The 72,089-nt window shown below is 45.9% G+C and overlaps 1 protein-coding gene and 2 long non-coding RNA genes across 7 annotated transcripts; 1 reads left to right on the forward strand and 2 right to left on the reverse strand.

Annotated features, from left to right (window-relative positions):
• Nucleotides 1-36,540: 36,540 nt before the first annotated feature.
• On the reverse strand, nucleotides 36,541-38,939 carry LOC120969283 (uncharacterized). The gene is made up of 2 exons (XR_012190079.1): nucleotides 38,475-38,939; nucleotides 36,541-37,301 (listed from the first exon to the last, which is right to left on the reverse strand). It is a non-coding gene; the product is annotated as an uncharacterized lncRNA (long non-coding RNA).
• A 1,694-nt stretch (nucleotides 38,940-40,633) lies between these two features.
• LOC109758986 (uncharacterized) lies at nucleotides 40,634-43,489 on the forward strand. Of its 5 annotated transcripts, none has more exons than XM_045232007.2 (5): nucleotides 40,634-40,951; nucleotides 41,869-42,233; nucleotides 42,359-42,398; nucleotides 42,510-42,742; nucleotides 43,089-43,489. In XM_045232007.2, exons 2-5 carry the CDS (start codon nucleotides 42,172-42,174, stop codon nucleotides 43,177-43,179), a joined length of 426 nt encoding a protein of 141 aa, XP_045087942.1. In that variant the 5' UTR covers nucleotides 40,634-40,951; nucleotides 41,869-42,171; the 3' UTR covers nucleotides 43,180-43,489. The 5 variants fall into 5 exon arrangements, 4 of the variants coding, with proteins under 4 accessions (XP_045087942.1, XP_040252358.1, XP_020173420.1 ...); XM_040396424.3 differs by having other exon boundaries at nucleotides 40,637-40,951; nucleotides 41,869-42,185; nucleotides 42,363-42,398; XR_005763323.3 differs by having other exon boundaries at nucleotides 40,638-40,951; nucleotides 41,869-42,185; nucleotides 42,310-42,398.
• A 5,497-nt stretch (nucleotides 43,490-48,986) lies between these two features.
• Nucleotides 48,987-51,793, reverse strand: LOC120969286 (uncharacterized). Its single transcript, XR_005763324.2, has 2 exons — nucleotides 50,572-51,793; nucleotides 48,987-49,257 (listed from the first exon to the last, which is right to left on the reverse strand). It is a non-coding gene; the product is annotated as an uncharacterized lncRNA (long non-coding RNA).
• Nucleotides 51,794-72,089: the final 20,296 nt, after the last annotated feature.

A 72,089-nucleotide genomic window follows, 5' to 3' on the forward strand; every position in this document is an offset into this window, starting at 1 on the left:
CCTGAACTCCAACATCTGATTGCGACAATCCGGTATAGAAAGGGGAAAAGAGGGAGAAAAGCAACCGTGAGTACTCATCCAAAGTACTCGCAAGCAAGGAGCTATACTACATATGCATGAGTATATGTGTAAAGGGGCATATCAGTGGACTGAACTGCAGAATGCCAGAATAAGAGGGGGATAGCTAGTCCTGTCGAAGACTACGCTTCTGGACATCTCCATCTTGCAGCATATAGAAGAGAGTAGATTGAAGTCCTCCAAGTAGCATCGCATAGCATAATCCTACCCGGCAATCCCCTCCTCGTCGCCCTGTTAGAGAGCGATCACCGGGTTGTATCTGGCACTTGGAAGGGTGTATTTTATTCAGTATCCAGTTCTAGTTGTCATAAGCTCAAGGTACAACTCCGGGTCGTCCTTTTACCGAGGGACACGGCTATTCGAATAGATAAACTTCCCTGCAGGGGTGCACCACATAACCCAACACGCTCGATCCCATTTGGCCGGACACACTTTTCTGGGTCATGCCCGGCCTCGTAAGATCAACACGTCGCAGCCCCACCTAGGCTCAACAGAGAGGTCAGCACGCCGGTCTAAACCTATGCGCGTAGGGGTCTGGGCCCATCGCCCTATGCACACATGCACGTTGCGTACGCGGCTGGAAGCAGACCTAGCCTAGTGGCGTTCCAGTCCAATCCGGCGCGCGCCACTCAGTCGCTGACGTCAAAAGAGCTTCGGCTGATACCACGACGTCGGGATACCCATAACTACTCCCACGTAGATGGTTAGTGCGTATAGACCAAATGGCCAGACTCAGATCAAATACCAAGATCTCGTTAAGCGTGTTAAGTAACCGCGAACGCCGACCAGGGCCAGGCCCACCTCTCACCTAGGCGGTCTCAACCTGCCCTGTCGCTCCGCCACAAAGATCCACTTGCGGGTACTCCTACGAGCCGACCCGACTTTAATCATCACATGTGTCATGTATATAGTATATAAGTATATACCCGTGATCACCGCCCAGGTGATCACGGCCCGATAGTATAGCACAGCAGACGGACAAGAATGTAGGGCCACTGATGGAAATCTAGCATCCTAGACTAAGCATGTAGGATTGCAGGTAAAGGTAGCAACAATAGTAGCAAGGATAGGCTATGCATCAGAATAGGATATCGAAAGTAGTAACATGCTACACTACTCTAATGCAAGTAGTAGAGAGTAGAGTAGGCGATATCTGGTGATCAAGGGGGGGGGGCTTGCCTGGTTGCTCTGGCAAGTAGGAGGGATCGTCGACTCCGTAGTCGAACTGGGCAGCAGCAGTGTCGGTCTCGTAGTCTACCGGAGAGAAGAGGGGGAAGAAACAGTAAATACAATGCAAACATAAGCATGACGATGCGTGACATGTCAATGAGCGGTGCTAGGGGTGTCCTAACGCGACAGTAGGTGGTACCGGTGAAGGGGGGGGACATCCGGGAGGTATTCCCGATGTTTCGCGTTTTCGGACAGACGGACCGGAGGGGGAAAGTTGCTAGTTCGATAGGTTAGGGAGGTGTGGTGGATGAACGGACTGCGTATTCGGATTCGTCTCGTCGTTCTGAGCAACTTTCATATAGAAAACATTTTCATCCGAGTTACGGTTTAAAAGATATGAATTTTCAAAGTTTATTAGAATTTCTGGAATTATTTAATTAACAGAAAAAGGGATATGATGTCAGCATGACGTAGGAGTGACATCAGCGGTCAACAGTCCGGGTTGACTGGTCAAACTGACAAGGGGGACCCACCTGTCATAGACAGTGGGTTAACAGAGGATTAACTAATTAGTTTTTTAGTTAATTAACTACTAGGCCCACCTGTCAGTGAGAGATTATTTAATCTAATTATTTTTATTTATAAAACATTTTCTTTTTCTTTTCTTTTTTTTTAATTTTTGCGGCGGGGCCCGCATGTCAGTGACTGGGCCTACCCAGTCAGCAGTTGACTGGGTCAACCCAGTCAACTGAGGCCCGTGGGGCCACTGGCAGGGGCACTGGGGGTGGGGCCTGGCCAGCCACGTCGGCGGCCGGCGCCGGCGCAACTCCGGCGACCAAAACCGCGGCGGTCCCTCGCCGGAGTTGGCCGGAATCGCGCTACGGGGCTCGGGGAGGAACGGGGCTAGGCCCATTCGAAAGAACTCGCAGCGCCGCATCCAGGGGTGGCCGGGGCTTCGCCGGACTCGGCCGGAATCGGCGGAGGCGGCGGCGCGCACGGGTGCTCAACGGGGACATGGCTACGGCGAGCTATCGAAAAAGCGGAGGGGCTGGGGGGGCATCAACAAACGGCGGGGAGTGCAACGGGCTTGACCCCGTGACCATTTGGTCACCGGAGACCCGCCGGCGGCGAGCTTCGCGGCGCGGCGTTCGGGCGCGCGTGGGGGGCAGCTACGGAGCGCGGGCGAGCTAGCGGAGAGGGGGAGGAGGTAGAGGAGCTCACCGCGCGGCTGTAGGGGGACGGCAGCGTGCTCGGGGAGGCTCGTCGGAGGCGAAACGGGGCGGCGATCGACGGCGGCCGTGCGGGGAAGACGAGCTCGGTGTGCTCGTTGTAGGGGCTCCGGTCTCCAACGGGATGCACCAGACGATGCAACGGGCGACGGCGGTCCTTGGAGACACCTTGGGGCGGCGAGGTGGGTATGGTGGCCGTGTGAACGACGGTGAACGGCGGCGAGCGCGTCGGGCGTGGGGAAGAGGAGAGCGGCGCGGATCCGGGGGAGAGGCGCAGAGGCCGAGGGAGTGAGCGGGGTGAGTGGGAGAGAGGCCCGAGGGAGCGGGGGCCGCTGGCGCCCTTATCCTCTCGCGGGGTTCACCGCCGGCGAGGGGGTGCGGCGGCAGCGCGCCCCTGTTCCGACCCGGTCGGGGGAACAGGAAGGGGAACGCGGGGGAGAGTGGGCTGGGCCGGGGGCGCGGGGGTGCGGCCCAGTTTGGGCCGGGGGGGTTTCGGGGGTTTGGGCCGGGGTCAGTGGGGGGGGGGGGAAGGCCTGCTCCTTTTTTTTCTCTCTGACTGTTTCTGTTTTCTTTTTATTTGCTTATTCCCTTTTCTGTTTTATTTCATTTAAAGCATTTAGGCATTTTATAAAAATGTGTTTTCTCCACCATAATTACCAGTGTAATATTTGGCACCCACTGAACATTTTTGTTTGAATTTTTGAAAACTTTTATTTTCCACTTTAATTATATTTGAAGTTTGAACTAGGAGTTTGACAAGGGTGTGGTTCAAATGTGATCAAGCCCTGTTTAGCAACATGATTAGCTTAATCACAGGGAGTTACTGTAGCATGATTCTCAGGGTGTTACAAACACGTCGCAGCCCCACCTAGGCACAACAGAGAGGTCAGCACGTCGGTCTAATTCCTATGGCGCAGGGGTCTGGGCCCATCGCCCATTGCACACCTGCCCGTTGCGAGGGCGGCCGGAAGCAGACCTAGCCTAGCAGGCGTTTCAATCCAATCCGACGCGTGCCGCTCAGTCGCTGATGTCATGAAGGCTTCGGCTGATACCACGACGCCGAGTGCCCATAACTGTTCCCGCGTAGCTGGTTAGTGCGTATAGGCCAGTGGCCAGACTCAGATCAAATATCAAGATCTCGTTAAGCATGTTAATTGATGTAACCGCGGACGTCGACCAGGGCCAGGCCCACCTCTCTCCTAGGCGGTCTCAACCTGCACTGTCGCTCCGCCACAAAGATCCACCCAGAGGGCCGTCGGGACAAAGGTCCTTTCAGTCCCAATCCATGAATCACTTGCGGGTACTCCATGAGCCAACCCGACTTTAGTCACCACATGTATCATGTATAAAGTATATAGTATATACCCGTGATCACCTCCCGAGTGATCACGGCCCGATAGTATAGCACAGCAGACGGACAAGAAGGTAGGGCCACAGATGGAATACTAGCATCCTATACTAAGCATGTAGGATTGCAGGTAAATGTAACAACAGTAGTAGCAAAGACAGGCTATGCATCAGAATAGGATTAATCGGAAAGCAGTAACATGCTACACTACTCTAATGCAAGCAGTATAGCAAAGAATAGGCGATATCTGGTGATCAAGGGAGGGCTTGCCTGGTTGCTCTGGCAAGTAGGGTTCATCAGCAACGTAGTCGGTCGGGGCACCAGCAGCGGCGTCGGTCTCGTAGTCCACCGGAGAGAAGAGGGGAAAGAAACAATGAATACAATGCAAACAGATGCACAATGATGCATGACAAAGCAAACAACAGTGTTAGGTGTGCCCTAACGCGGTAAGAGGTGATACCGGCGATGGGGGGAAACATCCGGGAAAGTATCCCCGGTGTTTCGCATTTTCGGACAGATGAACCGGAGGGGGAAAGTTGTGTGTTCGATATGCTAGGGGTGTGTGGCGGACAAACGGGCTGCGTATCCGGATTTGTCTCGTCGTTCTGAGCAACTTTCATGTAGAAAGTATTTTCATTTGAGCTACGGTTTATTTTATATGATTTTCTAAAGTTTTAAATCATTTTTAGAATTTATTTAATTTATTTAATTCAACATTATCCAAAATAGTGTTTGCTGACATCATCATGACGTCAGCAGTCAACAGAGGTGTTGACTGGTCAAACTGACGTGTGGGTCCAGTGGGACCCACCTGTCATTCCCTGTTTAGGTTAATTAGGGTTTAGCTAACTAATTACTGTTTAATTAAACTAACAAGTTAATTAGATTAATTAATTAGGATTATTTAACTTAATTAATTAATTAATATATTATTATTATTATTTTAATCTCTTTTTTTATGGAAACGTTCTGGAGGCGGGGCCCTCCTGTCATTGGCCCATAGGGGGCCTATCGGGTGTGCGGGTTACGGGCACGGCGAGGCCGGCCGCCTGAGGCGGCAGTGGCAAGGTCCCGGGGAGGCGGGCTCAGTAGGGGATGGGGTGACACGCGGGAGCATGTGGTGCGGCGCGCGGCGACGGGGCGGTGCTAGCGCGCGCGTGTTGGTGAGGGCAGCCATGGGACACGGCACAGGGGCTGCCAGCGGGAGGTACGGGCGGCGTGCAGCGGACGCGGTGCGACCCGGCAGGTGCGGTGAGGAGACGGCGGAGCAGCAAGGCAGCGGCAGTGGCAGCGGGGCGCATCGGCGGCAGGAGAAGCAGCAGCCGGGGCGCGACGTGCCGTGCGGGGAGGGCGCAACGGCGCGGCGGGCGCGACAAAGGGGCAGTGGCCGCGGGCGCCAGCGGCGGTTGGCCGGGTCGAGGCCTCTCGCACGAGTGCTGGAAAGCGCGGTCAGCAGCAGGGGAAGAAAGAAGCGGCGGTCGACGCGAGCGAGCAGCACGACGGGGAGCTTCAGCAGGTGGAGGGCGCGGTCGGGCGGAGCGCGGTGACCACGGGGTGAGGGAGAGGGGCGGTCGCGGTCCTCACCGCGGGTTGTAGGGAACGTGGCAACGGGGGGCGAGGAGGAGACGGAGACGACGGCGGCGCGGTGACGAGGTGTAGGCCGGCGAGGAGGAGGAGGCAGGCCGGCAAGGTGGCGCGGGCTCCGGGCGGCGACGTCCTGGCGCAGGGCGGCGGTTGGCGCGGCGAGCTCGATCCCGATCCGATCTGGATCGGGAGGGGGGGAGTGGGGCGACGGGGAGTGGTTAGGGTTCCGGGGTCCAGGGGATAAGGGGAGTGGGGGTGGGCCTGATGGGCCAGCGGGCTGGCCTGCTAGCTGGGCCATTTGGCCCAGGGGGAGGGGGTTTCTATTTTATTTCTTTTTTTGTCCTTTTGTTTTCTGGTTTTGTGTTTTCTTTTCTTTATTTATTTTCTTTTCTGTCTTATTTCACTTTAAAATTTTAGGCCTTTTATAAAAGCACGGTTCCTTCACCATAAACATCTAGCCAATTATTGGCACGCTCCGAACATTTTAGTTTAATACTTTGAAAACTTTTGTTATCTGCCAAACTTCGAATTTGAATTTTGGACCGTTTTGATCTAACAGGAGATTAGCAACAGTAACGGAGGTGACGTGGCATCATTAGCGGGGGATCACTGTAGCTTATCCGGGCGTCACAATTCTCCTCCACTACAAGAAATCTCACCCCGAGATTTAAGAGGTAGTGAAAGGGGGGAAGGTTTGGTAACGAATCTAGCAGGTCTTCTCATCCTGGCTTGCTCTTCTCGAAGAGGCCGGTCCAATACATTGATGTCTTCATTTCTCTACTTCAGGTCATCATGATGAAATCGGTATCCTTTCTTCGGGAACTCCATCGTACTTACGAAAGAATAAAGGGTGGGCATTCCGGGAGAACAGACCTCTGCAAGGTCGACTATCTGGTCGATAACATCGAGGAAGGTGGCGGAAGTAACTCTCAAATTGAAACTTACGAAAATATCGACAGCAAAAGTAAGGAGGTATCATGGGAAGTTTCGAGCGGGCAGGCAATCGTTCGATGCCTGAAACAGGGCGTGAAAAGGGGTTCAAAGCAATGGGAATAAGCATTGTGTCTGATACCAGAATTGATGATCTCTCGGAAGGTGGCTCGTGAATCACATACGAGGCCAGTTGCGAGGAATTAACTTTGGAAACCAGGGGCATATAGGAGAGTCAGGTTTCGATCCTGTGGGACTGTGGGTTATGGGCCCACCATGTGGGTTAAAAATAGGGCGGGTGATGACGTCTTGCACGATCATGTAAGTAAGGTATGTCAGAGGATAGCCTATCAGTTATGTCGGCAACAACATCAGTACCAAGGGCGAGGGACGAAGAGAACCATTTTCCTGCTCATTGAACGAGGCAGACCAATAGGCAAAGTTCTCGTCCATCGGTGGCTACCGGAATGTAACGCCCACGATGTGGCTATATCTCCCACGTGTCAAGACACGACTTAGAGGCATAACCGCATGGTAGGTATTGTCGCAAGAAGGGTCATCTTCACACAATCCCATGTAATGAACAAGAGTGGGATAAAGAGTTGGCTTACAATCGCCACTTCACACAATACATAAATACATCATACATCAATCAGAGTACACACATAGGTCCGACTACGGAACCAAAATAAAAGAAGACAACCGCAAATGCTAGATCCCTGATCGTCCCAACTGGGCTCCACTGCTGATCATCAGAAAACGAAACATAGTAACGACCAAGGTCCTCGTCGAACTCCCACTTGAGTTCGGTAGCATCACTTGCACTGGTATCCTCGGCACCTGCAACTGTTTGGAAGTATCTGGTGAGTCACGAGGAATCAGCAATCTCACACCCGCGAGATCAAGACTATTTAAGCTTAAGGGTAGGAAAGGGGTAGTGAGGTGGAGCTGCAGCAAGCACTAAGCATATATGGTGGCTAACCTACGCAAATGAGAGCGAGAAGAGAAGCAACGCAACGGTCGTCAACTAGTAATGATCAAGAAGTGATCCTGAACTCCTACTTACATCAAACATAACCCAAAACCGTGTTCACTTCCCGGACTCCGCCGAAAAGAGACCATCACGGCTACACACGGGGTTGATGCGTTTTAATTAAGTCGAGTGTCAAGTTCTCTACAACCGGATATTAACAAATTCCCATCTGCCTCATAACCGCGGGCACGGCTTTCGAAAGATAATACCCTGCAGGGGTGTCCCAACTTAGCCCATTATAAGCTCTCACGGTCAACGAAGGATATTCCTTCTCCCGGGAAGACCCGATCAGTCTCGGAATCCCGGTTTACAAGACATTTCGACAATGGTAAAACAAGACCAGCAAGACCGCCCGCTGTGCTGACAAATCCCTATAGGAGCTGCACATATCTCGTTCTCAGGGCACACCGGATGAGCCAGACGTCGGGTTGGCATAGACCCTGGTTGCCCAGGGGGCGCCGGACATCGCTCGGTTTGGACCAGCACTCGAAGGAGAACTGGCCCAGGGGTTAAAATAAAGATGACCCTTGAGTCTTCAGAACCCAAGGGAGAAAGGCTTAGGTAGGCAAAAGGTAAAACCAAGGTTGAGCCTTGCTGGAGGAGTTTTATTCAAAGCGAACTGTCAAGGGGGTCCCATAAATCACCCAACCGCGTAAGGGACGCAAAATCAAGGAACATAACACCGGTAAGACGGAAACTAGGGCGGCAAGAGTGGAACAAAACACCAGGCATAAGGCCGAGCCTTCCACCCTTTGCCAAGTATATAGATGCATTGATAATATAAGAGATATTGTGATATCCCAACTTAACCATAAACCAACATGGAGCAATCTTCATCTTCACCTGCAACTAGCAACGCTATCAGAGGGGCTGAGCAAAAGCGATAACATAGCCAAACAATGGTTTGCTAGGAAGGTGGGTTAGAGGCTTGACATGGCAATATGGGAGGCATGATATAGCAAGCGATAGGTAGCGCGGCATAGCAATAGAGCGAACAACTAGCAAGCAATGATAGAAGTGATTTCGAGGGTACGGTCATCTTGCCTGAGATCCCGCAAGGAAGAAGAACGAGTCCATGAAGAAGACAAACAGACGTAGTCGATTGAATCCTCACAACTCTGGAACGAAACCAAAGCTAACGAGAGAAGCCAACCGGAAAAAAACAAACAACATAGTAAACAACCATCACATAAGCATGGCATGATGCAAAAACAAGTACGATGCATGTCCGGTTTAAATATGCATGGCATGGTAAAGTGCACCAAACAACACTACAAAGTAAATGGAGCTCAATATGCAACGAGTTGCATATTGAAGAAACACCACATCAATTATTTAGTTCTCTCTCGTTTATGTACCCAACAATATTAAATGTTATTAAACATGGCAAGAGGTGAAGCATAGTAAGACTATCTATCTAGGCAAGTTTAAATGAGGCCGGAACAACAAACAACAATTCCGGAAAAATCCCCATGTCATTTAGCAATTTTAATGCAAACATCAATTTTAGACATTTTAAATGTTGTTATCATGATGCGGATGACATATACAAGTTTATGGAATTTTATGAAAATGTTGACATGAGCATGTTATGAAGCATTTGGTCACCATGGCGGAACGAAACGTGTGCCACGGCAACGAATCCGAAAATGATGTCACAGCAACATATCGGTTCCGATAGCTCACGGAGATACCGGTGCAAAAGAAGTGGGCGTGAGCGTGTCATGCAAGGATGGTGGGGTGCTCCCGGATTCCGGGTTCCCACGGGACGGCGGCATGGCAAAGGAGGAACGTGCAAAGACCTCTCTCGGACACGGTGCAAACACGAGCATCTCATACAACACACATGCATTCGTTCACGGGCGGCGTCTTGGGGTTATACCTTCGAAGCGTGAGTTTTCGGGGCGGATCGAGTCGGTGCGATGTAGAGGAACTAGACGTTCTCAGGAAGGTCATCGTGGAAGTAGTGGCACACGGTGACGGTAGTGGAAGTAGTGGTTCACGAGTCGAAGAGGAAGTAGTCGTTCATGTTCCGTAGATGTTTCGGGGTCGCCGGTAGTTGTACACAGTCGTTGTTGGACTTGACGGATCCGAGGTCTCCTGGCGAAGTGGTACTTGGCGATTTCGGAGACAGCGGAAGACGAACTTGGCGGTCCTTGTTGACCTGGTACTTGGCGTTATTCCCTGTTCGGTGGTCGAACTTGGCGTCAACAGCAACAGCAAGTGGAGGTGCATGAGGCGGGGCGTGCACAGGAGCCAAAGGTCATCGAGGCCAAACAGAGGGCCTTGGCAGTCTTTGATGGAGGCAGCAGCAGGGTTTGAAGGAGGGGCTCCGAGAGCAAAACCCCAACAGAGAAGACAATAAGTGGCCTCGGACGGGAAGGTGCGTGGCCTGTTGGTGGAGTTGCAGCAGAGCAGGGGCTTGCCGGAGCAGGGGAGCAACGGAACAACGGCGAACGAGCTCCTCCTGGTGCTGCTCACCGGCGAGAGGACGACAAGGGAGGAGCAAGGTGGCCGCAAACTCGAAGCTCGGGGACGAGGCGCCGAGGACGAGGCAGGGAAGCAGCGGCCTGGTGGTACTCCGGCGAACTTGGCCGCAGGGACGTCCAGGTAGCAGCGAAGGAGCGGGCGCGATGAGGGAGGCGGGGCGTGCGCAGCAGAGTAGCGGCAGTGCACGTCCAAGGCTGAGGTCGGGCGGAGGAAGGAGAGTCCTGCATGGGCGTGCGCACAGGGCGGCGGCCTGCTGGTGGTCGTCAGCGCGGCTCCATGGTCAAAGGCCGAGGTCAGGGTTTAGGGGATCGGGCGTCTCCCTTGGAGGCGATGGGTGTATGTGTGTGGGTGATCGAGAGGGTGAGGAGGAGATCGAGCAGAGGGAGATGGGGATCGGGGTCCTGGCGGCGCTGGAGGGAGATGGGATCGAGAGAAGGGAGGCTAGGGTTAGCGAGGGAGAGAGGCTGGGCTGGGCCTAACGGGCTGCAGCTACAGGAGGCCCAAGTGGCCGGCTGGGGTGCGCTCGGGGTCTCTCTCTTCTCTCTCCCTTAATTCTTTGGCAGAATGGTATTAGAGAAAAGAAAAAAAGAAAGAGAGGGTTAGAGAAAGGATTTGCGCATGCGGTTAATCTTCCCGGGCTCATAAAAATGCGCTTGATCCAGGAAAAATAGAAGTGGCATGATTGAAAGATATAAATTCAATTGGTTAGAACAATGAGTGTGAATCCGAAGTTTCCAAAATGTTGAACATTTAGGAAGAGCCTAGATAAAACGATAAAAGAATATGAGGACAAGTCGGAGACCAAGAATTGAGATAACAAAGGCATTGGGATTATTTGCAAGTGTGTTATGGTGATTTTCAAATTAAAGAAATATTTAATATAGCTCCCTAATATTGGGAGGATATGTTATAAAGAGAAGTCACCCTTCCCTCGATTTAAATAGATCGACCATCTATGAAATTTATTAGTTGAGTTGAGAGGCAAAGATTAATGACATGATGGCATGATGACATGATGCAATGCAAAAATAAAAGAGCAAGCACAAAAGAAACACACGGTGACCACGAAATATATGGAAATCTTCTGAAGCGTCGGTCTCGGGGCGTTACAACACTCCACCACTACAAGAGGATCTCGTCCCGAGATCTAGGATGGCACCGGAGAAAAACGGAAGAGGAAGAGAAAAACAAAGTTGCTTCTTGACAAACGAGTGAAACCATTGAACCTTGAGAGGTCGCAAATCTTGAAGAAATGACACAACGGAGGTGAACAAAATTTAAAACACTCCGTTCAGCAAGAGGAACAAGGAACATTACAAGAACCTTGTAGGTTGAAAAACATGGAAATAAGTGCTTCACGAACGAAAAGAATATGACCACACCGATAGAAAAGAGAAACAAGGAACACCATGTGAACTTTGGAGTTTGCAAAGCTATGAATGACGAGAACAATGGACGAGAAGTACATGCAAGCACACCGGTTGAAACGAGATGTACAAGGAACGATAAGGATCAATTACGATAACGCTCCGGTCGGAAATGAAAAGAGTAGAATTTGAACTTGGCAAAATGAAAGCATTTGGATGAGACTCCGGTTAGAAGAGGAATGATAGACACAACACTCCGGTTAAAACAAGATAAAGAAGGAATAAGAATGATATAATTTGGACAGCACTCCGACTGTAAATGGAAGGAATTGAACATGATCTTGACAAGATGAGAGGATACTCGATGAAATTAACAACACATTGCCTCCGGAACTAATGAAAGAATGGCACAAGGGGTAAGAAAGATTTCAGACAGCACTCCGGTTGAGAAGGGAGGCAAAACTTGACAGAATGGGAAGAACTTGAAAAGAGGGCACGACACTCCGGTTGGAAATGGATAAGCATGAAAAGAACACGGTCCTCACAAATCGAGATGATGAGTGAAGAGAGCAACATCACCATGCCTCCGGAAGAAAAAAAGAAGAAGATAGATCATTGGAATAAAGGAATGGAGAAGAAAATGACAACTTCTGCCACAAATGAGCTTGGAAAGCACCCTTCCAAGAAGGTTATAACGGAGTTGTTGGAAAATCAACAACGAAAAGAACAAGCTTGTTGAGGGCTTATGGAACACATCTCAAAACTTGAGGTGAAATTCTGCCACTAACGAAAACAATTGCTTGCTTGAGATCAACGAAGAGATGAAAACTTCTCTCGCCGAGAGGATAGGAGAAAACTTGGATCATTGATAGACACCACAATTAGCAACATTCCTTCGAGAAGGCTTTAAGTGAAATCTATACCAAGATAACTCCAACAAAGAGATTATTATGGGTTGAAACAACTCATGGACGAAGAAAATATGATGGGTTTAAATATCTCATTCTTAACAACTTGCGAATCATGGAACACGAAGGGAAATTATCAACAATGACATAACACCACCTCAAAAGATAAGGTAGAAAGAATTGCACTTTGGAATGCAAGATGAAGAATGCTTGAACTCCCCAAAACAAAACGTGTGTTGAACACCATGTTTATTTTAGAGTATAGCTTAGCGGATCTTAACTCTGAGAGAATTCTTGACGAACAATTGAAGAATGAAAAGAATCCTTGACAAAGCACCATGTAGAGCCTCCATGAAGAACTCCGGTAATAAAAGAATGATCAAACAAAAGGGAAAGTTGAAAAGAACTCCGGGAGAAGCCTTGCAATGATTAGATGAAGCTTTGAAATGATATAATTGAAATAACTTGGTGCTTCGGAAAGAAAAGATGAACAACTTGGAACCGAAAATTTGATATCATGAACGAACTCCAGAAGAAGGAATTAATCACTTGGAGGAAACAAGAATAAGAATTACATTGCGCGTATCCTTCACCAATTTAGATTGATGACAAGCAACCGATTTGGCATACTACTTATTCTCGTAGAAAGGATTAAGATCGATATAGCGCAAACTTGAGAAAAGTCTTCAACGAACCACCAGTAGGATTGAAACAACGAATAAATTTATATGATAACCAAGGAAGAGAACTCTTGAACGAACCACCGTAAGAATTTGAAATGAAAGTAGCAAAGGCGCAATTCATCGGGAAGAATTAGAAAACGAATAAAGATACTTGACAGAATTTAGACACAAGTGAAATGAAGAGATCGTGAATTGACTAGAGGATATTTGAATGATGCACCAGTAAGATTTGGAGAACGAGAGCTGAATGTTGAGAACGAATAAATCTTCTGAAATGATGGCCTTCAGAGAATCAAACTGAAAAGACTCATGAATTGCCCCGGATGGGTGAAAAGAATTCTCACAATCGAAAACAATTATGAGAGGATGGCATCAAGCTATAACCATGAATCTTGAAGAGAATGGAGCAAGATTTAAGAGAAACTCTTCTTCGGTCTTCAAATGTTGAGAATGACGATGAGAAACACCACCATGAATTATTGAGACACTCCGGAACATGGATAACAGAAATGATGAACCAATGATGAAAGAATTTGAAAGATCTTGGAGAAAGACATTTGACTGCTGATAATTCATTCTTACGTCAAACTTTGCAATGAATTTGAGAATAACTCCGGAAAGAATTAGAAGAGTTAGGTAAGATCCTGGGAAAAGACCTGTGGGTTAGGGCCCACTCAAAAGAAAAAACGTTGGAATGATTAAAAGAAAGATTGTGCCGGTTGAATTAAATGGCTCAAAAGAGATAACAACCTCGAGATAGCTTGAATGGATTGGGAATGGAAATGCGAATCTTCTGAGATGTCTTCAGCACTCCAGATAACATGAATAGCAAGAGGTGGATGATTAAGAGATGCACCGACATGAGAAAGCATTTGAAACGAGGAAAGGATATGATCGACAAAGCTTGAATTGAATCCACCGGAGAAGAAAAAAAACGAAGAATGATGAACTTGAAGCTCCCTTAGTATCTTCATGAGAATCACCGGATAAGAACATTGAAGCAAAATAATGAAGAGACTTCACAGCAATAAAATGGATGCTTGATTAAAATATATGAGTCCTTGAATAAAAGGGTGGGAGGGTGGGAAAACAAAGGCAACTTGGGTCGGATGAAACGAACACCGTTGAGAAAAAGCTTAGAATTGATCTTGCGAATGTTGGAATGACTGGATGCACTTGAAGAGAAACACGCCGGTTGGAAAGAATTAACATGACGACCTCGATGATCAAGAAGGATTAGTATTCACATAGCAATATGAGAACACCGTTTAGGAAAGGTATGGATTCAACATTTGACTTCGAAGCAACTCGAATACCACAAATAAAACAAAACAAAGGATTGGCTTGCAAAATAAGCCGGAACAAACATATGATAGAGATTTCGTCCGAAGTTTTCGTGGTGGGGCCCACACGGGCTCGATCGTACAGCACCATCATGTACAAGGCAGTGCACATGACATACGAAGCGTCCCCGAGTCGGCATAGCCAAGGACTCTTTAAGACACTACGAGACCACTGTAAAACCAACCATGGAAAGGCGGACCACTAGACTTCGAACCCCAATCTCATATCATGCATCTGTCGGAAAGATATCCTAGGAGCTACTTGAATTCCCACTTATAAACTCCCAAAACTTTCTGGTTATGCAATCAGGTGTTGGGGATACAGGGGACACAAAATATATCACCCAAACTAACAATACCTAGATCCAGCTGTATCCATCCTTCAACACATAACCAAGAAACCTTCGGAAATCATTTACCTCAACCTTCGAAAATCATCCATTATACGAGTTATGGAAATACTCCCGAACTCCCGCCCCAGTACTGGGTGGCGTCGAGGTGATCTCACCAACAACTGCATAAAAGAGATTTTCAATGTCGGCGAAACTCAGGTATTCCAGAACTGCAACGATAAAATTGTGACGACAACACCTCGGAGCTCAACTCCCCGGGACACTGCCACAACCCCTAAATGTCAGGAGGCACCAAGAACAATGTTCTCGTCACAAAACCATCGGAACGATTCCAAGATACCCGCGTGATCCTAAATTTTTTTTTAGTGAAATTTGAGGAGAGAAAAGTCAAAACTTCTACGTCAGGAGGCCTCACCAGAGCGACGAAGGGACTGAGGAGTAAAAAGAATCCTACTCTCCGATATATATAATCCTAAGACTCAAAACATTTTTGTTCTAGACTCAACAACGTCAGCGATTCGATCAAGCAGGGGGCTCCTAAGTCGGGGATGGCTCTGATTACCAACTTGTAACGCCCACGATGCGGCTATATCTCCCACGTGTCGAGGCACGACTTAGAGGCATAACCGCATGGTAGGTATTGTCGCAAGAAGGGTCATCTTCACACAATCCCATGTAATGAATAAGAATGGGATAAAGACTTGGCTTACAATCGCCACTTCACACAATACATAAATAAATCATACATCAATCAGAGTACACACATAGGTCCGACTACGGAACCAAAATAAAAGAAGACAACCCCAAATGCTAGATCCCTGATCGTCCCAACTGGGCTCCACTGCTGATCATCAGAAAACGAAACATAGTAACGACCAAGGTCCTCGTCGAACTCCCACTTGAGTTCGGTAGCATCACTTGCACTGGTATCCTCGGCACCTGCAACTGTTTGGAAGTATCTAGTGAGTCACGAGGAATCAGCAATCTCACACCCGCGAGATCAAGACTATTTAAGCTTAAGGGTAGGAAAGGGGTAGTGAGGTGGAGCTGCAGCAAGCACTAAGCATATATGGTGGCTAACCTACGCAAATGAGAGCAAGAAGAGAAACAACGCAACGGTCGTCAACTAGTAATGATCAAGAAGTGATCCTGAACTCCTACTTACGTCAAACATAACCCAAAACCGTGTTCACTTCCCGGACTCCGCCGAAAAGAGACCATCACGGCTACACACGCGGTTGATGCATTTTAATTAAGTCGAGTGTCAAGTTCTCTACAACCGGATATTAACAAATTCCCATCTGCCTCATAACCGCGGGCACGGCTTTCGAAAGATAATACCCTGCAGGGGTGTCCCAACTTAGCCCATTATAAGCTCTCACAGTCAATGAAGGATATTCCTTCTCCCGGGAAGACCCGATCAGTCTCGGAATCCCGGTTTACAAGACATTTCGACAATGGTAAAACAAGACCAGCAAAACCGCCCGCTGTGCCGAGAAATCCCGATAGGAGCTGCACATATCTCGTTCTCAGGGCACACCGGATGAGCCAGACGATGGGTTGGCATAGACCCTGGTTGCCCAGGGGGCGCCGGACATCGCTCGGTTTGGACCAGCACTCGAAGGAGAACTGGCCCGGGGGTTGAAATAAAGATGACCCTTGAGTCTTCAGAACCCAAGGGAGAAAGGCTTAGGTAGGCAAAAGGTAAAACCAAGGTTGGGCCTTGCTGGAGGAGTTTTATTCAAAGCGAACTGTCAAGGGGGTCCCATAAATCACCCAACCGTGTAAGGGACGCAAAATGAAGGAACATAACACCGGTATGATGGAAACTAGGGCGGCAAGAGTGGAACAAAACACCAGGCATAAGGCCGAGCCTTCCACCCTTTGCCAAGTATATAGATGCATTGACAATATAAGAGATATTGTGATATCCCAACATAACCATAAACCAACATGGAGCAATCTTCATCTTCACCTGCAACTAGAACGCTATCAGAGGGGCTGAGCAAAAGCGGTAACATAGCCAAACAATGGTTTGCTAGGAAGGTGGGTTAGAGGCTTGACATGGCAATATGGGAGGCATGATACAGCAAGTGATAGGTAGCGCGGCATAGCAATAGAGCGAACAACTAGCAAGCAAAGATAGAAGTGATTTCGAGGGTATGGTCATCTTGCCTGAGATCCCGCAAGGAAGAAGAACGAGTCCATGAAGAAGACAAACAGACGTAGTCGAACGAATCCTCACAACTCCGGAACGAAACCGAAGCTAACGAGAGAAGCCAACCGGAAAGAAACAAACAACATATTAAACAACCATCACATAAGCATGGCATGATGCAAAAACAAGTATGATGCATGTCCGGTTTAAATATGCATGGCATGGCAAAGTGCACCAAACAACACTACAAATTAAATGGAGCTCAATATGCAACGAGTTGCATATTGAAGAAACACCACATCAATTATTTAGTTCTCTCTCGTTTATGTACCCAACAATATTAAATGTTATTAAACATGGCAAGAGGTGAAGCATAGTAAGACTATCTATCTAGGCAAGTTTAAATGAGGCCGGAACAACAAACAACAATTCCGGAAAAATCCCCATGTCATTTAGCAATTTTAATGCAAACATCAATTTTAGACATTTTAAATGTTGTTATCATGATGCGGATGACATATACAAGTTTATGGAATTTTATGAAAATGTTGACATGAGCATGTTATGAAGCATTTGGTCACCATGGTGGAACGAAACGTGTGCCACGGCAACGAATCCGAAAATGATGTCACAGCAACATATCGGTTCGGATAGCTCACGGAGATACCGGTGCAAAAGAAGTGGGCGTGAGCGTGTCATGCAAGGATGGTGGGGTGCTCCCGGATTCCGGGTTCCCACGGGACGGCGGCATGGCAAAGGAGGAACGTGCAAAGACCTCTCTCGGACACGGTGCAAACACGAGCATCTCATACAACACACATGCATTCGTTCACGGGCGACGTCTCGGGGTTATACCTTCGAAGCGTGAGTTTTCGGGGCGGATCGAGTCGGTGCGATGTAGAGGAAGTAGACGTTCTCGGGAAGGTCGTCGTGGAAGTAGTGGCACACGGTGACGGTAGTGGAAGTAGTGGTTCACGAGTCGAAGAGGAAGTAGTCGTTCATGTTCCGTAGATGTTTCGGGGTCGCCGGTAGTTGTACACAGTCGTTGTTGGACTTGACGGATCCGAGGTCTCCTGGCGAAGTGGTACTTGGCGATTTCGGAGACAGCGGAAGACGAACTTGGCGGTCCTTGTTGACCTGGTACTTGGCGTTGTTCCCTGTTCGGTGGTCGAACTTGCCGTCAACAACAACAGCAAGTGGAGGTGCATGAGGCGGGGCGTGCACAGGAGCCAAAGGTCATCGAGGCCAAACAGAGGGCCTTGGCAGTCTTTGATGGAGGCAGCAGCAGGGTTCGAAGGAGGGGCTCCGAGAGCAAAACCCCAATAGAGAAGACAATAAGTGGCCTCAGACGGGAAGGTGCGTGGCCTGTTGGTGGAGTTGCAGCAGAGCAGGGGCTTGCCGGAGCAGGGGAGCAACGGAACAGCGGCGAACGAGCTCCTCCTGGTGCTGCTCACCGGCGAGAGGACGACAAGGGAGGAGCAAGGTGGCCGCAAACTCGGAGCTCGGGGACGAGGCGCCGAGGACGAGGCAGGGAAGCAGCGGCCTGGTGGTACTCCGGCGAACTTGGCCGCAGGGACGTCCGGGTAGCAGCGAAGGAGCGGGCGCGACGAGGGAGGCGGGGCGTGCACAGCAGAGTAGCGGCAGTGCACGTCCAAGGCTGAGGTCGGGCGGAGGAAGGAGAGTTCTGCATGGGCGCGCGCACAGGGCGGTGGCCTGCTGGTGGTCGTCGGCACGGCTCCATGGCCAAAGGCCGAGGTCAGGGTTTAGGGGATCGGGCGTCTCCCTTGGAGGCGATGGGTGTATGCGTGTGGGAGATCGAGAGGGTGAGGAGGAGATCGAGCGGAGGGAGATGGGGATCGGGGTCCTGGCGGCGCTGGAGGGAGATGGGATCGAGAGAAGGGAGGCTAGGGTTAGCGAGGGAGAGAGGCTCGGCTGGGCCTAACGGGCTGCAGCTATAGGAGGCCCAAGTGGCCGGCTGGGGTGCGCTGGGGGTCTCTCTCTTCTCTCTCCCTTAATTCTTTGGTAGAATGGTATTAGAGAAAAAAGAAGAAGAGAGGGTTAGAGAAAGGATTTGCACATGCGGTTAATCTTCCCGCGCTCATAAAAATGCGCTTGATCCAGGAAAAATAGAAGTGGCATGATTGAAAGATATAAATTCAATTGGTTAGAACAAGGAGTGTGAATCCGAAGTTTCCAAAATTTTGAACATTTAGGAAGAGCCTCGATAAAACGTTAAAAGAATATGAGGACAAGTCGGAGACCAAGAATTGAGATAACAAAGGTATTGGGATTATTTGCAAGTGTGTTATGGTGATTTTCAAATTAAAGAAATATTTAATATAGCTCCCTAATATTGGGAGGATATGTTATAAAGAGAAGTCACCCTTCCCTCGATTTAAATAGATCGACCATCTATGCAATTTATTAGTTGAGTTGAGATGCAAAGATTAATGACATGATGGCATGATGACATGATGCAATGCAAAAATAAAAGAGCAAGCACAAAAGAAACACACGGTGACCACGAAATATATGGAAATCTTCTGAAGCGTCGGTCTCGGGGCGTTACACGGAATGTCATCAACAATAGTAACAGGTTCTTGCTGACAAAATTGGACACCGAGGTGTTTACATAACCAGGAGAATATTGTTGCTTAGCTCATATAGATCACAAGAAAGGTTAAACCAAACAATGGAAAGGAAAATATGATTATCAGATCAAACAGAACAATGGAAAGGAAAATGTGTTTATACACATATTTCAAGGGTATATCCTCCCCAAGGGCAAGCAAAGCATGATATCCATGACATGATATAATGTAGAAAACTCTTTGGGTAAGGGGAGAGAAATTTCAAGACATTACCCATACAACGGTGTTTGGATAATTGAGCAGGAAACATTTTAGCATTGGGCTTCAAATGTTCTTGTTGAAAATCGGAGTACCACAGACATGCTTCGAGATAGCATTGACATGGTCACTGGGTAAAGATCAGACTTTGGATACACAAAGGATACATCATGAACAACTTATAGAATAAGTCTTACAATTTCCTCATGGACGAATGGCTAACCTTGCTAAAGAGGAAACTACACTAGGTCCTCCGGCCAGGTGTGCTAGGCATGACATCACCTTACCGGGTCATGTGGAGACCAATGTTTTAACTCTTGGAAATATGTCCCAACCATCATATCTAATCGAGATTTAGATCTGATTGGTGTGAGGATACCTCAGGCTCGGGAGGTCTGAGAAGAAAGGGTGCAGCACAAATTGACATGATGGCATTGTAAGATTCTCGGGAAATGAACTATGGAAGCAAGTTTTGAAACAAGAGTTGATCATTAAACCAAGGAGAGGGTGAGGGGGTGGCTGATGAACTAAACGACAATTCATCGAGATTTCCAAAAGATGGATTTCCACAATCATGTGAACAAAGAGATAACATTTGTCAGACCAAATGATATAATGAGGTATGCTGGAGGAAAACATACACAGTTAAACATTGGTTGAAAGGTGCACCCAAAATATGGGCTTAGGTAGCATGATCAATGTTAGAATGGTGATCCGATAACCAATGGTCTAAGAATGAAATATCAATCATTATCTTCAAAGCAATAGGGTTGCTAGAAGTTTGAAGTCGCACATCATAGTTCGATTGTCGGTTTTCTAGTTAGAAATAACACGGGGACCAAGGAATGAATGGATATGGCAAAAGGTATCACCTGCATCAAGAATTCTTAAGAGGTGGTGAAATTCTCACGTCATTCTTGACATAAAAGATGGTAATACTCCAAGGTAAAGAAGAACAAATGCTGGATAGCAAGGATCCCAAGGTATAACACAAAACACGAACAAGTTTGTGTTGAACGGAAGGCAATCGAGTGGTCGATGATAACACAAATCATCGAGGGCAAGGATGGTATTTCTCATCATGAATTCAATTGATATCCTTGAGGAGCTCGGAATGTTGATGATGATCATTACACATTTGTCGAGAGGTTTCATGAAGATATAATCGCTCATCGATGACATCAAGCAAAAGGAAGGATGGAGCGAAAAGTTATTGAAACCACGGATACGACACAAACTCGGAATCAAGCTTGTTGTTCAAGGCGAAATGATATGACAAGGAAAGTCGACGTAAGCTTAGCTCATCGTCGAAAATTGTGCTTCGGAAAGAAGGACTAGATAGCACAGTTAAAAAGTTGCACGATAATGATATAGCCGATCAGGCTAGGAATGACTTGAAGGGTTATTAAATCATAAGCAACGAAAATTACTTAGAGTTATTGAATCAGAGTGCGGAATTGATTGACTTAACGGTGTTCTTGAGTGACTAATAACTCAGAACCCGAGGGAAATTGGAATTGGCGAGAATAATAGTTGATGAAGAACTCATAAGAAGTTATGTAGTTCTGTGGTATTCTTGAGATACCAGAGTGTAATGCTCGACGGTAGATCAAAGTAAGGGTTGGACATGTGCAATGATCTGCAGAAGACAAGTACTTCAACTTGTCCGAGAAATGGTATTTAAAAGGAGAACATGGACGAAACAACGATTGCAAAATGCCAGATGCCAGATATAAGATAAACTTATACCAAGGAAATATTTATTTGAAGAGAAGCTTTAATGATACGATCTACACCGTTTCCATGGGCATGAACACAAAGTTCAAGGTCGACTCCCACTTCTTGAATGCATAACCTTTCATTCACTGCTCTACTAAAAATGATTTGAGTGCGAAGATCTACCTGGTGAATTACCAGAGGAGTATGAACCTTGGAAAACTTTCGGGTTCACACATATTAAGGAAGGCATAGGTTCAACCCATCGGGGCATCTAAGAAACATATACTACAAGCTTCAATAGTAAATATCACTAGCTCGAAAAGTAGAGGATGGTTCAGAAAGCAGAGGATACAATTTACCAAAGGCATTATGTATCCGAGGGAAGTCTCACAAGGTTATTGAATATGAAGGACGATGTTGGATAAAATCCAACAAAGGATCTGTCGGTCCATAACGGAGCTGATGTGAGCATCGGCACGCAACCGGAGGAAGTAACAATGCAAAGGCATTGGATTATAGAAACAACCGACTAATTCATAGCTCAAATGCTAAGGAATTATGACTTTCAAATCAAGGGCTCAGAAGCAAACGCTCTGATTAAGGATAATATGGGTAAGCTTAGGGGTACAACCGACGACAATTTGATTGGTCGAGATCTAGCTCATGTTTAAAATGACGTCTGAGTCGAAAGGACAATTCTAGGATTCGACTGATGATTGTGAACATTTGCAATCTGTGGACTCAAAAATTGATAGTGTCAAAGGATGTCAATGAATAATGCTAGGCATTTGGAATTAACCATAATGCAGGCAGACAAGAATTTCTAGAGCCATAGACTGCAGAGGATTCTCGAAAGATCGGATACATTTCAAAGAATTTTGTGAAACACTTGAACAACTGGGGAGAAACAAATCCTCGATAAGTGTGAGGATTAATCTGTAGGTGTATTCAGGTGATAAGGAACTACAAGGCAGAAGGCACAAAGGATTCTCGAAACAACGACGAGTATTTCGGGGTATCTTGTAATAACAAGACCAACTGGGGATGAATGTAAGAATGACAACTGCATGTAGTTATCTACAAGGGTTGACAGTGGAAGGGGAATTGCAAATGCGATGAACACAAGTTCTTGGGTTAACAACGGAGAGTATCTTCAGGGTCTTCTGGTGCAGCAGACGATCATCGGTAATAAGGTGCTCTCTGGGTGAAAGTGATAACGTGATCCTAATGTTAGATTTAGCAAAGTTCATTTTAACCCGAATAGAAGAGAGATTAGAGTCCCAGAGTATAGACAAGGAATAAAAGATCCTATACCACCAATTGGAGACGTGGGTGTTGGGGAACGTAGTAATTTCAAAAAAATTCCTACGCACACGCAAGATCATGGTGATGCATAGCAACGAGAGGGGAGAGTGTTGTCCACGTACCCTCGTAGACCGACAGCGGAAGCGTTATCACAACGCGGTTGATGTAGTCGTACGTCTTCACGATCCGACCGATCAAGTACCGAACGTATGGCACCTCCGAGTTCTACACACGTTCAGCTCGATGACGTCCCTCGAACTCCGATCCAGCCGAGTGTTGAGGGAGAGTTTCTTCAACACGACGGCGTGGTGACGATGATGATGTTCCACCGACGCAGGGCTTCGCCTAAGCTCCGCAACGGTATTATCGAGGTGTAATATGGTGGAGGGGGGCACCGCACACGGCTAAGAGATCTCAAGGATCAATTGTTGTGTCTCTGGGGTTCCCCCCTGCCCCCGTATATAAAGGAGCAAGGGAGGAGGAGGCCGGCCCTAGGAGGGGGCGCACCGTGTGGAGTCCTACTAGGACTCCCTAGTCCTAGTAGGATTCTACCTCCCATATGGAATAGGAAAAGAGGAAGGGAAAAAGAGAAGGAAGGAAGGGGGCGCCCCCCTTCCCTAGTCCAATTCGGACCAGACCAAGGGGAGGGGTGCGGCCACCCTTGAGGCCGTTTTTCTTCTTTCCCGTATGGCCCAATAAGGCCCAATACGTATTCCCGTAACTCTCCGGTACTCCGAAAAATACCCGAATCACTTGGAACCTTTCCGAAGTCGGAATATAGTCATCCAATATATCAATCTTTATGTCTCGACCATTTCGAGACTCCTCGTCATATCCCCGATCTCATCCGGGACTCCGAACTCCTTCGGTACATCAAAACTCAATGAAACTGTCATCGTAACGTTAAGCGTGCGGACCCTACAGGTTCGAGAACTATGTAGACATGACCGAGACATGTCTCCGGTCAATTACCAATAGCGGGACCTGGATGCCCATATTGGCTCCCACATATTCTACGAAGATCTTTATCGGTCAGACCGCATAACAACATACGTTGTTCCCTTTGTCACCGGTATGTTACTTTGCCCGAGATTTGATCGTCGGTATCTCGATACCTAGTTCAATCTCGTTACCGGCAAGTCTCTTTACTCGTTCCGTAACACATCATCCCGCAACTAACTCATTAGTCACAATGCTTGCAAGGCTTATAGTGATGTGCATTACTGAGTGGGCCCAGAGATACCTCTCCGACAATTGGAGTGACAAATCCTAATCTCGAAATATGCCAACCCAACAAGTACCTTTGGAGACGCCTGTAGAGTACCTTTATAATCACCCATTTACGTTGTGATGTTTGGTAGCACACAAAGTGTTCCTCCGGTAAACGGGAGTAGCATAATCTCATAGTCATAGGAACATGTATAAGTCATGAAGAAAGCAATAGCAACATACTAAACGATCGAGTGCTAAGCTAACGGAATGGGTCAAGTCAATCACGTCATTCTCCTAATGAGGTGATCTCGTTAATCAAATGACAACTTATGTCTATGGCTAGGAAACATAACCATCTTTGATTAACGAGCTAGTCAAGTAGAGGCATACTAGTGACACTCTGTTTGTCTATGTATTCACACATGTATCATGTTTCCGGTTAATACAATTCTAGCATGAATAATAAACATTTATCATGATATAAGGAAATAAATAATAACTTTATTATTGCCTCTAGGGCATATTTCCTTCAGTCTCCCACTTGCACTAGAGTCAATAATCTAGTTCACATCGCCATGTGATTTAACATCAATAGTTCACATCACCATGTGATTAACACCCATAGTTCACATCGTCATGTGACCAACACCCAAAGGGTTTACTAGAGTTAGTAATCTAGTTCACATCGCTTATGTGATTAACACCCAAAGAGTACTAAGGTGTGATCATGTTTTGCTTGTGAGATAATTTTAGTCAACGGGTCTGTAACATTCAGATCCGTAAGTATTTTGCAAATTTCTATGTCTACAATGCTCTGCACGGAGCTACTCTAGCTAATTGCTCCCTCTTTCAATATGTATCTAGACCGAGACTTAGAGTCATCTAGATTAGTGTCAAAACTTGCATCGACGTAACCCTTTACGACGAACCTTTTGTCACTTCCATAATCGAGAAACATATCCTTATTCCAGTAAGGATAATTTTGACCGCTGTCCAGTGATCTACTCCTAGATCACTATTGTACTCCCTTGCCAAAATCAGTGTAGCGTATACAATAGATCTGGTACACAGCATGGCATACTTTATAGAACCTATGACCAAGGCATAGGGAATGGCTTTCATTCTCTTTCTATCTTCTGCCGTGGTCGGGCTTTGAGTCTTACTCAATTTCACACCTTGTAACACAGGCAAGAACTCTTTCTTTGACTGTTCTATTTTGAACTACTTCAAAATCTTGTTAAGGTATGTACTCATTGAAAAAACTTATCAAGCGTCTTGATCTATCTCTATAGATCTTGATGCTCAATATGTAAGCAGCTTCACCGAGGTTTTTCTTTGAAAAGACTCCTTTCAAACACTCCTTTATGCTTTGCAGAATAATTCTACATTATTTCCGATCAACAATATGTCATTCACATATACTTATCAGAAATGCTGTAGTGCTCCCACTCACTTTCTTGTAAATACAGGCTTCACCGCAAGTCTGTATAAAACTATATCCTTTGATCAACTTATCAAAGCGTATATTCCAACTCCGAGATGCTTGCACCAGTCCATAGATGGATCGCTGGAGCTTGCATATTTTGTTAGCACTTTTAGGATTGACAAAACCTCCTGGTTGCATCATATACAACTCTTCTTTAATAAATCCATTAAGGAATGCAGTTTTGTTTATCCATTTGCCATATTTCATAAAATGTGGCAATTGCTAACATGATTCAGACAGACTTAAGCATAGATACGAGTGAGAAACTCTCATCGTAGTCAACACCTTGAACTTGTCGAAAACCTTTTGCGACAATTCTAGCTTTGTAGATAGTAACACTACTATCAGCGTCCGTCTTCCTCTTGAAGATCCATTTATTCTCAATGGCTTGCCGATCATTGGGCAAGTAAATCAAAGTCCATACTTTGTTCTCATACATGGATCTCATCTCATATTTCATGGCCTCAAGCCATTTTGCGGAATCTGGGCTCACCATCGCTTCTTCATAGTTCGCAGGTTCGTCATGGTCAAGTAACATGAGCTCCAGAATAGGATTACCGTACCACTCTGGTGCAGATCTCACTCTGGTTTGCCTACGAGGTTCGGTAGTAACTTGATCTGAAGTTACATGATCATCATCATTAGCTTCCTCACTAATTGGTGTAGTAGTCACAGGAACAGATTTATGTGATGAACTACTTTCCAATAAGGGAGCAGGTATAGTTACCTCATCAAGTTCTACTTTCCTCCCACTCACTTCTTTCGAGAGAAACTCCTTCTCTGGAAAGGATCCATACTAAGCAACGAATGTCTTGCCTTCGGATCTGTGATAGAAGGTGTACCCAACTGTCTCCTTTGGGTATCCTATGAAGACACATTTCTCCGATTTGGGTTTGAGCTTATCAGGATGAAACCTTTTCACATAAGCATCGCAACCCCAAACTTTAAGAAACAACAACTTTGGTTTCTTGCCAAACCACAGTTCATAAGGCGTCGTCTCAACGGATTTCGATGGTGTCCCTTTTTGTGAATGCAGCTGTCTCTAATGCATAACCCCAAAACTATAGTGGTAAATCGGTAAGAAACATCATAGAGTGCACTATATCCAATAAATATGGTTATGACGTTCGGACACACCATTATGCTGTGGTGTTCCAGGTGGCGTGAGTAGTGAAACTATTTCACATTGTTTTAACTGAAGGCCAAACTCGTAACTTAAATACTCTTCTCCACGATCAGATCGTAGAAACTTTATTTTCTTGTTACGATGATTTTCTGCTTCACTCTGAAATTATATGAACTTTTCAAATGTTTCAGACTCTTGTTTCATTAAGTAGATATACCCATATCTGCTCAAATCATCTGTGAAGGTCAGAAAATAATGATACCTGCTACGAGCCTCAATATTTATCGGACCACATACATCTGTATGTATGATTTCCAACAAATCTGTTGCTCTCTCCATAGTTCCGGAGAACGGCGTTTTAGTCATCTTGCCCATGAGGTACGGTTCGCAAGCATCAAGTGATTCATAATCAAGTGATTCCAAAATCCCATCAACCTGGAGTTTCTTCATGCGCTTTACACCAATATGACCTAAACGGCAGTGCCACAAATAAGTTGCACTATCATTATTAACTTTGCATCTTTTGGCTTCAATATTATGAATATGTGTATCACTACGATCGAGATCCAACAAACCATTTTCGTTGGTGTGTATGACCATAGAAGGTTTTATTCATGTAAACAGAACAACAATTGTTCTCTAACTTAAATGAATAACCGTATTGCAAAAACATGATCAAATCATATTCATGCTCAACGCAAACACCAAATAACACTTATTTAGTTCCAACACTAATCCCGAAAGTACAGGGAGTGTGCGATGATGATCATATCAATCTTGGAACTACTTCCAACACACATCGTCACCTCGCCTTTTACTAGTCCCTGTTTATTCTGCAACTCCCGTTTTCGAGTTACTACTCTTTAGCAACTGAACCAGTATCAATTACCGAGGGGTTGCTATAAACACTAGTAAAGTACACATCAATAATCTGTATATCAAATATACCTTTGTTCACTCTGCCATCCTTCTTATCCACCAAATAGTTGGGGTAGTTCCGATTCCAGTGACCAGTCCCTTTGCAGTAGAAGCACTTAGTCTCAGGCTTAGGACCAGACTTAGGCTTCTTCACTTGAGCAGCAACTTGCTTGCTGTTTTTCTTGAAGTTCCCCTTCTTCCCTTTGCCCTTTTCTTGAAACTAGTGGTCTCGTTAACCATCAACACTTGATGTTTTTCTTGATTTCTACCTTCGTCGATTTCAGCATCACGAAGAGCTCGGGAATTACTTTCGTCATCCCTTGCATACTATAGTTCATCACGAAGTTTTACTAACTTGGTGATGGTGACTAGAGAATTCTATCAATCACTATTTTATCTGGAAGATTAACTCCCACTTGATTCAAGCGATTGTAGTACCCAGACAATCTGAGCACATGCTCACTAGTTGAGCGATTCTCCTCCATCTTTTAGCTATAGAACTTGTTGGAGACTTCATATCTCTCAACTCGGGTATTTGCTTGCAATATTAACTTCAACTCCTGGAACATCTCATATGGTCCATGACGTTCAAAACGTCTTTGAAGTCCCGATTCTAAGCCGTTAAGCATGGTGCACTAAACTATCAAGTAGTCATCATATTGAGCTAGCCAAACGTTCATAACGTCTGCATCTGCTCCTGCAATAGGTCTGTCACCTAGCGGTGCATCAAGGACATAATTTTTCTGTGCAGCAATGAGGATAATCCTCAGATCACGGGTCCAATCCGCATCTTTGCTACTAACATCTTTCAACATAATTTTTCTCTAGGAACATATCAAAAATAAACACAGGGAAGCAACAACGCGAGTTATTGATCTATAACATAATTTGCAAAAATACTATCAGGACTAAGTTCATGATAAATTTAAGTTCAATTAATCATATTACTTAAGAACTCCCACTTAGATAGACATCCCTCTAATCCTCTAAGTGATCACGTGATCCATATCAACTAAACCATGTCCGATCATCACGTGAGATGGAGTAGTTTCAACGGTGAATATCACTATGTTGATCATATCTACTATATGATTCACGCTCGACCTTTCGGTCTCCGTGTTCCGAGGCCATATCTGTTATATGCTAGGCTCGTCAAGTTTAACCTGAGTATTCCGCGTGTGCAACTATTTTGCACCCGTTGTATTTGAACGTAGATCCTATCACACCCGATCATCACGTGGTGTCTCAGCACGAAGAACTTTCACAACGGTGCATACTCAGGGAGAACACTTATACTTTGATAATTTAGTGAAGGATCATCTTATAATGCTACCGTCAAAACAAAGCAAGATAAGATGCATAAAGGATTAACATCACATGCAATCAATATAAGTGATATGATATGGCCATCATCATCTTGTGCTTGTGATCTCCATCTCCGAAGCACCGTGCTTGTGATCTCCATCTCCGAAGCACCGTCATGATCACCATCGTCACCGGCGCGACACCTTGATCTCCATCGTAGCATCGTTGTCGTCTCGTCAATCTTATGCTTCTACGACTATCGCTACCGCTTAGTGATAAAATAAAGCATTACATGGCGATTGCATTGCATACAATAAACGACAACCATATGGCTCCTGCCAGTCGCCGATAACTCGGTTACAAAACATGATCATCTCATACAACACATTATATCACATCATGTCTTGACCATATCACATCACAACATGCCCTGCAAAAACAAGTTAGACGTCCTCTACTTTGTTGTTGCAAGTTTTACGTGGCTGCTACAGGCTTAGCAAGAACCGTTCTTACCTACGCATCAAAACCACAACGATAGTTTGCCAAGTTGGTGTTGTTTTAACCTTCGCAAGGACCGGGCGTAGCCACACTCGGTTCAACTAAAGTGAGAGAGACAGACACCCGCCAGTCACCTTTAAGCAACGAGTGCTCGCAACGGTGAAACCAGTCTCGCGTAAGCGTACGCGTAATGTCGGTCCGGGCCGCTTCATCTCACAGTACCGCTGAACCAAAGTATGACATGCTGGTAAGCAGTATGACTTATATCGCCCACAACTCACTTGTGTTCTACTCGTGCATAGCATCAACGCATAAAACCAGGCTCGGATGCCACTGTTGGGGAACGTAGTAATTTCAAAAAAATTCCTACGCACACGCAAGATAAGGTGATGCATAGCAACGAGAGGGGTGAGTGTTGTCCACGTACCCTCGTAGACCGACAGCGGAAGCGTTATCACAACGCGGTTGATGTAGTCGTACGTCTTCACGATCCGACCGATCAAGTACCGAACGTACGGCACCTCCAAGTTCTACACACGTTCAGCTCGATGACGTCCCTCGAACTCCGATCCAGCCGAGTGTTGAGGGAGAGTTTCGTAAGCACGACGGCGTGGTGACGATGATGATGTTCCACTGACGCAGGGCTTCGCCTAAGCTCCGCAACGGTATTATCGAGGTGTAATATGGTGGAGGGGGGCACCGCACACGGCTAAGAGATCTCAAGGATCAATTATTGTGTCTTTGGGGTGCCCCCCTGCCCCCGTATATAAAGGAGCAAGGGACGAGGAGGCCGGCCCTAGGAGGGGGCGCACCAAGTGTGGAGTCCTACTAGGACTCCCTAGTCCTAGTAGGATTCCACCTCCCATATGGAATAGGAAAAGAGGAAGGGAAAAAGAGAAGGAAGGAAGGGGGCGCCCCCCTTCCCTAGTCCAATTCGGACCAGACCAAGGGGAGGGGTGCGGCCACCCTTGAGGCCCTTTTTCTTCTTTCCCGTATGGCCCAATAAGGCCCAATACGTATTCCCGTAACTCTCCGGTACTCCGAAAAATACCCGAATCACTCGGAACCTTTCTGAAGTCCGAATATAGTCGTCCAATATATCGATCTTTACGTCTCGACCATTTCGAGACACCTCGTCATATCCCCGATCTCATTCGGGACTCCGAACTCCTTCGGTACATCAAAACTCAATAAATCTGTCATCGTAACGTTAAGCGTGCGGACCCTACGGGTTCGAGAACTATGTAGACATGACCGAGACATGTCTCCGGTCAATTACCAATAGCGGGACCTGGATGCCCATATTGGCTCCCACATATTCTACGAAGATCTTTATCGGTCAGACCGCATAACAACATACGTTGTTCCCTTTGTCACCGGTATGTTACTTTGCCCGAGATTTGATCGTCGTTATCTCGATACCTTGTTCAATCTCATTACCGGCAAGTCTCTTTACTCGTTCCGTAACACATCATCCCGCAACTAACTCATTAGTCACAATGCTTGCAAGGCTTATAGTGATGTGCATTACCGAGTGGGCCCAGAGATACCTCTCCGACAATTGGAGTGACAAATCCTAATCTCGAAATACGCCAACCCAACAAGTACCTTTGGAGACACCTGTAGAGTACCTTTATAATCACCCATTTACGTTGTGACGTTTGGTAGCACACAAAGTGTTCCTCCGGTAAACGGGAGTAGCATAATCTCATAGTCATAGGAACATGTATAAGTCATGAAGAAAGCAATAGCAACATACTAAACGATCGAGTGCTAAGCTAACGGAATGGGTCAAGTCAATCACGTCATTCTCCTAATGAGGTGATCTCGTTAATCAAATGACAACTTATGTCTATGGCTAGGAAACATAACCATCTTTGATTAACGAGCTAGTCAAGTAGAGGCATACTAGTGACACTCTGTTTGTCTATGTATTCACACATGTATCATGTTTCCGGTTAATACAATTCTAGCATGAATAATAAACATTTATCATGATATAAGGAAATAAATAATAACTTTATTATTGCCTCTAGGGCATATTTCCTTTAGTGGGCCCGTAAGCCACACAGCCATGTTAGTAAAACAGTTTTCACTAACTAGACTAAATTTCGGCCAAGGATTGTGGAAGGGGGATTCCTACAGGCAGTCGGCTCTGATACCAACTTGTGACGCCCCCGATTCAATCGTACACTAATCATGCACGCAAACGTGTACGATCAAGATCAGGGACTCACGGGAAGATATCACAACACAACTCTAAAACATAAATAAGTCATACAAGCATCATAATACAAGCCAGGGCCTCGAGGGCTCGAATACAAGTGCTCGATCATAGACGAGTCAGCGGAAGCAACAATATCTGAGTACAGACATAAGTTAAACAAGTTTGCCTTAAGAAGGCTAGCACAAACTGGGATACAGATCGAAAGAGGCGCAGGCCTCCTGCCTGGGATCCTCCTAAACTACAGCGGCATGCACGTAGTAGTAGGCCTCTCCGATGTAGTAGGAGTCATCATCGACGGTGGCGTCTGGCTCCTGGGCTCCGGCATCTGGTTGCGACAACCAGGTAGAAGGGAAAAGGGGAAAAGAGGGAGAAAAGCAACTGTGAGTACTCATCCAAAGTACTCGCAAGCAAGGAGCTACACTACATATGCATGGGTATATGTTAAAGGGCCATATCGGTGGATTGAACTGCAGAATGCCAGAATAAGAGGGGGATAGCTAATCCTGTCGAAGATTACGCTTCAGGCCACCTCCATCTTGCAGCATGTAGAAGAGAGTAGATGGTAAGTTCACCAAGTAGCATCGCATAGCATAAACCTACCCGGCGATCCCCTCCTCTTCACCCTCTTAGAGAGCGATCACCGGGTTATATCTGGCACTTGGAAGGGAGTGTTTTATTAAGTATCCGATTCTAGTTGTCATAAGGTCAAGGTACAACTCCAAGTCGTCCTGTTACCGAAGATCACGACGATTCGAATAGATAAACTTCCCTGCAGGGGTGCACCACATAACCCAGAACGCTCGATCCCATTTGGCCGGACACACTTTCCTGGGTCATGCCCGGCCTCGGAAGATCAACACGTCGCAGCCCTACCTAGGCACAACAGAGAGGTCAGCACGCCGGTCTAAATCCTATGGCGCAGGGTCTGGGCCCATCGCCCATTGCACACCTGCACGTTGCGAGGGCGGCCGGAAGCAGACCTAGCCTAGCAGGCGTTCCAGTCCAATCCGGCGCGCCGCTCAGTCGCTGACGTCACGAAGGCTTCGGCTGATACCACGACGCCGAGTGCCCATAACTGTTCCCGCGTAGCTGGTTAGTGCGTATAGGCCAGTGGCCAGACTCGGATCAAATACCAAGATCTCGTTAAGCGTGTTAATTGATGTAACCGCGGACGTCGACCAGGGCCAGGCCCACCTCTCTCCTAGGCGGTCTCAACCTGCCCTGTCGCTCCGCCACAAAGATCCACCCAGAGGGCCGTCGGGACAAAGGTCCTTTCAGCCCCAATCCGTGAATCACTCGCGGGTACTCCATGAGCCAACCCGACTTTAGTCACCACATGTATCATGTATAAAGTATATAGTATATACCCGTGATCACCTCCCGAGTGATCACGGCCCGATAGTATGGCACAGCAGACGGACAAGAAGGTAGGGCCACAGATGGAATACTAGCATCATATACTAAGCATGTAGGATTGCAGGTAAAGGTAACATCAGTAGTAGCAAAGACAGGCTATGCATCAGAATAGGATTAATCGGAAAGTAGTAACATGCTACACTACTCTCATGCAAGCAGTATAGAGAAGAATAGGCGATATCTGGTGATCAAGGGGGGGGCTTGCCTGGTTGCTCTGGCAAGTAGGGGTCGTCAACAACGTGTCGGTCGGGGCACCAGCAGCGACGTCGGTCTCGTAGTCTACCGGAGAGAAGAGGGGGAAGAAACAGTGAATACAATGTAAACAGATGCATAATGATGCATGACAAAGCAAACAGCGGTGTTAGGTGTGCCCTAACGCGGTAAGAGGTGATACCGGTGAAGGGGGGAAACATCCGGGAAAGTATCCCCGGTGTTTTGCGTTTTCGGACAGATGAACCAGAGGGGGAAAGTTGTGTGTTCGATATGCTAGGGGTGTGTGGCGGACGAACGGGCGGCGTATCCGGATTCGTCTCGTCGTTCTGAGCAACTTTCATGTAGAAAGTATTTTCATCTGAGCTACGGTTTATTTTATATGATTTTTTAAAGTTTTAAATCATTTTTAGAATTTATTTAATTCAACATTATCCAGAATAGTGTTTGCTGACGTCATCATGACAGCAGTGAACAGAGGTGTTGACTGGTCAAACTGACGTGTGGGTCCAGTGGGACCCACCTGTCATTCTCTGTTTAGGTTAATTAGGGTTTAGCTAACTAATTACTGTTTAATTAAACTAACAAGTTAATTAGATTAATTAATTAGGATTAATTAACCTAAATAATTTAATTAATTAATTGTTTAATATATTATTTTTATTATTTTAATCTTTTTTTATGGAAACGTTCTGGAGGCGGGGCCCTCCTGTCATTGGCCCATAGGGGGCCTATCGGGCGTGCGGGTTATGGGCGCTGGCGCCCAGCCCGATTGGGCATCCGCCCAGATTGACGAGGGGGAGGGCGCCGGCCACGGGCACGGCGAGGCCGGCCGCCTAAGGCGGTAGTGGCGAGGCCACGGGGAGGCGGGCTCGGTAGGGGATGGGGCGACACGCGGGAGCAGGTGGTGCGGCGCGCGGCGACGGGCCGGTGCTAGCGCGCGCGTGTTGGCGAGGGCAGCCATGGGACACGGCACAGGGGCTGCTAGCGGGAGGTATGGGCGGCGTGCAGCGGACGCGGTGCGACCCGGCAGGTGCGGTCAGGCGCCGGCAGAGCAGCAAGGCAGCGGCAGTGGCAGCGGGGCGCATCGGCGGCAGGAGAAGCAGCAGCCGCAACGCGGTGAGCCGGGGCGCGACGTGCCGTGCGGGGAGGGCGCAACGGCGTGGCGGGCGTGGCAAAGGGGCAGTGGCCGCGGGCGCCAGCGGCGGTTGGCCGGGTCGAGGCCTCGCGCGCGAGTGCTAGAAAGCGTGGGCAGCAGCAGGGGAAGAAAGCAGCGGCGGTCGACGCGAGCGAGCAGCACGACGGGGAGCTTCAGCGGGTGGAGGGCTGATGACCCACAAGTATAGGGGATCTATCGTAGTCCTTTTGATAAGTAAGAACGTCGAACCCAACGAGGAGCAGAAGGAAATGATAAGCGGTTTTCAGCAAGGTATTCTCTGCAAGCACTGAAATTATAGGTAACAGATAGTTTTGTGATAAGATAATTGGTAACGAGCAACAAGTTACAAAAGTAAATAAAGTGCAGCAAGGTGGCCCAATCCTTTTTGTAGCAAAGGACAAGCCTGGACAAACTCTTATATAGAGAAAAGCGCTCCCGAGGACACATGGGAATTATCGTCAAGCTAGTTTTCATCACGTTCATATGATTCGCGTTCAGTACTTTGATAATTTGATATGTGGGTGGACCAGTGCTTGGGTGCTGTCCTTACTTGGACAAGCATCCCACTTATGATTAACCCCTATTGCAAGCATCCGCAACTACAAAAGAAGTAGTAAGGTAAACCTAACCATAGCATGAAACATGTGGATCCAAATCAGCCCCTTACGAAGCAACACATAAACTAGGGTTTAAGCTTCTGTCACTCTAACAACCCATCATCTACTTATTACTTCCCAATGCCTTCCTCTAGGCCCAAATAATGGTGAAGTGTCATGTAGTCGACGTTCACATAACACCACTAGAGGATAGACAACATACATCTCATCAAAATATCGAACGAATACCAAATTCACATGACTACTAATAGCAAGACTTCTCCCATGTCCTCAGGAACAAACGTAACTACTCACAAAGCATATTCATGTTCATAATCAAAGGAGTATTAATATGCATATAGGATCTGAACATATGATCTTCCACCAAATAAACCAACTAGCATCAACTACAAGGAGTAATCAACACTACTAGCAACCTACAGGTACCAATCCCAGACTTTAGAGACAAGAATTGGATACAAGAGATGAACTAGGGTTTGAGAGGAGATGGTGCCGGTGAAGATGTTGATGGAGATTGCCCTCTCCCGATGAGAGGAGCGTTGGTGATGACGATGACGATGATTTTCCCCTCCCGGAGGGAAGTGTCCCCAGCAGAACAGCTCTGCCGGAGCCCTAGATTGGTTCCGCCAAGGTTCCGCCTCGTGGCGGCGGAATCTCGTCCCGAAAGCTTACTTATGATTTTTCTTCGGACGAAAGACTTCATATAGCAGAAGATGGCCACCGGAGGGCCAACAGGGGGCCCACGAGGCAGGGGGCGCGCCCCCACCCTCGTGGCCAGGGTGTGGGCCCCCTCTGGTATTTCTTCCGCTCATTATTTTTTTTTATTTCCAAAAATGACTTTCGTGGAGTTTCAAGACTTTTGGAGTTGTGCAGAATAGGTCTCTAATATTTGCTCCTTTTCCAGCCCAGAATTCCAGCTGCCGGCATTCTCCCTCCTTATGTAAACCTTGTAAAATAAGAGAGAATAGGCATAAGTATTGTGACATAATGTGTAATAACAGCCCATAATGCAATATATATATATATATATATATATATATATATATATATATATATATATATATATATATATAAGCATGATGCAAAATGGCACTACAACAAAATTGACATACTGTGACGAAAATCCTTGTGACGATGGTGGACAACGTCACCTAAATGCCTAATGTGTGATGTTCTCATAGGTGGCGTCACCAATTACCGCAAATCGGTGACGTTAGACGTCACTGGGATGCCTCCGCCTTTCAGCACACCTGGTTGCCAATTTCTATGACGATTTGGTATTTTGTATGACAAACTAGCTGGAGTCACCGAATACTACAAATGTGTGATGATCATTTTTTGTCATGTAGCGTCTAGCAGTGGGACCCACCATAGCTAGTTCACGGGTTATCGAGAGGTAGGAGCCATGCGTCGGTTTTGGCAGTGGGACCCGCCACCATTTTTTGAAAGCCTATTTAGCGTTGTAATTATTTTATCTTATCTAATATAAGTAGGTAGTTGCCATGGAAATACTTATGAATATTATATTCTTAAAAAGGGAAGACCTTGTTTTGTTCTTTTTTAGATGGTTATTTTGTTCTTTCTAATATAAATAGGTAGTGGCTCGACAAAAAATTTAATCAGGCATTAAAAATATAAATTTTAAAACAATTGTTTTTGTTTGGCAGTGTATATGCTGAAAACTTCAATTGGGCGCTCGTGAGCTAATTTTGTTTCGTTCTATCTCAATAGTTAAAATGGAAATAGGAGAGTCGATGACATCTTACTTTTTTTTTATTCTTATCTATAAACAGACTGGGCAAAAAACTTGAGGCGCTCGTGAGGTCATATTGTTTCGTTCTATCAATAAAAACTAAAAATAAGACAGGAGAGTCGATCTGTCGATGCCAAAAGGATTATTACAGGAGTCAGAACCGGCATTAGGAAAGAGTACGGACGCTATGCAAATCGTGCTATCATATCCTTGGACTATATGTTGCCATTAGGAAAGACTTTGGACGCTATACAAATCATGATATCATATTCTTGGACTACACGCCTGGGCGTGTGTGACTATATCTGTAGTTTTTTTTTTAGAGAGACTATATCTGTAGGTTAGTTATTTCTTCCCGGGGCATATGTGACTCGATCTGATCGTCTTCTCGGTTCTAGCTGGCCGCGTTACACGGCGGGGAGAAGCAGGACGGCGATAGCCGAAGCACGGCACAGATCGCTTCCGGCTAGCTGTTGCCAATTGAAGTAAGTGCATCCACTCCCCTGTACCACCTCAGACGGTCCATCCGGCTACCATATCGACATATCGTACGAGGCGTTACAGCGCCGCCGCATCGCACCAGCTACCACACCGCTCCTCCGCCTCTCCCTCTTACCTCCATTCTTCCACCACAGGCATCGGATTTGCTCGTCGACGACGGGGACAACGTCGCTCATCCTCAACCTGTCCCCAACTGGCCACCGTCCCGTCACCAACTGTGCTCAGAATTTGCAGTATCTATCCATCACCTGACGAATGCGCAGAGTTTAGACTTGCCAGTGCTCCCGGCTTGGCCCCAACTCCCAAAGCATCGATCGAGCCAACCCCTGCAAGGTAAATTGTGTGAACAACTGAACTGTTACTTCTGCTGTTGTATTGTGTGTACGAATGTTACTATGATGTAGCATAGATAGATGCATGGTTTTGCAATGACAGTGAGAATATATATGTTTTTGTATAAGACATCCACAAGTCAGTGGCCTTTGGAAACCAAGCATATATGCTGTACTTAGGAAAGACAATGTTTAGGAGGTTGCCTGAGTATATGTTCTCATCAATCTTGAAGGGGTTAAATTTGTGCCCGTTTTGTTATTTCAGTTTAGTAGTGGGTTCACTAGTTGTGTTAGTAGTAGATTTTGCTTCAATGCGGTGTAAGCATAATTTTGCTAACGGTAAACTAGTTTGTTGTAGTGCACTGTGATGTGGACCCTTGCTCTGAGCCATTGAAAAATAAAATTGGGTTTGTTGGGCACCGAAGATTTCTGCCTACCAAGCATGGAGAAAGGTCGGTCTTTTTGTTTTGTGGTGATTGGTTTGATCTCCATGGCAAGGCGACCGGCATGAAAGATGATGGTTACTTCAAAAGTCTTAATGTTAAGGTGCTTCAATACAAGAAGGATACTTTCATCTTGGCTTCTCAAGCAGAACAAGTGTTTTTACATGGAGGACACAAAATATGGAAATGACTGGAATGTGGTGCAGACTTTCAGTCATAGACATTTGTACGATGTTCCTGAACTAGAGACAGGCGAGCTCAATGCTACAGATGCATACCAGGAAGAAATGCCCTCGACAACTTGCACTGTGAAGGATATTGATCAATTGTTCGACACTTATAGCCATGATGATGAAGAAGGCACGCCTGTTCATGCTAGTATTGTTCACGATCTTCTCAAAGATGACAACAATTATGATGAAGATAGTGGTACTGACGATGATGGACAGGAAGATGGTGCATTGAGCGAGAATGAGCATTCAAGTGATGATGAGTAGATTGTGTAATGCCTAGTTGTATTTTACCAAAGTTTAGCTCTTTTAAGTTTTTTATATGTTCATGTTCACATAATACAGTAGAGAACATGGTTCAGATTTGAGACATACATGGGTGATTTGGTCAGTACTTACAGGTAATTGGACTCGTAGATAGTTTTACTTGACATCTAACTGATACGTGTGTGCAAAAGTGCAGTACTGAACATGGCGATTGATCAAGCACTCACCCTGCTGCCCTCTTTGCACGCGTGTTCCCCTTTGCACGCGCCTGCTGAAGAACCACCGAGACCCGATCCTTCTCCTCTCGCGCGACCACTCCCGACTTCTCCCCTGCACCGCGTGCATCCTCAAGCACCGCCTGGGCCCCCGCAGAACGGCTGGAGGAAGAAGCCGCGCCGTGGGAGCAGCGGGGGAAGGGACCGCCACTGTGCTTCGGACAGCACGCTGTTGCGGAACCGCCGCCGGCGAAGCAGGCGCCCCTGCAGCTCGAGCAGCAAGCAGAGGGGCGAGGGCGCTCGGCCGGAACGGCGCTCTTTGGGAGCCACCGGCGGCGAGGTGCGGCAGCGGGTCGTCTTGGCCTTCACGCGGGGTGCGGCGTGATTTGGGGAATTTTTGTGGATAACGACATGGAGGAGACGAGGAGCAGCTGAGTGGGAGCGTTTTTTTAAGCATACACCATAGTGGTAGACAAACATAATTTTTCTGAATGTTCATGGGAAATACAATGAATGTTCATTGAATTCAAAAAAAATCTGCAAAATTCAAATGTTCTTCATCGAAAATACAAAAAAATCTTCAAAAAAATAGAAATGTTTAATCAAAATTTAAAAATGTCAATTTTTACAAATTGTGAACATTTTTTTGAATTCGCGAACATTTTTATGGATCAATGATCGGGAAAGGAAGTGATTGTGTGAGGCGACCGCGCGGCGCTGCGGAGATGCTACTGCCCACCCAGGCTTGAGGAGCAGCTGTCGGATCTGTTCTCGACCATGGCGAGGTAGGAATAGGGCGGATGGAGGAAGGGGAGAAGACGAAAGTGGAATGGAGTGGACATGTGTAATAGGGTTTGGTCCCACTTTGGGCATTTGTAGGGACAGGGGTGGGGTCAGTGCAGGATGGTCCGCCTGGCGGACGCGTCCGGTCTTCCCCATACCCACCCCAGGTATGGATTGTATATGAGGGCTACCGCTCAGCCCGGCCATATATGGATGGTATGAGGAGGTCATCTAACATCCCACATACACCCCCATCGATTTAGTTGATGAAGGACTAGGAGGGTGACGATCGAGGATGAACCCTAGTTCGCTTACGTTGGAGGTTGGGGGCTATGTGCATGCGTAAAATCAGACTATGAGACAATCGTCATTGAAACACATCATCATGGAGCCCCCTCCTCCCCGAGAAATTAGGGCTCCTCTTCCTCCCACCGGCGCGGCCGTCGGTCCGCCTCGTCTCCGGTGGCCGTAAGGCATTGGGGCGTGGTGGATCCCGGCCCTTGCCGATGGGAGGGCTCCATTTTTAGACGTGTTTTCGAGATTTATAGGGATTATGTCCTGCTCAGAAAGATGAGATGGCGGGGCTCCCTAAAGATGGAATACGGCTCTCCTCGCCTAGCCGCAGTTTCGGTGGTGCATCTAGCATCGTCGGTGGGCGTGTGGAGGTGTGTCTCTAGCACATCCATCTTTGGTGAATTTGCTCGGATATTGTCTTCATGTTGGATCCTTCTGATCTATACTACTCTTCCTCGGTGACAGTTGATGTTCTGTTGATTCTATGGTGCCTTAGCACGGCGACTTCCCGGCTGTCCACTACAACAAGTTTTACACGGCTCCGATGAGGGAGGGGCGATGACACTGGCGCGCCTTCGTCTCGCTTCAGCGCTTGGAGTCATCGCTAGGTGGTCTACAAATCTAGATTTTTTTTTTGGTATTCGTTATACTGCCATGATTGAAAGGAGTAGATCAGATGTTTTCCTAAGAAAAAAGAAAAAAATCATCCCAACTTACCAATTTTATTTACACAAGCAGTTAAAATAATCACTCATTTGCATTTTGTTTTTTTCCAGATCACATACTTAAGATCCCTCTATACAATTTTCGACATATTTATTTACAGTTATCCCAAAAAAACAACATGGAAAATACCACATCATATTGTTCATGTAAGATTTACTTTTTAATAATCATTTTGTACATATTTCGAATTAAATGAATTACATAATGTTAAGTAAAATAAATTATGAAAATACATCATCTCCTCGCAAAAAAAAACTCTTTTCCCTCCACCACGTACTATTTTCCATCCACTTTTCTATATTTTTTCCCGCATTCACCCTGTGTCCCCACCAGTCAAAGACCCAGCCAAAGATTATCCTTCTATTTCCCCCAGGCGCCGCTAAAAGCCACCGCCCACCCTGGAATTTTTCTCGTCAGATTCAATCGACATCACGACTGCAGCGATCAGGGCCGGCAGATTGGGGGTGGCCGCCCCGCCGTCCGCGCTCGGATCCACCAACATCAACCATTCCCGTGAGCACTCCACTATATTCCCCCCTGATTTCAGCGACCGGCGACGGCGGATTGGAGGAGGTCGCCCGACCGGCCGAGCACGGATCCACCGCATCAACCGGCGACAGTGGATTGGAGGCCGCCCCACCCGGCTCTCTTTCCCGAACGATTGCAGCGATCGGCGGCGGCTCACGGTAAATTTCTTATCCCGCCCTCCTCATACCCCAACCCCAAGCTCTAGACATAGGGGATCATCAGGGAAGCGATTTGGGGGATAAAAGCACCCACGGGTGTGAGACTTTTTTACATGTCTGAATACAGTGACCATGTGGCAAATCCAATAGCTCTGTAAGATTTACTTGGTCTTTATTCAGTTGTCATGAGATTTCCTGTAATACAACGACCATGTCCCTGTTTGTGGCTCTGCTACCCCATAAAAGTCTTCACCTACGATCGTCATAACTGAATAAAGATTGAGTCTACTCTTGTTCTTGATACAATATATTACCATATGGAGTTCACAATGTATGTTATTTATTTCGAATTCTAGATAAAGACTGAGTCTGCACTTCTTGTTCAAAACTGAATAAAGAGCGACACTGCACTTGTTTGAAACTGAATAAAGACTGAGTCTATGAGTCTGCACTTCTTCTTGTTCAAAACTGAATAAAGAGCGACTCTGCACTTGTTTGAAACTTGAATAAAGACTGAGTCTATGAGTTTGCACTTGTTCTTGTTTAACTGAATTCTGGACGCTCCATATTTCCAAGTATGTTATTTATTTCGATCTGTTCTACAACCCTCAAAAGCATCATACAGTAATGTATTTGCCATCTCAAATTATACAAGCATCAATTCTAAGCTTAAGTATAAAGGAACACATGAACTCTTGTTAGGAGAGCTGCGTGTTTACAACTGTTTTACACAATTTAGCTTTTTTTTGTCTACTAGCAATGATGGCCAGGTTTCAAGAGATAATTTAATGTAATCATGCACGTTACAAGTACTCCTCCAAACAAGTTTAAGCAGATTTCAGTCATGTAGTGATGATAATGTAGGCTGGTAGGTCTTTTGGCAATTCATTAAGTTCACTCTCTGTCATGTTTTCCAGCTCCAGTTACTAAAATCATGCCACCAGTTCTGGAGAGTGATATGCATAGCAGTGAATATCTTGCGGAACAGAAACGCAAGGGTGAGGCGTATCTGAAGGAAAGGGATGCAAGGATTGCGGAACGCAAGGCTGTAGAGAGGGAGTATCTTAAAGACATAAAAAGCTTAGCTCGTAGCCTTGTATACCCTAGTGCCTCTAATGTGCAACCGACACAAAATGCACGAGCTACTGATGATCGCAGCGACTCAGAGTATGAACCAGATGCTGAAGAGGAGGCCCATGGAGAGGAAGAGGATTTGAGAGATGAAGAAGAGGAGGTACATTGTGGATTCACTTGCTCTAATTTCACCTTGCTTGTATCATGTGTATGCCACTGTGCACTATGCGTACTCAAAGATTTCTTCACATTTTTTGTCCCTCCACTTTTCCTAATTAATCTAGATGATGACATCTCTGTTCACTGCATTCCTATTTGAACCTCTGTTTACAGCAAGACCGGTAGCATGAGCGAGCCAGCACTTCTAGCTCATGTAAGATTTCTTCCTTTATTATTTCTGACTTGAAATAGATTCTCATATTGATAAAGTGTAATCTAGCATATGAACTTTGCCTTAGCATCAATGTTTTTCTTTATACTATAGAATGCAATGGAAAAGAAAAGGAAAACACAATCAGAAGGTGAGCAGCCAGTATCCGATACAGCGATTGTGGCTGAAGTTCTAAAGGAAGAAAGCACCCATAGCACCTTCCTTTCCGGCATGGGGTATGCATCAAGATCCGGGAGGTCTGGGAGCTCTACTTCATCAGCCCAGATCAAAGTTTTAGAAGAAAGAATTGAACAGAAGGATAGAGAGGCAAGAGATGCAAATGACAGGTAATTATCCTATTTCCCTTTCCGTTCTTGTTTCTTTTTGCTTGCTTCTGTGTGCAGAGTGCACTCATTTCAGTGAACAAAAGTTCAACTAACGAGTGCTTCTTTTAACCTGGGCTGCTGACTTGATATCCTTTTGGCGATGCTTCCTGTAAGCAAGCTATTGGTTATGCATATTTTATAACATTATAAGTTATTCTTGGGTTTAATGTTTCATTGGCCCATGGACATGCTTTCCTTGAAATTTAATAATGTACTTCTCTATTTCAAATCGATACCCTTGTACCTTGTTATCTTGTCTATTTTCATCTCAATACGATGCAATGTTGCTGTGTTTTGTGATTTATAGGCATCGAGAGGAGTTAGCCGCAAGATTGAAGCACAAGAGAGAGCATTTGAAGAGATACAAAAGAAGCAGCAAGAAGAATTGGAAGCTCTAAAGAAGATCCAGGAAGAGAAGAATGAAGCCTGGACAAAGAAGCAAAAGAAGACGGATAATCTGCTTGATTTTCTCTTGAGGGCTCAAGCAACTCAGCAAGCAACTCAGTAGTCCCAGTCCAAACCAGATGGTTCATGAATGCCATCCTTACATTGGAATCATCAGGATAACATATGTGTCTTTAGTTAATATTAGTTTTCATCTTGTCTATTATATGTGTCAAACTTGAGTCAGTTTTTTACTGTCATTTTTTTACAGAATGATTTGGCTGAGACGATTTCATATATAATATGATTTGACTTTCATATCAATTTATGATGTGATTTTTCTCTTTAACTTTTTCATATAATCTGATGTGATGTGATGTGATGTGAATTAAATACTTATTTTCATCGTAATTTAGATTCGAAAGAAAGTAATTTTTTGATGACATCATCTTCATCGATAATAAAAGTAGTGGCACTAGTAGTGGGATAGCCTATCGGGTGTTGATGTGGCATAAAGTTAGTGACGTTGCCTCGTCACCGAATACGCTACCACATGGCATATTTTCTCCTAACATGTGACGTTAATTGACCGTCATGGAAATAGCAAGTCGATGACGTTCTATATAACGTCACCGAAGGTCCCAATTTCGATGACATTTTTGTGTGTGCGCCGTCACTAGGAGTAATCTGTGACGGGGATTCCGTGACGATGCTTGTGACGCCCATAAAATGTCACCGGGGGGTAATTGGTGACGTTATTAGATATTCGATGACATTTTTTAGCTCGTCATAGTAGGCCCGATCTCTTGTAGTGTGGACGTATCAAGGGAACGGTCGGGCGGAGCGCGGTGACCGCGGGGTGAGGGAGAGGGGCGGTCACGGTCCTCACCGCGGGTTGCAGGGAACGTGGCAACGGGGGGCGAGGAGGAGACGGAGACGACGGCGACGCGGTGACGAGGTGCAGGCCGGCGAGGAGGAGGAGGCAGGCCGGCGAGGTGGCGCGAGCTCCGGGCGGCGACGTCCTGGCGCGGGGCGCGGTTGGCGCAGCGAGCTCGGTCCCGATCCGATCTGGATCGGGAGGGGGGAAAGTGGGGGAGTGGGGCGACGGGGGAGTGGTTAGGGTTCCAGGGTCCAGGGGATAAGGGGAGTGGGGGTGGGCCTGATGGGCTAGCGGGCTGGCCTGCTAGCTGGGCCATTCGGCCCAGGGGGAGGGGGTTTCTATTTTATTTTATTTTGTTCTTTTGTTTTCTGGTTTTGTGTTTTCTTTTCTTTATTTATTTTCTTTTCTGTCATATTTCACTTTAAAAATTTAGGCCTTTTATAAAAGCACGGTTCCTTCACCATAAACATCTAGCCAATTATTGGCACGCTCCGAACATTTAGTTTAATACTTTGAAAACTTTTGTTATTTGCCAAACTTCGAATTTGAATTTTGGACCGTTTTGATCTAATGGGAGATTAGCAACAGTAACGGAGGTGATGTGGCATCATTAGCGGGGGATCACTGTAGCTTAATTATCCGGGCGTCACATTTCCCCTGCAAGTGTGTACACACACTTGGATTTATAATAAGATAGAGCAATAATGCACTAATAAATTATAGTCCCTCTGTCTCATAATATAAGGGCGTTTTTTACACCTGTGTAGTGTCAAAAACACTCTTATATTATGGGACGGAGGGGGTATAATATACATTATATAAAAAAGTAAGTGCACGATGCGTCCTTGTGACACCAAGATCGTATACCGCCACATTGAGGATTGGATTTTCCAACCATGACCTTATCCGACTCACAGGGTTACCTCTGTTATTAAGGATAAACCATACCAATGCATTAGCGCTTGATGATTCCATCATTGTCTTCCCCTGGGAATTGGTTCCGTCTAATTACTGAACTTACTGTCATGGACTTTCTGCATAGCCTTGCATTCTCCCTTACTCCTTACCTCCCCTTCTACTGATCTTTGGTGTCTTGGGTACCAACCAGCTCTAGGGTCGAGGTAGAGACAAGAGAAAAATAGTTTCACAAAATTACAAGTAAAATCATATCGTTAATCCTTTCTCGCGCATACATGGGGTTGCGAGGCTATGCCTCGGCCCTTAGCCCGAGTGGATTACTTACACAACATGATCGAATCATAAGTAGATGGCATTGTATAAAAAGGTACTTGAAGATGAATGATTGATAGTCTTACAATGTCGTTGATAGTGATGGAATCTCGACTACAAATAATTAGTCTAATGAGCATGGTGGCGATAGATATGGAGATGACTATGGAGATGTCATGTTGATGATGGTAGTGTGGCAGCTATGGAGATGGACATTGTCCAAAAGATCGAAGATATGAGCCGTCGTGTCTTCCTCCCCTTTATATACCGCAGATGGGTGGAATAGCATTTTAGGGCTTCTTTGTTGGGAATTTGATCTGGCCCTTCAAGATATGTGCTTGGGATGACATCACGGATGTTGTGGCACCTAGTTCGACAGCTTGTACGAGTGCTAGCAGTGGTACCGCACACCGACTTCTCTGCTAGTATTCCCCTGCTGCATGCTCAATTGTACGAAAATGATCATCTCATGCAAAATATCCCATATATGGCTTGATTTTCCGCCTAAAATGTCATTTTTGGTAAGGAACTCAATAAAACGAAGATTTGTAAATCTTTGCATTTATTAGTCATTAATGAGCAAGTTGAAGGAATAATGCCTTTTTCCAAATTATTCATTTAATCTTAAAACCTGTATGATGTATAAACTTCTATAGAAAAATATATAATAAAACATGGGGAAAAAAGAGGGGGAAAAATAAAATAAAAACAATTGTCAAAATAAAAGAATACTAAGATTGGAAAGATAATTGAACGATAAAGAAAATAAATGAGAAACTAATATACTGAAAATCGAAGAGGGGAAAATACAAACCAAGAACAAAAAGAAAATTGGAGAGAAAAATAACAAAATTCACTAAAAATAAATACCAAACTAAGACAGGGTGTAGTGGGTGATCGGTTGCTATATGTCGTATTATACAAACTATAGTAATTGCACTCTGACTTCATGGTTTTAAATATCTCTATAACGAACAAACATTGGGTGGGGCCAATTAGCGTGCACTCGCATTTGGATAGGAATCCTCAGATACGTTAACCTAGAGTAAAAACATGTTGGAAAAACCTCCAACTATTGGCTTAAAAGTAAATCATTTATGGCAGATTCAGAAAATGTATTATGCAAATAATGTTCATGACTTATAAAACCTTCTACAATAAATAATTTTCCATGAATCGTGAAAAATATTCTTTGATGTTTAAAAAATTTACAGGTTAAAAAAAGTTCATTAGTATATTATAAATATATTGATGAATTTATAAAATTTTCATGAATTACCAAAAATGTTCATGGATTTTTGAAAATATCCACGAATTCCAATGAAGATATGCCCTTCGCAACGAGCAAAATATATGTAATACCCTATATGACGCACAGAGCGAAACTCGAGCACAAGCAATGGGCCAAAGTTAGCAATTTCAATTTATTTTATTTCTGGTATTCTGGTTTCTTTTCGTTTTTTTAGAATTCCGGTTTTGTTTCATTTTTATGTTTCTTTAAAAATTCTGCTTTTATTTTCCAACTTCAGTTTTCTTTCAAAATTGTACGAAAAGTTCAAATATGTTCTCGTCTTCAATATTTGTTGACAGTTTCAAAATATGTTCATTTTCAAAAAAATTGCGGAAGATAAAAAAAGTTTGCAGTTTCATGATTTTGCTCTCAAGGTTTTTTTTAAAATCACGTTTCTAAAATTTGGTTTGCATTACTAAACATTTGTTCACATTTCCAAAAAATATAGAAATTGAAAGTTTGTTGCCATTTTTGAGTACTGTTCATTTTTTCTGAATTTAGAAAATGTTCCTTTTTCAGGAACATTAAAAAAATAATGCTTCTGTTTTAATTTTAATTTTATGAATTTATAATATATCATTTTTTTCAGAAATTAAGAATTTTTCTTGTTCTGAAAAAAATATTCAGGGATTTCAAAAAATATATTCGCATTTCGAAAAAAATCTTGTTGTTTTAAGAAAATGTTCAGTTTCTTAAAAGTGGTTCACATTTTAACAAATTGTTCGGGATTCAAAAATGATTCAGGTTTTCAAACAAAAATCTTGTTTTTCAAAATAATTCGGAATTGCAAAATTTGGTCGTATTTTCTAAAAAATGTTTGGATTTTTTTTAATTGTTACAGCATTCCAAAATTGTTCACAATTTTCAGCAAATGTTTTCAAATCTCAGCTTGATGTGTGTTCTTATATAGTTTTGTGCCTGCCACACGAGGTGTGAGAGGTAAGGGGTTCAAATAGATTGAAGAATGAATTGAACAGTTTCATCAATTTTAGAATTAACTATTTATACAACGATTTGGGATGTCTTTGAGATGCGTCTGTTTACAAAAGATGCCCGTTGGGCTACAAGGAGGCGCCTGTACGGACACGATCCGTCCGTACGATGATTGTACACTAATAGCGAAACAAAGATTAACACAGTTTCATGTGCACCCGCATGAATAGTAAATTCAAAACAAAATACTAGAAAGGTTCAAAAAATTCTGAAAACTTAGGGTATCAAACTTGGTTGACCGTTCTACTCATATGTGTGAAGTTTTGTGATGAAATGCCGTTCGTGGTATTCATAGTGAAGAAAATATAATCGGGGTCTTACTATTCATCAAACAGTGTTTTTAATATAACTTCAAATTTATTTTTCCCCGAATATCATAAATGGCATTTCACTGCGAAATTTCATATGCGAGTCTACTAGTCGACTATTTATTTTACAAAAAAAAAATCCAAAATGTTCTAATTTTTTTAGTATTTTTTATTTACTTTTCACAAGTGGTTGTGCGTGGAATCATGTTCATCAGATCTGGGTTCCACTAATAGCCGCTAATTATGTTTCCTAATAATGCTTTGCTAATCACGCTTCGTTGATGTCGCTTCTCAACAAGAACTAGATCATTTATGGCGCGCGTTGCCACGTCTTTCTATTTTGACAATAAAATGGTACTGCCTCCGTCTCGGTGAATAAGTCATTCGCGTAGTTCTAGGTCGACGATTTAACTATCTAAATATGTATTATATGTGACACAAAATATATATTTAGAAACTACATCCGTGTAGAAATCTAGTGATATGCTTTTCATGACATATAGCACATATTTAATTCCTCAAATCGATGACCTAGAACTACGCGAATGACTTATTCAACTAGACAGAGGGAGTAGGTATTTGTAAATATATGTGCCATTAAGATATTAATAAATTTACTCATAGCTCATAGAATAAAAGGAATTTTTAATAAACTAAGCTACAAAACATGAATATTAAATTGCATAAACTTAATAATAATTGGGTAGAATAAAAGTGGAGAGTTTAATAAAATTCAAAAAAGTGGAGAATTTAATAGGTTTTAAAATAAATAAATAGAAACACACATGATGCAATCAGGTAAACATTGTTTTTAACTTTACAATTTATTTCTGTCACAACATTACATAAAGGTATAAGAACTAAAAAAATATTGTACCCCTTTCAAAGGGAGTAGTCCAGATTATGTCTAATATCATGATGGCAACATCTGTATATCTACAATGGATATTATATGCAGTAGCATGAATAGCTGGAACTCAGGGAAAGGCAAGCATGATCGACACCCTCAAAACAATTCCCATTGCCTTTGTGTCATATGAGCAAAAATAATCTAGTTTTCAGAGTTTATTGCATCTTCTTCTGCTGCAAATTAAGGCCCCAAAGAGTAACACATCACTATATCATCAAGCACTGATGCCTTGCATAGATATGAATTGGCATTGATGTCATCGTCATCAAAATAGCATGAGTAAATCAACACAGTGAGATGGAAGTATATTAAATTGACAAATTATGCCACCTTTATGAACAATATCCAAGTGCCATGTTGTAACTGATCCCAGATAACCCATACTACATGGATAATATACGTGTGTAACTGTGTAAGCGATCACGGAGCTTTGGCCGAAGAAATATTTTAGTGCCCTGCAATCAGCTCCTTTCTTCCTCTCTGCAGAAACAGTACGTGAGAAATTTTGGAATATATATTCATGAAACAAAATACGTTACAAAATAAGACAATCTACAGTAATAATCTGAGACTACACTTCTTGCTATACAATCCTACGGTTTCAGATTTCCTAGATCAAAACCATTTTTTCACTTATGAATTGACCCATACATATGGCACACATGTCATTCTTTCTTGGATCAATCTCATAAAAAGTACAAATACAAAGTAGAGAATGACCATCAACTTATTACTCTAATCTGCTGAGACAAATAAAAAGTGAGGCATCACAATAGAAAACTAATGTGTTATTTCGTATAGACCACCAGTTTATTTTTAGGTTGAAGTTTTCCATCCAAAGAAAGTAGACAATCAAATTTGAGCAAATAAATAGTACAATCAAACCTTCTCTTTGACACTACTCTATTTCTAGTCGATAGGGGTTGATTTGACATGGATAACTTGATTGGCGATGGTAAGAGTAGTAGCAGCAGCTATAAACCATATCAAGAGCATTTATACAGTCCAAAAGCATGCAAAAAATAGGGAATCTTTAAAAAAATGGAGCTCAAATTCGAGAAGGATTTTCAGTTGTCGCCCAGTCACTATGGCCGGAAGAGGTGCAGGACGAGCCAACCCCACAATGGACGCAACGGTCAACGGCCAGACCACCCAGACGCACCGTTACTTCAACAGAACCATCTCACTTCTGAAGCTCATCATCTCCAACAGTCGAATGCCAAGATTTCTGACTGCCTACTTGGGATTGGAGTTACAGGGAGTGCCTAATTTTTATGTTTCTAGCTTAATTCACTTTTCTTCAGGTTCCAGCTCTCAACTAAGTAATCTAATGCAGAATGTTGATTAGTGTGTTATCTCTGCTCATAGCATTTTTCACGTCTAATGAATCTTGTATGTTTTCATATTATACTTAGATGAACCAGATTTTTACATAATGCTACTTTTTGGGAGACTGCATCAGATGATGCTTTTGAAGATGCAGGGCACATGGAGCACCTTTGCCTTGCCATGGTGCTCAAGAACTCAGTGAATTTAAGATTCCAAAAGCAGTCAGGCGATATGGTTGGAGCTTCTGCAACACCTTACTACCACCCCGTGGAAACAATGCCTCTACTTCTCCACCGAGAATGAATCTTCCTAATTAAAATTCTCTTACAGAAATATTCACTGGAGGGGGGATCAATATAACCTATCTTGATTCAGATCCAAAAGAATATCATTCTTGATTTGGGACGAAGGCAGGGTTCTTGTGTTGAATTAGCTGATGAGAATATGAGAGGAAGGGAGTAGTACCTGCTGGGAGGAAGTGTGACGGCCATCTGGACGATTGCTCGCTTAGGGACGCCGGTTCCACCAGCGGCGCCACCAAGTCGTGGTGGGATCTGCCCCTCAAGTTGAAGGTCGGGGTAGGAGGGACACGCTCGTTGCCATGGCGCTGGTCTGGGTCGCTAGGAAGTGCAAGGGAAAAAGTTAAACCCCTCGAATTTTGTGCACTAAACATTAATATACATACATTCAACAGGGATTTAAAGTTCAAAACTAATTGAAAAAGGCGTAACCAAAAATTGCGCAGTTGAACAGTTTCTTAAATCTCTAGCGGCTGATTCTTTCGGCCATATGAAAATACCTGTTAGTAGGAAAGTAGTGTCAGATGATATTCGCTATAGATTGAAAAAGAGACATGCTTAGTTGAAGCATCAGCCTAATATTGAAAGACTATTTTCATCTAGATAAACCTGCAAGTATACATTAGACCAAAAAGATGTGTGAAGATTCTGAAAAAAAAAGATCTATGAAGCAACCTTGTGCAGATGATATTAAACATTCATTAGTAGTAGTAGTTTCCCAGAACTGTACTGTTTGCATGTATATATCGGCCTATTTATCCATCTCTTGTGAAAAAAGACATTTTACTGAATGAAAAAATCGCTTGTCAAAACACGAACAAAATAGATGTATTTCCGGCAAACGAAATTCACATTCATCCTACAGCCAGCAGAAAACAAAATTCCAAGTGAAACTCGCATTGGGAGGAGGCATGCTGATCTTGGGCACCCGGCGCTGGACGACGGGGTTGGTGTCGGCGGATCTTGGGACCAGTGGAAGGAGAGGCCCGGCCTGGCCGACGGCGGCAAGTTGCGCTCAGACCTGAAGGGGCCGCCGGTGATGCGCGAGCGCGGTGTGGATGGCATGCCGCCGCCGGTGCCTGCGGTTGTGATGCCCCTCCTGGAGCCACCGGGGGTGGATGGGTGGATGGGTGCAGGGAGGGCCTGAGGGAAGGGAGAAGCCGACGTCCCGGCGATGGGTGGTGGGTGCCTCCGCTCGATCCCAGCGCGTGCCTCCAACTCCGGTCGATTGAATCCCGCGCCTCACATCGCCTTGGCTCGATCTCTCCCTCTTCTCTGTATCCGCATCGCCTTTGGTCGATCCCTCTCCGCGTCGCTCTATCAGCTATGGGCTGAACAGGCCCAGTTTACCAGATTTCTTGGTTTCGGCCTCCAGAGCAGCAGATGGATGTAGATAAAAGATCCAGTCCAACTTAATGGCAGACCCCCAAAATTCTTACCAGGGCAGCGGCCCATCGAGGCTAGCGCTGGTTAGCATCGAACGAAGCAAGCCTAAGTGCGATTCAGAGTTAATCAGACGGTCGAAAATGCCCAGAATCAATGATCAAACGGCTGCGAATGCTGATGGCCTGAAAGGACAGGAAAGGTGCTCATTTATAATGTATCTAAATATCACATACCCACTGCTCTGTTACACCTCTGTTAGGGCATCTTCAGTGCTCACTCTTAAATCAGAAATGCATCTGTCTAAGTACAAGGGACCAATTCGCAAACACTTATGTGGGAGCCGGTCATACAACCATAGGCGAAAATCTACATTTCGGAAGAAATTTAACTAAAGTGAACAAATTTGATGCGTATTTAAATAAATCAGACGATATTCATTCATACTTGGATAATTTTTACATAATCCCGGATGTTTTTCATCTAAACCGAAGGAAATTCATTACACTTCAACATATTTCAACCAAACCGCACTCTAAACCTAGTCTAATTGGCCTCGGCGCTCGTTTCCCATGTCCGGACGGCCATGAGCCCTCAAAACTGAAGCTCTGCCTCTACAGCCTGCCAGCGGCTAATCAACAGACGATGATGAGCCCGCCAAGCTTAGATTCAATGGGAGGGGAGGAGTGGGGCCTTCCTGGGACCTGAGCGTCGCCGACCTCCCATGCTTTACTCTTCCTCGCTGCCGGCGGTGCCCGCAGACGTGACGGGTTCGTCGTCGTGGCGGCAGGGCCAGCCCAAGGCGGAGCTGGCGACGTCGTCCTCATCCTCGTACCTGTCGTAAACTTCATCCGCCGCCTCGTCGTCTCCTTGAAGGCGGCTTCTAACTCCACCTGATGGAGGCGGTACCACCAGCGTTCGTGACGGTTGGCGCGGGAGGAGGGTAGGAGTCGAGCAGGGCCTCCTGCCCGCCCACGTCCATGTACGACGTGATTCCCGTGCTACCGGAGAGTTGCTCCTCCACTTGCCGGTGCTCGTCGAGGAGTCAGAGGTTGTAGGCCTGGTCGGCCTGCGCCTGCCGAAACGTGGCCTTCCTTCTACCAACACCATATTGGTGTGGTGAGCACGGGCCTTGCCCCTGGTGATGCGAGTATGGGCCGACATGGATGATGGCACCGACTCGTCATCGGCTGCCTCTTCCATTGGGGCATCTGCAGCGCTGGCCTCCTATGTGCTCGTCCGCCGGCCGGCCTGCCAGCCGGCTATAATGGCGGCGATCTCCATCTTCTGCTCGGACGGGACGTTATCCCAGAGGGCTTTGGAACTCGAGGAGGCCTCGGCTGGCGTGGTGCCGAGAGGAGATAGGATAAGAGGAGGTTGGATGCGTCTAGGGCTGGGCCTGGAGTTTAAATAGAGGGTGGATGGTAGGGCAAGCGGTGAGGTGGTTAATGGTGGGTGGCAGATGGACGAAAGGGTGGCACCGGAGCAGGTTCCTTGGCAACCGCACATGTTTAATGTAGGGAGGCGGACAGATCGGTTGTCATTTGAACACGAACAGCTCTCCCGGCCGTTGCGTCACTTCAATTCCGGAGCGACGTGAGGCCGCATCCGCTCCGGGCTGGCATGAATGCGGCTCTGACGCTCTGGAGCGCCGCTGACCACTTCGGACGGGAAAAGGCACGGATGAGGAATAGGCTTTGGGTAGGCCAAGGTTGTTGGACGCATGTGGCAGTGTTCCGGACACCCGCAAAGCCCCCCGCCACCTAGTTTGCTTCCGGTTTACGGGAATAATGACATCCGGACCGCCGAACGGACCGATACAGGACCGACGTTGGATGACAAAACATGTTCAGACCATGTGGTTGAAGGAAATATGCCCTAGAGGCAATAATAAAGTTATTATTTATTTCCTTATTTCATGATAAATGTTTATTATTCATGCTAGAATTGTATTAACCGGAAACTTAGTACATGTGTGAATACATAGACAAAAAAGTGTCACTAGTATGCCTCTACTTGACTAGCTCGTTGAATCAAAGATAGTTAAGTTTCCTAACCATAGACATGAGTTGTCATTTGATTAACGGGATCACATCATTAGATAATGATGTGATTGACTTGACCCATTCCGTTAGCTTAGCACTTATCGTTTAGTATATTGCTATTGCTTTCTTCATGACTTATACATGTTCCTATGAGTATGAGATTATGCAACTCCCGAATACCGGAGGAACACTTAGTGTGCTACCAAATGTCACAACGTAACTGGGTGATTATAAAGGTGCTCTACAGGTGTATCCAATGGTACTTGTTGAGTTGGCATAGATCGAGATTAGGATTTGTCACTCCGATTGTCGGAGAGGTATCTCTGGGCCCTCTCGGTAATGCACATCATTATAAGCCTTGCAAGCAATGTGACTAATGAGTTAGTTGCGGGATGATGCATTACGGAACGAGTAAAGAGACTTGCCGGTAACGAGATTGAACTAGGTATTGGGATACCGACGATCGAATCTTGGGCAAGTAACATACCGATGACAAAGGGAACAACGTATGTTGTTATGCGGTTTGACCGATAAAGATCATCGTAGAATATGTGGGAGCCAATATGAACATCCAAGTTCCGCTATTGGTTATTGACCGGAGACGTGTCTCGGTCATGTCTACATAGTTCTCGAACCCGTAGGGTCCGCATGCTTAACGTTCGGTGACGATCGGTATTATGAGTTTATGTGTTTTGATGTACCGAAGGTAGTTTGGAGTCCCGGATATGATCACGGACATGACAAGGAGTCTCGAAATGGTCGAGACATAAAGATCGATATATTGAATGACTATGTTTGGACATCAGAAAGGTTTCGAGAGAGTTCAGGCATATACCGCAGTACCGGGGGGTTACCGGAACCCCCCGGGGAGTCAATGGGCCTTAATGGGCCATAGTGGAAAGGAGGAGGAGGCGGACAAGGTGGGGCCGCGCCCCCCAAGCCCAATCCGAATTGGGAGGGGGGCCGGCCCCCTTTCCTGCTCTCCTTCTCCCCCTTCCTTCCCTCTCCTACTCCAACTAGGGAAAGGGGAATCCTACTCCCACTGGGAGTAGGACTCCCCCCTTGGGCGCGCCTAGGAGGCCGGCCCTCTCCCCCTCCTCCACTCCTTTATATACGGGGGAGGGGGGCACCCCATAGACACACAAGTTGATCATTGATCTCTTAGCTGTGTGCGGTGCCCCCTCCACCATAATCCACCTCGGTCATATCGTCGTAGTGCTTAGGCGAAGCCCTGCGTCGGTAGCTTCATCATCACCGTCATCATGCCGTTGTGCTGACGAAGCTCTCCCTCGACACTCAGCTGGATCGAGAGTTCGTGGGACGTCACCGAGCTGAACGTGTGCTGATCGCGGAGGTGCCGTACTTTCGGTACTAGGATCGGTCGGATATGAAGACGTACGACTACAACAACCGCGTTGTCATAACGCTTCCGCTTATGGTCTATGAGGGTACGTGGACTACACTCTCCCCTCTCATTGCTATGCATCACCATGATCTTGCCTATGCGTAGGAAATTTTTGAAATTACTGCGTTCCCCAACAGTGGCATCAGAGCCAGGTCTATGCGTAGATGTTATATGCATGAGTAGAACACAAATGAGTTGTGGGTGATAATAGTCATACTGCTTACCAGCATGTCATACTTTGATCCGGCGGTATTATTGGATGAAGCAGCCCGGACCGACATTACGCGTATGCTTATGCGAGACTAGTTCTACCGACGTGCTTCGCATACAGGTGGCTGGCGGGTGTCAGTTTCTCCAACTTTAGTTGAATAGAGTGTGGCTACGCCCGGTCCTTGTTGAAGGTTAAAACAACACATACTTGACGAAAAATCGTTGTGGTTTTGATGCGTAGGTAAGAACGGTTCTTGCTCAGCCCGTAGAAGCCACGTAAAACTTGCAACAACAAAGTAGAGGACGTCTAACTTGTTTTTGCAGGGCATGTTGTGATGTGATATGGTTAAGACATGATGCTAAATTTTATTGTATGAGATGATCATGTTTTGTAACGGAGTTATCGGCAACTGGCAGGAGCCATATGGTTGTCGCTTTATTGTATGAAATGCAATCACCATGTAATTGCTTTACTTTATCACTAAGCGGCAGCGATAGTCATAGAAGCAATAGTTGGCGAGACGACAACGATGCTTCGATGGAGATCAAGGTATCACGCCGGTGACGATGGTGATCATGACGGTGCTTTGGAGATGGAGATCAAAGGCACAAGATGATGATGGCCATATCATATCACTTATATTGATTGCATGTGATGTTTATCCTTTATGCATCTTATTTTGCTTAGTTCGACGGTAGCATTATAAGATGATCTCTCACTAAATTTCAAGGTACAAGTGTTCTCCCTGAGTATGCACCGTTGCGGAAGTTCGTCGTGCCGAGACACCACGTGATGATCGGGTGTGATAAGCTCTATGTTCACATACAACGGGTGCAAGCCAGTTTTGCACACACAGAATACTTGGGTCAAACTTGACGAGCCTAGCATATGCAAATATGGCCTCAGAACACTGGAGACTGAAAGGTCAAACGTGAATCATATAGTAGATATGATCAATATTGTGATGTTCACCATTGAAAACTACTCCATCTCACGTGATGATCGGACATGGTTTAGTTGATATGGATCACGTGATCATTTAGATGACTCGAGGGATGTCTATCTAAGTGGGAGTTCTTAAGTAATATGATGAACTGAACTTAAATTTATCATGAACTTAGTCCTGATAGTATTTGCATATCTATGTTGTAGATCAATAGCTCGCAAATAGCTTCCCCGTTTTATTTATGATATGTTCCTAGAGAAAACTAAGTTGAAAGATGATAGTAGCAATGATGCGGACTTGGTCCGTGATCTAAGGATTATCCTCATTGCTGCACAAAATAATTATGTAGATGACAAACCTATTGCAGGAGCAGATACAGACGTTATGAACGTTTGACAAAGCTCGGTATGATGACTACTTGATAGTTTAGTGCACCATGCTTTACGGCCTAGAACCGGGACTTCAAAAATGTTTTGAACGCCATGGAGCATATAAGATGTCCCAAGAGTTGAAATTGGTATTTCATACTCATGCCCGTGTCGAGAGGTATGAGACCTCTGACAGTACTTTGCCTACAAAATGGAGGAGGATGACTCAACTAGTGAGCATGTGCTCAGATTGTCTGGGTACTACAATTGCTTGAATCAAGTGGGAGTTAATCTTCCAGATAAGATAGTAATTGACAAAGTTTCTCTAGTCACTATCACCAAGTTACTAGAACTTCGTGATGAACTATAATATGCAAGGGATGACGAAAGTAATTCCCGAGCTCTTCGCGATGTTGAAATTGGCAAAGGTAGAAATCAAGAAAGAGCATCAAGTGTTGATGGTTTACAAGACCACTAGTTTCAATAAAAAGGGCAAAAGAATAGAAAGGGAACTTCAAGAAGAATGATAAACAAGTTGTCACTCCCATGAAGAAACCCAAAGCTAGACTCAAGCCTGAAACTGAGTGCTTCTACTGCAAAGGAAATGGTCACTGGAAGTGGAACTGCCCCTAGATACTTGGCGGATAAGAAGGATGACAAGGTGAACAAAGGTATATTTGATATACATGTTATTGATGTGTACTTTACTAGTGTTTATAGCAACCCATCGGTTTTTGATACTAGTTCAGTTGCTAACAGTAGTAACTCGAAACGGGAGTTGCAAAATAAACAGAGACTAGTTAAGAGCGAGGTGACGATGTGTGTTGGAAATGATTCCAAGGTTGATAAGATCACCATCGCACACTCCTTTTACCTTCAGGATTAGTTTTGAAACTAAAATAAATGTTATTTGGTGTTAGCGTTAAGCATGAATATGATTGAATCATGTTTATTGCAATACGGTTATTCATTTTTAAGTCAAAGAATAATCGTTGTTCTATTTACATGAATAAAAAAAACTTTTATGGTCATACACTCAATGTAAATGGTTTATTGAATATCGATCGTAGTGATATACATATTCATAAATATTGAAGCCAAAAGATGCAAAGTTAATAATGATAGTGCAACTTATTTGTGGCACTGCCATTTAGGTCATATTGGTGTAAAGCGCATGAAGAAACTCCATGCCGATGGACTTTTGGAATCACTTGATTATGAAGCATTTGATGCTTGTGAACCATGCCTCATGGGCAAGATGACTAAGACTCCGTTCTCCAAAACAATGGAGCGAGCCACTGACTTATTGGAAATAATACATACCGATGTATACGGTCCAATGAGTGTTGAGGCTCATGGCGGGTATCATTGTTTTCTGACCTTCACAGATGATTTGAGCAGATATGTGTATATCTACTTGATGAAACACAAGTCTGAAACACTTGAAAAGTTCAAAGATTTTCAGAGTGAAGTAGAGAATCATCATAACAAGAAAATAAAGTTTCTACGATCTGATCGTAGAGGCAAATATTTGAGTTACGAGTTTGGCCTTCAATTAAAACAATGTGGAATAGTTTCACAAACTCATGCCACCTCGAAGACCACAGCATAATGGTGTGTCCGAACGTCATAACCGTACTTTATTGGATATAGTGCAATCTATGATGTCTCTTACCGATTTACCACTATCGTTTTGGGGTTATGCATTAGAGACAGCTACATTCACGTTAAATAGGGCACCATCTAAATCCGTTGAGACGACACCTTATGAACTGTGTTTTGGCAAGAAACCCAAGTTGTCGTTTCTTAAAGTTTGAGGCTGCGATGCTTATGTGAAAAGCTTCAACCTGATAACCTCGAACCCAAATCGGAGAAATGTGTCTTCATAGGATACCCAAAAGAGACTGTTGGGTACACCTTCTATCATAGATCCGAAGGCAAGATCTTTGTTGCTAAGAATGGATCCTTTCTGGAGAAGGAGTTTCTCTCGAAAGAAGTGAGTGGGAGGAAGGTAGAACTTGATGAGGTAATTGTACCTTCTCCCGAATTGGAAAGTATTTCTTCACTGAAATCAGTTCAAGTGATGCTTACACCAATTAGTGAGGAAGTTAATGATGATGATCATGAAGCTTCGGATCAAGTTACTACCGAACCTCGTAGGTCAACCAGAGTACGTTCCGCACCAGAGTGGTACGGTAATCCTATTCTGGAGTTCATGTTACTTGACCATGACGAACCTACGAACTATGAGGAAGCGATGATGAGCCCAGATTCCGTGAAATGGCTTGAGGCCACGAAATCTGAGATGGGATCCATGTATGAGAACAAAGTGTGGACTTTGGTTGACTTACCCGATGATCGGCAAGACATAGAAAATAAATGGATCTTCAAGAGGAAGACGGACGCTGATAGCAGTAATACTATCTACAAAGCTAGACTTGTCGAAAAAGGTTTTTGAAAAAGTTCAAGGTGTTGACTATGATGAGATTTTCTCACTCGTAGCGATGCTTAAGTCTGTCCGAATCATGTTAGCAAATTGCCACATTTTATGAAATCTAGCAAATGGATGTCAAAACTACATTCCTTAATGGATTTCTTAAAGAAGAGTTGTATATGATGCAACCAGAAGGTTTTGTCGATCCTAAAGGTGCTAACAAAATGTGCAAGCTCCAGCGATCCATCCATGGACTGGTGCAAAGCATCTCAGAGTTGGAATATATGCTGTGATGAGTTGATCAAAGCATATCGTTTTATACAGACTTGCGATGAAGCCTGTATTTACAAGAAAGTGAGTGGGAGCACTACAACCTTCCTGATAAGTATATGTGAATGACATATTGTTGATCGAAAATGATGTAGAATTTTCAGGAAAGACTAAAAGGAGTGTTTGAAAGGAGTTTTTCAAAGAAAGACCTCGCTGAAGCTGCTTACATATTGAGCATCAAGATCTCTAGAGATAGATCAAGACGCTTGATAAGTTTTTTCAATGAGTACATACCTTGACAAATTTTTGAAGTAGTTCAAAATGGAACAGTCAAAGAAGGAGTTCTTGCCTATATTGCAAGGTGTGAAATTGAGTAAGACTCAAAGCCCGACCACGGCAGAAGATAGAAAGAGAATGAAAGTCATTCCCTATGCCTCAGCCATAGGTTCTATAAAGTATGCCATGCTGTGTACCAGATCTATTGTATACCCTACACTGAGTTTGGCAAGGGAGTACAATAGTGATCTAGGAGTAGATCGCTGGACATCAGTCAAAATTATCCTTAGTGGAATAAGGATATGTTTCTCGATTATGGAGGTGATACGTCCATTTTGCATCATGTTTTTATATCGATATTTATTGCATTATGGGCTGTTATTATACATTATGTCACAATACTTATGCATTTTCTCTCTTATTTTACAAGGTTCACACGAAGAGGGAGAATGTCGGCAGCTGGAATTCTGGGCTGGAAAAGGAGCAAATATTAGAGACCTATTCTGCACAACTCCAAAAGTCCTGAAACTTCACAGAGGCATGTTTTGGAATTAATAAAAAATACTGGCGAAGGAATCAACTGAAGGGGGGCCACCCACCATCCACGAGGGTGGGGGCATGCCCCCTGCCTCGTGGGCCCCCTGGCAGGCCTCCGGTGCCCATCTTTGGCTATATGAAGTCTTTCGCCCTGGAAAAAATCAGAAGGAAGCTTTCGGGACGAAGCGCCGCCGTTTCGAGGCGGAACCAATCTAGGGCTCCGGCGGAGCTGTTCTGCTGGGGAAACATCCCTCCGGGAGGGGGAAATCGTCACCATCGTCATCACCATCAATCCTCTCATTGGGAGGGGGTCAATCTCCATCAACATCTTCACCAGCACCATCTCATCTCAAACCCTAGTTCATCTCTTGTATCCGATCTTTGTCTCAAAACCTCAGATTGGTACCTGTGGGTTGCTAGTAGTGTTGATTACTCCTTGTAGTTGATGCTAGTTGGTTTATTTGGTGGAAGATCATATGTTCAGATCCTTTATGCATATTAATACCCCTCTGATTATGAACATGAATATGATTTGTGAGTAGCTACGTTTGTTCATGAGGACATGGGAGAAGTCTTGCTATAAGTAGTCACGTGAATTTTGTATTCGTTCGATATTTGAAGAGATGTATGTTGTCTTTCCTCTAGTGGTGTTATGTGAACGTCGACTACATGACACTTCACCATTATTTGGGCCTAGAGGAAGGCATTGGGAAGTAATAATTAGATGATGGATTGCTAGAGTGACAGAAGCTTAAACCCTAGTTTATGCGTTGCTTCATAAGGGGCTGATTTGGATCCACATGTTTCATGCTATGGTTAGGTTTACCTTAATAGTTCTTTTGTAGTTGCGGATGCTTGCAAGAGGGGTTAATCATAAGTGGGATTCTTGTCCAAGGAAGGGCAGTACCCAAGCACCTGTCCACCCACATATCAAATTATCAAAGTAATGAACGCGAATCATATGAGCGTAATGAAAACTAGCTTGACGATAATTCCCATGTGTCCTCGGGAGCGTTTTCCTTTATATAAGAGTTTGTCCAGGCTTGTCCTTTTCCACAAAAAGGATTGGGCCACTTTGCTGCACCTTGTTTACTTTAGTTGCTTGTTACTCGTTACAAATTACCTTATCACAAAACTATCTGTTACCAATAATTTCAGTGCTTGCAGAGAATACCTTACTGAAAACCGCTTGTCATTTCCTTCTGATCCTCGTTGGGTTCGACACTCTTACTTATCGAAAGGACTACGATAGATCCCCTATACTTGTGGGTCATCAGGAGGTGACAAAAGGTTCGTCATAAAGGGTTACATCGATGCAAGTTTTGACACCGATCCAGATGACTCTAAGTCTCAATCTGGATACATATTGAAAGTGGGAGCAATTAGCTAGAGTAGCTCCGTGCAGAGCATTGTTGACATAGAAATTTGCAAAATACATACGGATCTGAATATGGCAGACCCGTTGACTAAACTTCTCTCACAAGCAAAACATGATCACACCTTAGTACTCTTTGGGTCTTAATCACATGGCAATGTGAACTAAGATTACTGACTCTAGTAAACCCTTTGAGTGTTGGTCACTGTCGGTGTCAAAACCGGCGGATCTCGGATAGGGGGTCCCGAACCGTGCGTCTAAGGCGGATGGTAACAGGAGGCGGGGGACGCGATGTTTACCCAGGTTCGGGCCCTCTCGACGGAGGTAATACACCCTACTTCCTGCTTGATTGATCTTGATGATATGAGTATTACAAGAGTTGATCTACCACGAGATCGTAGAGGCTAAACCCTAGAAGCTAGCCTATGGTATGATTGTTCTTGTCCTACGGACTAAACCCTCGGTTTATATAGACACCGGAGGGGGCTAGGGTTACACACAGAGTCGGTTACAAGGGAGGAAATATTCATATCCGTATTGCCAAGCTTGCCTTCCACGCCAAGGAGAGTCCCATCCGGACACGGGACAGAGTCTTCAATCTTGTGTCTTCATAGTCCAACAGTCCGGCTGTCCGAGGACCCCCTAATCCAGGACTCCCTCAGTAGCCCCTGAACCAGGCTTCAATGACGATGAGTCCGGCGCGCAGATTGTCTTCGGCATTGCAAGGAGGGTTCCTCCTCCGAATACTCCATAGAAGATTTTGAACACGAGGATAGTGTCCGGCTCTGCAAAAAAAAAATTCCACATACCACCGTAGATAGAATAATATTTCCACAAATCTAATCTGCTGACAGCTTTTCATAACGTGACGTTCTGCCGTGGTCTGGTCATGACGAACCGTTTTTCCGAGCCTATCACTGCACGTGTTGCGAGGCAGTTTTATTGCCACGTCCTGTCGAAGCAGAGATCGTGTCCCTCTCTTCACGGGATTCTCATCAATACGGGTGTGGGTAACCCAATTGTGCCTGCTGGTATGACTCCTCGATTTTAGGCAAGTTCCAAACGACCACGCGGGGGATGCTTGATATTCACCCTCTTTATAAAGGGGCCAAGGCCTGTCCTTTTCTTCTCGCGCTCGATCCTTCCCTTCCCCCCACCTTGAATTCCAACACTCAAGGCTCAGGCTAAGCGCTTCGGACCTTCAATCATGTCCGGATCCAACCTTCAAGGCCGGTGGATGGCCTCCTCTGTCATAGAGGAGGACATCAAGAAGCTAAGAGAAGCCAGGTATCTGACCGCCGAAATCTCGCACAGGCTGCCTGCTCAAGGGCAGGTCATCCCCACTCCCGAACCCAATGAGAGTGTCGTATTTATTTCCCACTTCCTCCGAGGGCTAGGCTTTAGTCTTGATCCCTTTGTTAGATGGCTTATGTTCTACTACGGGCTCGATTTCCATGATCTGGCTCCGGATTCCATCCTTCACATCTCGTCGTTCATCGTCGTGTGTGAAGCCTTCCTCCGCATCACCCCACACTTCGTCTTATGGCTCAAAACCTTCAATGTGAAGCCGAAGATGATTGAGGGGCGACACGCAGAGTGCGGAGGTGCCATAATAAACAAGGTATAATTGATATTATGCCCCTAGTTGGGTCACACTCGACAGGTTTACCCCTACTTTTCAAAAATACTCGTTCCTGTCCAAACCACTTTGCTTCTCTCGTGTTTTTGCCCTTCCGTCTCAGTTCTGTCCAGTCAAAGGCGTTTGACCGTCAGAGTGACATTTTTCTGGACCATTTTGCCCCTCCTTCCAACTTCAGTTAAGAATCAAAGGAAAAAAAACAATGTGACGCTTACATGTGGGACGCAACTAAATACAAAAGAAAAAAAAGAAAAACATACACTCTCTCTCTCCCTCCCGAAACACCTCACTTTCCCCATCCTGGTTTCACCGCACCCGTGCCGCCGGCGTCGCATGACCTGCCGTCGACGCCCCCACTACCACCTCCCTCTCCCACCCCAGACACCGCCCAGTTCCGCCGACCGGCCCGCTGATGGACTGCATGGCGGGGGCAGCCAACCTCTAGCCAGCGGGCACCTCCGATGCGCACATGCTGGACCTCGAGGGACGGGCGGCCAGAGCCATCGGGACAAGGTGGGTCCAGGGACGGGCAGCGGGATCCTTGGGCAAGGGGCAGTGACGCGATGGAGGGGAGGCCAGGTTCTGGGCAGGGCATTGGGGTGCGGCGGAGATGGCAGATCCGGCCGCGGGAGGCTCGGGCTGGACCGGATCTGGCCGGGATGGAGGTTGGGGAGGCACTGGGGACTGGCGGCGGGCAGATGGGCAGCAGCTGCTCGTCCAGTGGCTCGAGGTCGGGGAGGCACTGGCGTGGGTGACCGGCAGCGGGGTGAGCGGGGGAGCCATGCGGGAGCTAGGGGAGGAAGAAGATTGGAAGGGGGATGGGGGCGTGGGTCCCATAGGGAAGAGAGAGGGAAGTTTTTTTCTTTTGCATTGAATTGGGTCCCACATGTAAGTGTAACATTGTTTTTTCTTTGATTTTTAACTGGAGTTGTAAGGAGGGGCAAGACGGTCCAGAAAAATGTCTCTCTAACAGTCAAACGCCTTTGACCAGACGGAAGGGCAAAAACACAAGAGACGCAAAGTGGTTTGGGCAGGAACGAGTATTTTCGAAAAGTAGGGGTAAACCTGTCGAGTGTGACCCAACTAGGGGCATAATATCAATTATCCCAATAAACAAAGGCGCCGATGCTCCATGGCCAAAGGGTTCCTTCCCGGAGACATCCAAGTTATGGCAGCGGGAGTGGTTTTACATCACCGCTCCCCGAAGCGCTAAGTGGGTAGCTGCCCCCGCCTTCCGTCCGGGCCCTCCGCCACAATTGGCGTCATGGGTCAACAAAGGGCTGGACTGGGGGCCAGCTAATGATGTGCCGACATTGCAGAGCCACATCCGAGATCTCTTCAAGGGAGATGTCATCCTTGTCAAGGTAATGCAAGTCATGCTAGTTCGTCGGGTCCTGCCATGCCAACGTCGATCTCTCCGTATGTGGGAGTTCAACCCGGAAGGACCGCGAACTATTCAGCAATTCTTCAGCTCGATGCTCGAAGAGATGTATGGATTGTTCTTCGGATCACGAATGAAGTGTCCGGACACCACCGAGGATGCGGGTCTGAACTGCAATTGTCCAGACACCCAAGTAAGTAATTCCGCGGCCAAACATGTTGTCTCTTTATTTATCACAACATCATTCTGAAAAGTCGATCTTTGACTAGGACTGGATAAAAAAGGCGAAGATGATCAGGTGTTCGGCCCCCCTTCCCGAAGGCTCACCGGATCCTGTACTAGCCAGGATGCTTGAGCTTGCGCCTTATCAAGCGCCATCAGGGGAAGATAAAGGGAGGAACAAAGAAGACGAAAGCGATACTCACTCATTATTCATCCAAACCGGGGGAATTAGTGCCTCCGCGAAGGAGGATAATCGGGGAGAAGAATCTAAGATTCCCTCTCCCCAAGGAAGGAAGAGGGCCGCCTCTGAAGACTTGGAAACAATGGTTTTCAAACAAGGGAAGAAACCTTTGTCAGGGGGCCCTACCCCGGAGGGCATCCTTACCGCACAGTGCCCGCAAGGGGACCAGCCCTCCACCGAGCTATAAGTAAACAAAAGTACTTTATAGTAAATATACCCTGCTTCATTTCTGAGAACAATAACCGAGACGTATGTCTTGTAGTTCGGATCATAGCCCTTCTCAACAGAGTTCGTCTTCGGGGGATCTTCTTCCGGAGATGATGGAGAGCGAAACGCCTCATGAGGCGGACGACCCAGAGGTGTCATCATGAAGGATTTCTCCTGATCCACCAAGGCCAGAAGGTGACCTTCGGCCTCCCGAAGTCCGGAGCATTCGGCTCCTAAGGGGAGCAACAGAAAGAGTCCGGAACTGTCCGGTGTGCGACCAGACACACTGATGAATCTTCTGGAGCAAGCGGCTATCTCAGAAGCGCATCATATGTTAATGGGTACGGTGGTTGAGAGGATTTCATCCGCCGAAAGCGGGTTGCATGAAGCTTTTATGAGCCTGTTGAGAGGCTTTGAGGTACGCAAAGTAATATGTATATTTTTGACGGTACCGCACACACTAGGTGTGCCCTATGCAGATAGTAGCCCCTGAGACTCTGGTTGCTGTCGAAAAAGGCGGCAAATAGAGGATCATAGTCCCAGGTGATGATCATGCCGCTTTCATGTGTAGGTGGCTGAGGGTCCAGTGGCTAGCCGGACTGGTGAGCTTGCCGAACTGAAGCGACAGCTTGATGCGGCGGATGCCGACATCGTGCTTGTAAACAGGCGGCTTGACGAGGCACAGGGTATGTATTCTCCGGTGATCAACATATATTAAGAGGAGCATGATGCTAGTATCTATGATATGCTGTGACTGCAGATGGAGCTGCCGCCGTGGAGACCCTTCGGGCGGAACTTACCCGAGTCAAGGAACAAGCCAGGAGGAGTGACGCGGCCGCCCTAAAGGCGGTCGAAGAGTTAAGAGCCGAATAGGCTGCGCATTGCCAGAGCAAAGAGAAAATAGCCAAGATGGCTGTTGAGTTAAGAGATGCCGCCGACCGTTATGAGCTTCTTGAAAGGGAAAGTCAAACGAAGACGGCCGACCTGGAGAAAGCCATGGTAGCAGCCAAGGAAACCCGCTCTAAAATCAGAGCGGCGAAGGAGGAGCCACGTCAAGCCGGAGATATCACGGCTGGGAAGCCCTTTTTGTTGCAGACGAAGTTTGGAGATCCTAAGTATGCCCTTCTGGATCAATTATGGAGTTCTGCGGATGCGTACTTGGATTTGGCAGTGAGTGGTGCTGATGCGACCAAGTTTTTCAAAGATAAAAAAGATCACGAAGTGGAAAAGTTGTTCTGGTCGCAATTCAATGCTCCAACGCGTCCGCTGCTGTTAAATGAGCAAATGGCCGAGTGGGCCGAGCTCCATAGGTTGTCCGGACTTGCCATGAGGTCTGTCGTGGATCATCTATGGCCGGAAGGACCAAGGCCGAATAGTTATTTTGGTCTAGTGCATCGATTCCTTGGTGTTGTGCCGCATATCGACGCTGTAAAGAGGTCGGCGTGCATAGAGGGTGCGCGGATGGCTCTTGCCCGTGTCAAGACATACTGGGCAGAGATGGAGGCCACCACTATTGCAACCCGGAATCCGGCCGTAGGCCAGGTTTCGGCCGAGCACTATTTTGAAGAAGGCCTAGAAGGTGCTCGTTTAATAGAGGCTCAGTGCTCGAAGAGTGTCATGTTCGAGTGACATGTATCCCGATTGTAAAAACAATGCTATTTGAATTATAAAGGCTGTGTTTATACTTTTGCCTGAAAGTATTATGATGCCTCCAGTGCGGCCGTTTATGTATATATATATATATAACCAGAAAGTTTGCAGTCGTCGGCTTCAGCCCCCAAGCATATAATGCGGGGGTGTTCGCAAAAGCGCGTGTTCACACTTGATCCAACGTCTTGGTCCATTAAGGAGGTGGTAGCGCGGCGAACGAGGCAATCGGACTATATTGCTTTAACACTTTCACTTAACCATAGGAGTTTGACAGTGCGGCTACTATATAGCCCCTGGTACTTCCGCGCTCATCCGAGTACGGGGCGCGTACGTACATGACCGGGAAAACTGGCCCTTCGTTAATGCGGAGGAATCCCGAAGATTCCGCTAAGTCATCGAGTGGTTGACCAGTCTCGCGCTTTATCATGACAGTCAGTTTTCGGCTTTCTCTACTGAGGTGCTCGTCCAGATGAACCAGGGCACAATCGCAGTAGTTCTCCCGGTGCCACCTTAGCCGATAGAGCGGAACGTAAGGTAACAAAACACGGGAGCCGGACAAACCCAACATTTGACCAAAGACATGATTCGGAGCTGATGCATATAAGGACAAACTCGCGACGCCCAACACTCCCTAAGGTATTCGGTCTTTACAACATATACCGGGCTGAGTAACGCCCTTGAACCCTGAATTTCCAGGTACGTGCATTAGTCTGACATGGCGAAATGCCAATAACGCCAGCATCCCTCTCGGTTGTGTTGAGTATCCGGAGGATGTGAAGCAACAAGAGACAGTAAGAAAGGTTTACACAGGGTCTTAATCTAAAAAGAGACCTTTGAGTGGGGCCCTGCTGCACATCTGCGCCTGTGTCTCCGTTGTGTCGTATCCTGGAAGGGTGTAGCACGATTATCATCTGTTAAAAGAGAAGAACTTAGATGAAATTTGTCGTGCAAAAAATTGGTTATTCTTAATAAACCATTAAAATTCAAAATAAGGTCGAGCCGAACTGTAGACTTTTTTTACATGCGGGAAGCCCCTAGCACCGTCTACGGGGGTATATTCATCAACCCAATCTCAGGTTTATCTAAGCTGTTACAGCTAGTGGTGCACCGGACTCGTCTAGCCGTGTCCGCAGTCTTGACGACCGATCGTTTATGCTAGTTGGAGAGGCCATTTAGTGTTTGGCTACTAAAGCCGCCGCACATTCTTCCGCGCGTAAGGAACGCTCAGTGTTTCCGCTAACTATGATGATGCCGCGTGGACCGGGCATTTTGAGCTTATGATAAGCATAATGCGGTACTGCATTAAAACGAGCGAATGTCGTTCTTCCGAGCAGTGCTTGATAGCCGCTTCGGAATGGAGCGATGTCGAAGGTTAACTTTTCACTTCGGAAGTTGTCGGGAGAACCGAATACAACCTCTAGTACGAGAGAGCCCATGCAGCGGGCCTCTGGGCCTGGTATTACTTCTTTGAAGGTAGTATTGCTTTGGCTAATTCTCGTTGGGTCTATCCCCATTTTGCGGACTGTGTCCTGATATATCAGATTAAGACTACTGCCGCCGTCCATGAGGACTCGGGTGAGATGGTATCCGTTGATTATTGGGTCTAGCACCAAGGCAGCCAATCCTCCGTGCCGGATACTAGTCGGGAGATCCCAACGATCAAAAGTGATCGGGCAGGCCGACCAAGGGTTGAACTTAGGGGTGACGGGCTCTACGACGCATATGTCTCGGAGTGCGTGTTTGCTCCTTCTTTTTGTTACGTGAATCATGTTCACTGTTTTGACCTCTGGTGGGAATTTTTTCTGTCCCCCAGTGTTTTGCTGGCGAGGCTCATCCTCGTCTTCACTTGGTGTCTCCCTCCCCTTGTGTTCGGTGTTTAGCTTGCCAGCCTGCTTGAAGACCCAACATTCTCTGTGGGTGTGATTTGCAGGTTTATTGGAGGTGCCATGAATCTGACATAATTTGCCTAGAATCTTGCTTAGGCTGGACTGTCCATCTCTGCTGCCTTTGAAAGGCTTTTTTCGTTGACCGGGTCGAGAGCCCCTAAATCCGGCGTTTACCGCCGTGTTGTCTGGACTGTCTTCGTTATTTCGACGCTTGCTTTTACTGCGTCGTGGTTTTCCATTGCCATCTCTGACTTCAGATGTGCTTGGGTCGCTGGTGCCGCTACGGGCCAGCCAACTATCTTCGCCTGCGCAAAAGTGGGTCATAAGGCTTGTTAGGGCTGCCATTGTCCTCGGTTTTTCTTGGCCGAGGTGTCTGGCGAGCCATTCGTCCCGGACACTGTGCTTAAAGGATGCTAAAGCTTCGGCGTCTGGGCAATCAACGAGGAATCTGTTCCAAAGCTTTCGGGCCGACTCTCCGGGCTGTTGAATTATATGACTTAAATCGTCTGCATCTGGAGGTCGGACATAGGTCCCTTGAAAGTTAGCCCTAAAAGCATCCTCAAGCTCCTCCCAACTTCCAATTGAATTTTCGGGGAGGCTCTTCAGCCAGTGCCGAGCTGATCCTTTCAGCTTGAGGGGCAAGTACTTGATGGCGTGGAGATCGTCTCTGCGAGCCATATGGATATGGAGGATAGAGTCCTCAATCCAGACCCCAGGGTCTGTCATTCCATCGTACGCCTCTATGTTCACGGGTTTGAATCCCTTTGGAAATTCGTGATCCAGCACCTCATCGGTGAAGCATAGGGGGTGCGCAGCACCCCTGTATTTAGATGTGTCATGGCGTTCTGACGGTTGTAGTGTTCGGTTTTGATTCTGCGCTGTAGCGCGCTTCCTAGATCCGTAGATGGATCTGGTCACGCCGGCTTTTTGATGCAAGTCCTTGCATGAATCGTGTGCTGACTTATGTGCGGCCTCGTTAGCCGCCCTATCGCAGCCACGAGGTGGTCGATCCGACCGGTCGGCCGTTTTATTTTTGGCTGTGCAGGCTCTAAGGCCTCATCATCGAATTCAGGCAACGGCTTGCGCTTTGGATAGCTCTTTGTGTGGTGACTGCCACCATATTTTTCTTCAGTGTTGAGCACTTTGTTCCATCTACTGTTGAGCGTATTCTGCGCGGCCTTAAGCCTTTGCTTCTGCTTCTTCAGAATCCTCGCGGTGGCAATAAGCCTTCTATGGAGGTTCTCTTGTTCCAAGTGCCTTTCCGGGATGATGTGTGCATCGTCGTCCGGACTGTTTTCCTCTCCGGAGAGAGGTTGATGTGCTTTATCCTCGGCGTCGTCGTGATCGGACAGCGGCTCCGTACTATGTTCGCCGTCCGCTGGTTCATCCTGCTCTGTCACTGGGTCCATGTGGTCGTCGTTTCCTCTGGAGTCGACTGGGGTATTATTTTTTCTTGCGCTGTTGTCGCTGTTTTTGCCAAGGCGGGATTTGGAGCGGCGCCTACGCCATCGCTTTGGTTGCTTCTCGAGGGAGCTATCCTTCGCTGCATCCTTCCGTTCCTCATCATTGTTCTCTTTGGGTGTATCCACCATATATATATATATCGTGTGATGAAGTGGCTGTCCAGCGCCCTGTGGGCGGTGGTTCCTGTTCCTCTCCTGCATCGTCGTCCATACCGTCGATGTTTTCGGAGTCAAAATCGAGCATGTCGGTTAAATCGTCAACAGTGGCTATTAAGTGGGTGGTGGGTGGGGAACGAATTTCTTCGTCGTTCGCTTCCCGTTCGGGCCGGACATAGTTCGGCCAAGGGCCTCCTGACAAGGAGAGAGACCTTAATGAAATTAGCACATCGCCAAAAGGCGAGTGCAGAAAGATATCCGCGAAGGTAAACACCATGATCGGCGCCCAATCAGATTCGATAGGCATGGACGCAGGCGGTTCGGGGCTTGTGGCCGGGGATGAATCCGAGGATCCGGCGACACATGTCTCATAGGAGGTGAAGTCAGTATTCGGCTCTATCGTCATTGAGTGTGTGGCCTCCGAGGCGGGGTCCATCCGGCGGCAGAGCTAAGTCGTGCTTGTCGTGACTGTGCGGCGCACCTGACATGGGATCGAATCCGTCAAAGATCAAGTCTCCGCGGATGTCGGCAGTGTAGTTTAAATTTCCAAACCTGACCTGATGGCCAGGGGCGTAGCTCTCGATCTTCTCCAGATGGCCAAACAAGTTGGCCCGAAGTACGAAGCCGCCGAATACAAAGATCTGTCCGGGGAGGAAAACCTCACCCTGGATCGCATCGTTGGCAAAGATTGAAGGAGCCATCAAGCCTTTATCGCGATGGCACAGTGGAACTCTCAATGAAAGCACCAATGTCGGTGTCAAAACGGGCGGATCTCGGGTAGGGGGTCCCGAACTATGCGTCTAAGGTGGATGGTAACAGGAGGCGGGGGACACGATGTTTACCCAGGTTCGGGCCCTCTCGACGGAGGTAATACCCTACTTCCTGCTTGATTGATCTTGATGATATGAGTATTACAAGAGTTGATCTACCACAAGATCGTAGAGGCTAAACCCTAGAAGCCAGCCTATGGTATGATTGTTCTTGTCCTACGGACTAAACCCTCCGGTTTATATAGACACCGGAGGGGGCTAGGGTTACACACAGAGTCGGTTACAAGGGAGGAGATCTTCATATCCGTATTGCCAAGCTTGCCTTCCACGCCAAGGAGAGTCCCATCCGGACACGGGACGGAGTCTTCAATCTTGTGTCTTCATAGTCCAACAGTCCGGCTAAAGTATATAGTCCGGCTGTCCGAGGACCCCCTAATCCAGGACTCCCTCAGTCACATGGCGATGTGAACTATGGGTGTTAATCACATGGTGATGTGAACTATTGGTGTTAAATCACATGGCGATGTGAACTAGATTATTGACTCTAGTGCAAGTGGGAGACTGAAGGAAATATGCCCTAGAGCCAATAATAAAGTTATTATTTATTTCCTTATTTCATGATAAATGTTTATTATTCATGCTAGAATTGTATTAACCGGAAACTTAGTACATGTGTGAATACATAGACAAACAAAGTGTCACTAGTATGCCTCTACTTGACTAGCTCGTTGAATCAAAGATGGTTAAGTTTCCTAACCATAGACATGAGTTGTCATTTGATTAACGGGATCACATCATTAGAGAATGATGTGATTGACT

This window comes from Aegilops tauschii, chromosome 7, assembly GCF_002575655.3.
Source record: "Aegilops tauschii subsp. strangulata cultivar AL8/78 chromosome 7, Aet v6.0, whole genome shotgun sequence".
Classification (NCBI taxonomy): Eukaryota; Viridiplantae; Streptophyta; class Magnoliopsida; order Poales; family Poaceae; genus Aegilops; species Aegilops tauschii.

Coding starts and splice junctions, on each gene's coding strand:
- LOC109758986 (XM_040396424.3), top strand. CDS start 41,886: ATGCCACCAGTTCTGGAGAGTGATATGCATAGCAGTGAATATCTTGCG. Junction 42,186..42,362: donor TGAGAGATGAAGAAGAGGAG/GTACATTGTGGA, acceptor GTTTACAGCAAG/ACCGGTAGCATGAGCGAGCC. Junction 42,743..43,088: donor GCAAGAGATGCAAATGACAG/GTAATTATCCTA, acceptor TGTGATTTATAG/GCATCGAGAGGAGTTAGCCG.